The 60,841-nt window shown below is 39.1% G+C and overlaps 3 protein-coding genes across 5 annotated transcripts in view; 1 reads left to right on the top strand and 2 right to left on the bottom strand.

Annotated features, from left to right (window-relative positions):
- The first annotated feature begins 7,633 nt into the window (after positions 1 to 7,633).
- On the top strand, positions 7,634 to 35,245 carry MAK (male germ cell associated kinase). Of its 3 annotated transcripts, XM_026064275.1 has the most exons (14): positions 7,634 to 7,984; positions 9,762 to 9,816; positions 10,632 to 10,753; positions 11,817 to 11,896; positions 13,725 to 13,857; positions 13,953 to 14,124; positions 19,331 to 19,498; positions 21,377 to 21,697; positions 22,895 to 23,061; positions 24,401 to 24,531; positions 26,196 to 26,327; positions 28,245 to 28,319; positions 31,622 to 31,750; positions 35,091 to 35,245. In XM_026064275.1, the coding sequence occupies exons 1-14, from the start codon at positions 7,884 to 7,886 to the stop codon at positions 35,243 to 35,245; spliced, it is 1,941 nt and encodes a 646-aa protein (XP_025920060.1). In that variant the 5' UTR covers positions 7,634 to 7,883. The 3 variants fall into 3 exon arrangements, with proteins under 3 accessions (XP_025920060.1, XP_025920061.1, XP_025920062.1); XM_026064276.1 differs by lacking the exon at positions 28,245 to 28,319; XM_026064277.1 differs by lacking the exons at positions 28,245 to 28,319; positions 31,622 to 31,750.
- A 2,863-nt stretch (positions 35,246 to 38,108) lies between these two features.
- On the bottom strand, positions 38,109 to 42,817 carry LOC112965357 (transmembrane protein 14C-like). The gene is made up of 5 exons (XM_026064266.1): positions 42,748 to 42,817; positions 42,257 to 42,332; positions 41,371 to 41,472; positions 39,141 to 39,225; positions 38,109 to 38,937 (listed from the first exon to the last, which is right to left on the bottom strand). The coding sequence occupies exons 2-5, from the start codon at positions 42,330 to 42,332 to the stop codon at positions 38,880 to 38,882; spliced, it is 321 nt and encodes a 106-aa protein (XP_025920051.1). The 5' UTR covers positions 42,748 to 42,817; the 3' UTR covers positions 38,109 to 38,879.
- Positions 42,818 to 53,065: 10,248 nt separating this feature from the next.
- Positions 53,066 to 60,841, bottom strand: part of GCNT2 (glucosaminyl (N-acetyl) transferase 2 (I blood group)) — an 18,993-nt gene continuing 11,217 nt past the window's right edge. The window contains exons 2-3 of the mRNA XM_026064289.1: positions 54,706 to 54,798; positions 53,066 to 53,256 (exon numbers count right to left, since the gene is read on the bottom strand). Coding sequence (XP_025920074.1) covers positions 53,066 to 53,256; positions 54,706 to 54,798 — 284 coding nt within the window. The remainder of the gene's footprint in view (positions 53,257 to 54,705; positions 54,799 to 60,841) is intronic.

Raw genomic sequence — 60,841 nt, 5'->3', positions numbered from 1 at the left:
TCTTGTATCACTTCTTAGTTATGTATACGGCAAGTCACAATGAAGCAACCAAGCACACTGCTGCATTTAGATGCATTATTACCTAATTCCCACTTTTTCCAAAATAAAAAGCTACTGACACTACTGAAGTCCCTCTTAATTTTTAAAAAATGCAAATATCTTTTCTCATATATTCTCAAGACCCTTCTCATTCTCTCTACTTTTACTGTCTCTCATGAAAATAGTCCTAAATAGGATGTAGATCCTTTAATAAGTGAGCATAGACCCTCCCACATCAAAAAGCAAAAATCCTACTGTTATATAATAAACTGGAAGTGGTGTATCTTAAATTTTATGCCACATGATAATCTAATGTGACAGCTGTTTATTTTTGAAAAGAGCAGAAAGATTTGTTAGGGATATTATTAACCGACCATGAAATATGATTTTAAGCAGTAGCTATCTCTTACAACATTCAAGCTAATTAAAATTAATTTTGTGGGGTTAAAGGAAGTCTCAAAGCTGCTTTTTCTTTGCACATGCCACAAGAAAGTCTTCCGGCATTTTGAATAGGGTAGCATTTATCTATATTCAGGAACTTCTTTTTTCCTTTCGGATTGCCAAGGTTACACTTTTGCCCTAATTTGGAGGTAACAAGGTGCAAAGAACAGTGGCAATTGCAGGGAGCACTTGCGTCATCTTTCAGGGTTATCGAGGAGATGGTTGTTTTCTGCTGGTGTCTCATCTTACCTCCACGCCTGCAAATCCCACTCGACTTGCTTACGCCGCTGGTGCCCCTGAAGTCACCGTTTCTGCAAACGGCAGCCGGAAAGCCCTACCTCTTCCACACTCCTCCTATGAAGCACGCGCATCCGCAGAGCCCACCAATTCCCATTACAGTTTTCAATGCACAAAGCGCAGCCAGACACTAAGAAGCAACCAGCCAGCAGCCCCTGCTTGCTCAGTGCCAGGACGACCTCGCTGTGGTGGCATCTGGGCTGTGCCAGGCTGGTGCAGAGATGCCAACACTGAGCCCCAAGATGCTGCCGGCTGCAGACTGCGGTGCCTTGGGTATCGCGTTTAGCATCCTCCTCCTAACACCAGCTGCAGGTTACATGTATATGTAGGTGTACACACATATACAGGTAATTATTCAGCAGTGTGCCTGACAATAGGAGGAGCGTGCTGTCGGTAACGGAGCAAAAATGTGGGGTCCATGTGACAAGTGTTAACAGCTCTTCTTGAATTCGGGACCAGGCTTTTACAGAGTTGCTGGGCAGGGGTTCTTTCCAAATTCTGGTCTCTACAAACCCAACTGCTAATCTGGAAATTGCCTGAACAGAAGACATCAGGTGTACGTGTCTACTGCTAAAAGGCCAAAGTCCAGTTAAAAACACTTAGGAATGAGCCGAAATCTTCATCTGGCCAGGTGAGCACATCAGCTTGGCTTCTGCAAATTTTAACTATCTTTCCTGAACAGAAATGCCTTTCCCAAATTTCTGTATGCCAGCTTTCAGGATGGAAAACTGTTCAGAAAGAGGAAAACTGCTTTAGTCTTCTCCTTGCCCCTTGGTCTCCTTGCTTGCCCTCAGAGAGCTGGTTTTCGTGACCCTGCAGACAGCCACGGTATTGCTGCAAGTTTCTCACAGCCCTAAGGGAACAGAAGCACGATGGAGAAACACACTGTCAGCACCCGTGCACACACCCGCACCTGCGCAGCACCCCTGCACCCCCCCCCCACCTGCTACACTCCTGCGCACATCCCACAGCACCCTGGCACACACACCACCTGCACCCTCACACTGCTGCACGCCCCACCCCTGCACCTATGCACACACACACCTGCACTCACACACCTGCACACGCGGCACTCCCACGCCCTGCGAGGCGCTCGCGCCCCCCTGCTGCGTCACGCGGCCACCCCCGGGCGCGGGGCGGGGCCAGAGCCAGGCCCCGCCCAGGCCCGCGCCGTCGCCTAGGCGACGAGTCGCAGCGGCGTGGCGCGGTGGCGGTTGACGGTGACCGTTGGCGGTGGGATGCGTCGGGCCGGCCGGGGGCCCGGCGGCGGCCGCCTGGCTGGCACCGCTCGGAGCGCCGCAGTGAGTGGGCGGCCGCGCTCCCCGGGAGCGGGGGGGAGCGGGGCTGGGGGCCGGCCGGCGGGAGGGGGCCTCGCGGCCTAGCTCCCAGCGGGGCTGCGCTGCCGGCGGGAGGGGGGGCCGGCCTGAGGGGCCGCGGGTGTGTCCGTGTGTGTGTCCAGCGGGGGCCCGGTCCCCCCTCCCCACTTTATTTTTCCTTTTCCCTGCAAAGGCCCGGGGAGGGGGTCGAGTTCCCCCGCCACTGCCCCTGCTGCGCCGGTAAAGCACCTCAGCTGGGCGCGAGCAAAGCCAGAGAGGTTTTCCCGCAAAAACAGAGTTGCTGATTGAGGCTGGAAAAGGAGCAACCCCGGTTCTGTCATCTGTCCCTGAACAGAATCACCCCTTCCCCTTACCTCACCCCCGTCCTTACTCTCATCTTAGATGAACCGAGTCATGAGTGATTTTCCTTTGCATGTACCCGAACTTAGCCTGTGTTCTTAGCAATGGGTGTAAGAGCAACAGCTCTCTTTAAGTCAAAGGTACAATGTGTGGGGGTGTGAGTCCTGCCTCCTTTGGCTCCAGTGAGACAGGACAAGGCCTTGATGATCTTGAGTGCTCAATATTGATGAGACAAGGCTAATTTTTATTTATGAGAACCAAGGTGAAACTTCGAGGTGAAGCAATCTTGAGTTTCACATCTTGAATAAGTGAGAGTTGTTCTCCCCTTTCCAAGGGTAGCATATATTAAGGGAGGTAACTGTGCACTCAAGAGATAACAAAAAGTCATCAGATGAAACTGAAATTGTTGTGGAAATGGTGCTCTACTGAACCAAAATGGGCACTTATTCAAATTTATAGTGATCTGGAGTGGGTCTGGAGATTTTGAAAATGGTTATTCTCTGAACACCCTCGGAAGCTGGATACTTGAAAGTCCCTAAGTGTTGCTCACTGAAACCAACATTACTGTTAGTTTTTTGAGGGCATTACTGGTGACAATGTTGCTTGCACTGAATAGCAAAAAAGTTACTGCTTAGGCATGTTGGAAAAATTGGTGTGGATCATTCTGGACTGAAACCAAATCTGGTTGTGAACAAAAGGAGGAAAAATACTTCCAGCAAACTGGAATCCCTACTTTTTGATATGCTGTATTCTGAATGCCAGTTACAAATAAGTGAAACAATGTATTAAACCTCTAAAGAGAATTTTGTTTTATTTATTTAAGGCAGTATATTTGAAAGTACAAATATCCTCCATGATATTATAAACTTGCTTGTAGCAGTGAGCAGCTACTTATAAATTATTACTTATAAATAACTGCTGGTCTTTGAGAGTAGTGGATTTGTAATCTATGCTTGAGAATCGGACACACCTGCCTTGGAGCCTGACTACTGTCAGCTTTGGTAATGTAACATAGAGTCACTACAAAGAAGGTTCTTGTAACAATATGGTTTTTTTAACTTTTAAAATTTGCATCAGCATACATCACTTACTGTGCAGTTCTGCCAGTTTTGACCATTGAGAATAGTACCACGCTCAATGAACAGTTTTGGCAATTTCAGCAGTTACTGTAAACAGGTTGATGAAATTGGATTATAAATGTTTTGTTTATCTATGTTGGAAGTCTTTATCAGGTCATATATTCTAGTTTGTATTTTAATAGGAGGGTAGTTTATTTTTCTTTAACATTCAACTGTAAAACATTTTCSTTGGTAATGCATTATAAATGTGCAGCAGAGAAGCAGATGATTTGCTGTTATTAATTATAATATTTTAAATTGTAATTCAGACATTTTAAATCAGTTAGGATTGTTACTATTGCTTACAAAAATAACACCAGTAATGTTGTAAATGTGAAAATTTTCTTGAAATATTTAATAATTGTTCAGATTCTCTAAACTTACACAAACTGTTAGATTCTTTTGAGTTACTGCATTTTGCCCTCCATTTGTCTTCTGCTTTAATCCTTCCTTAATCCTGTGTGAAGAGATTACTGGCAATATGTCACTAAGAGTATAGAACAAGCTGTTGTTTACAATAGGATTTCTCTTTTCAGTTTGGTAGCCAAGACTATGATGGCATATTTACATTCTAGAGCTACATATAGCTTGGGAAATATTATCATATAAGCTGTATGATGGCAAAGGCCACTTCAGAGGCCTATGTTACCAAGAAAAGCTAAATTGCACCCTTGTTCTCTCAAGGTTGGTACAAAAGAGAAAGCTGAATTTCAAATTTTGAATAGAGGAGACCACAGGGAAAAATTTGCTAACTTAAGCTGAGTATGTGTGGTGCAAAATATAAAGCGTGCAAATGTCTGTTGTAGTGAAGTATGAATCTCTAGGGCATTTGTTTATGTTCTAAATCATTATATTCTGTAATTTCAACAGAGCAAAAGAAGCCTCTGATCCTGATATCATAGCAACCTGATAAAAACAGATGTTTAGCAGTTTCATTTATTCTAATATCAGTGGATGATGGTGGTCAGAGTTTTGCAGGATCCAGTTCTGTACTTCTTGGTCAGCAAAGCTCTGTCAACCTTCAGTATTTCTTATGAAATACCACATGCTGTATCATTGCTATAAAATTGACTGTTTAGTTGTCCACAGAACTATATTAATTTTTCAGATATTTATGGTATGAAGGATGAATTTTCTAAATAGAATTGGAATAATAGAAAAGTGGTAACAAAATTGGAGAAGAGCCTGGAGTCAAATGTGATACCTGAAGTCATTTTTTTCCACTGTATTTAGTTAGTTTCAGTTGATGATGTCTCACTAAGAGTTCCTTCATGTGCCTCTCTAAGTGACCAAGACAAATCTTTCAAGGGAGTCATCAGCAAAAATGGTCTAGTGGTTGAATGTGTCATATGCATGATGATACCTAAATGTTGGTGTCAAGATACATAGTTTTCACATCTGATTTTATGCATTTCTATAGAGCAACTTTGACATTTCCATTTGACTACTGAAGGAATGTGCTGTCACTTCTGTACTTTAGTAGATTAAGTATCTTTATACCCTAAAAAATTACAATATACAACAGAGAAGGAATAGAACAAAATATATTACAGAACAGACAAAATGCACATGTTTATTATGGCTACAATATATTACATTACACAGGAATTTTAGAGGGAAGAAGCACTTTATGTGATGGTGTTTCAAGTGCCCAAGCTAAAATAATAGTGAGAATTGGATGAAAGGAATAATTGTAAAAGAACCTACTTATCTTAAGTTAACTTGAAAAGCTGATAGGACTTAGGCAACAAAATCAGAAGACTTAAAGGTCAAAACCTGAGGTTTGTGTCTAGATCTAGGTCTTTGTTTATTCCAAATGCAGAGTTTTCTGTCCTGTTACTTTAGTTTACTTTGTTAGAAAAAAGTTGGGTGTGAAACGTAGATACACTCACGAGTTCTCCAATGGTGGTTTTTTGGTTTTAACTCCAGAAGTTCAGGTTAGAGCCATCTGTTGTAGTTGTTGCAGAAAAAGACCATGGAAACCATGTTTTAATCATTGTGCAATTACATTTGTTGAAGCAGAGAAGTGTGRACACTCAAATCCTGTTACGTTTAATTTTACTTTGTATTACATGAAACTGTGGTTGCCTATTCATAAAATGCACAAGCAGTATATCATTGCTCATGCTATAGATGCTGTGTTTTAAAATGTATACTAGAATACCTTCAGACAGTGGGGTTTTTTTTTAGTATCACTAACAATTGGTAAGCACCAAGATATCACTAGTTAGCATGTATTTTAGCTTGAAAGAAACACTTAATCTTCTGCTTATTACTATTACAAGTAGTCTTGTTGAAGAAATGGCATCATTCAAGGTAGTAAAGACCAGAGTACACGCAGGCACTTTGGGGAATAAGATATAAAGCTGAATTCTGAGAAGGTTGATGACAGAAAATGTAAATATATGAAATTCCAATGTAAGATTTGGCTTGTTGTTTTAGTTAGCTGTGATTTTTACTTCTTGTTAAATCTGCTTTGTAAGATTTTATAGAATATACTATTAAACAGTGATCTTATTTTACTGTAGAGATGGGGGTTTTTTGTGGATAGATAAAAAGTTCTTTATATTTTTCATTGCCAAATTGATTGTTGTCCAGTGCAAAGATTATAAATTGAGATTGTCCACTGAGTCATTTGTTACTGGAATCTTGACGGGTATCATGAGATTCCCCCCGGTAACAGAAGCAACAGTGAGTGAGGAGGTGCACATTAGTACTTCTCCAAAGAAGCAGCATTTCAAGTAATAACAGCCTAGAAACATCAGTGTATTGTCTAGGCAGATGTTTCTTCCACACAGCAGACTAGCCTACTCTGTGATGTTGTGTTCACAGTAGTAAAGAAACAGCTTTATTGTTGAATTTTACCAGGTCTGTAGAAGCAAACTGAGCTTTGTTACCAGCTGAATTTGAGCGCCTTAATCTATTTGGACAGCCTTAACAGCCTGTAGCTAACTCTGGTATGAGGATAAGAACTACAGAGTTGTGTTTATAGCTGAATTTTGCATCTCCAGTAGAGGTAGGTTGAGGGTGGATGTCAGTTGATTTAAGCGTTAGTCTGAATTTTCAGACAGAAGGGGCAAAAAGAGAGGTAATGCTGGAATTAGGTTAGCAGTAGGTGACTCGTCTGTATTTAAGTATTTGGGTTATGGTGAATAAATGATGCAGTGATTGATTGTTAAATTTTCCTAGGCCTACATAAGTAAGTGGATGAATATTGTGAGTTTGCATAATTGCCTATTATCAATTACCTTAAATTTTGGTGACAGATAATATTATGTATAGCCAGAGTTACGGTTTGAGTTTGGATTAAAAGTTTAGATAAATAGAAGATGAAGGACCAACATTTTTTAATGTGCACTCTCTTCTAGATGAAAATTCAGATTAAGGCTTCCAGATCAATGCAGATGAACCTTATACATATCTCTATAGGCCTTTTAAAATTTAACAATAAACCTAACTCATCAGCCATTACTATGCCTAATCCTAACTGTGGCTATAGACTAAGAACTGTGTGAACTTCAGAGTAAGATATCCAAATAAGTTTATACATTGGAGAAAAATGCAGGGATTTACCTTGGGGAAGATGCAGTCATTCTGCTCCTTCACCTCCCTCCCTCGCTAGCTTTAAGCCTAGCTAACCTGCTTGTGCTGCCAATTGGAAACACCGCATTCAGACCAACAAGCACCAGCCCCAGATTTCCATTAGCATGCTGTCCAAAACGTGGCTTCTGTCTGTGATCCCAAACCTCAGCCTCACCTTTATTGTGGATTAGGAACCTACTGCTGTCTGCAAACTCAGAATAAGGAGTTCTATCAAAGGACATCAGCCTTAAATACACCTCTCCAGTTCTAGGGAATTATGACAGTAATCGTGACTCTCCAGTCCCTGCTTACTCTAATCCTAGACCAGGCACCTTCTGTGGTTTGAAGGATTTAAAGGAAATAGTTTTATCAAAGTGTTCTAGTTAGAGAATACTTAGATATCTGTGAGGTATTATTGTTAGATACAAATAGTACAGTGTCTTTTACCTAAAATATTGTAAAATTACATTTTTATTTATTTTTATTTTTTTAAGGATCTATATGAGAATGACCATGTCCTCTTCTTTCTTAAACTTTATATCTGGATCTCAGAATAACTATAATTTGGAGCAGACCAGCAAATATCCTGCTTAATTATGAGAAGACATTCATCAATGTAAAACAGTCTAGAAGAAGAAAATTTCTTTAAGAAAATAAGAGTGCAGAATCCATTAATAAAACAGAAGGCATTTAGTATTTCCAAAGCTTTTGGCTATCCTGGTCTTACAAAATGAACCGTTACACTACCATGAAACAACTGGGCGATGGCACCTATGGCAGTGTGTTGATGGGGAAGAGCAACGAGTCAGGAGAACTTGTGGCTATCAAAAGGTACGTGTTACTCAGTAAACATACTTGGAAAAGCTTTATGATGTTGTTGCCTACCATCTGTGTACAGGAACAAAGGACTGCTTGTTTTTTCCCAAGAAAATTAACGTTAACAAAAATATTTTTTCTATTAAGATGCTTAACTAAGTCATCTTGTGTCAGACTTTCAGCTAGGTTATCAATAGTGAGACACATCAGTTTGCGTAAGTTACTGATGCGTCTTGGCTTATAAAATTACATGCTGCTTTTGTTCAGTTAGAATGTGCTTCCTTCTAAAATGTTGTTAGGCTAATGCCAATGGAAAAGCAAAATTGAACATACAGTTGATAGGTTAGGGAGATTTTGTTTTCCCATAATATTTATATGAATTGTAAAAACAGATAACATGCCTCTCAATGGGTAGGTTTGAACCCCCCGACCCCCAAAACCTTCTTATGTACTGTGCAAGTGTCAGATATTACTACAGTGATAAATAACAGTCTGGTCAGGTAAATAAAGGATATCTCCTTGGGTCTAACAAAGTTATGTTGTGCATAATCAATAGCATTGTCATATTTGCCTGAAAAGATTATTACAAAACAACAAAAATTGTATTAGAGGAGTGGGGAATATTCCCCTTTATTCCTACAGAATTGCAAAGCAAAAGACAAAACATAGGTAGAAATACCAGAAATTAAATGTTGCTGGGATTTTTTTTCCTTTTATGGATCTACTGTGGAAAGGTAATTGGAATATAATTGACTAACTTCTGCTTTGAGAATTGCAGAGAGTTTTGGGTTTCTCCATACACAGCTAGTACTGTTACCTAAAGTTAATAAAATGAATCAAGACTCAAAAAAAATTTCTGTGATTATTTTTATGACTTCTAGGCAAAAGGAACARTATTTTGTGAACATTATTTTTCTAGTTTTTCATTCTCATGATTTCAGGGTTTGCAATGTTTTTGTGATTTTAAATTTGGAGTTTTGTGGGGGGCRGGTTAGATGGCAGATATATTTATTTTAAAATAAAATCTCAGTTTTAAACAGAGTCACTCTAGGAGGCAGAACTTTTCAGAAACACATTAAACAACATGAAATTCACAACCAAATCCCAAGGTCTGAGCAACACCTAATATACATGTTTGTATCTATGCAAGACTTGCACATAAATGTGTTACATTGGTACACATAGTGGTTAGTTTAGAGACTCTATATGTATGTATGTATGCTTATTCCTTGGAAGAATAAATAAATTTTTATTCTCTATTAAATAACTTAATAAAAAAGGGTTTGTAAAAATGACTGATCAAGTCAGATGTCTAATTATAGTGTTCAGCACTTAAAATACTCTTCAGATTTCAAAAATGTAATTATTCTTGTTTTCATAAAATCTGCAACTAAGGCACAAATAGGTGATTTTTCTTGTTTCAAATATCCACATTTTATGCACTGTGTCATTGTTGTTTCCCTTGCAATTAAGGGCACAGTTCAAATGATACAACAGGATTTTGTGTCCCTGATGTTTGTAGAAATACCTTGTAGTATCTTGGTCTGTCTGGCTAATTACATCTGTAAAAATATGTCTGCAATGATTAATCACTAAACACTTAAATTTTTAGCAAATCCAGGAGCTGAATTTGTTTTATTTATGTTATTGATGGGTGTTCTAGTATGTTTGAAATTTAGTTCAAAATACAGCTAGTGCTACACTTGGAAAAATAGCATGTTTGGGTCTTATTTTGTTCTAAAAGCATTCTGTACTATTTACTTAAAATACTTTGTGTGGACTTCTATTTCAGAATGAAAAGAAAGTTCTATTCATGGGATGAATGTATGAATTTGAGAGAAGTCAAGGTAAAACTGTGAACATATCCTATTTAATAAAATATCTGATTAGGTTTGCATGAAGGAAAAGGGCATCTACTGTGTCCAAGCATAAGGTCAAACTCGAGCAGAAATCTTTGAACCAGGATGATAGGTTTCACAGCCACCATGGGCTGCTGGCACTCCTAGAGTACCTCCTGAGTTGTGGAATATCCCACCATCCTCAAGCAGTGGCCATGTCCTGTAGCAAAGCCCCCTACCTTTGATAGAGGAAATAAAATTGATAACCAGCCTTTTGGTGTTTTAGCAGCCTGTTCTTTCTTTACTGGTAGATTATTAGATGTATATCCAGTTCTCATATCTTGTATTTGGGCCATTTGTAGAAAGCACTGGGAGTTTTGGCTAGCCAAGTGATAGGACCAGGCCTGACACTTGAAAATAYGGACTTAAATTTCGAGTCATCCCATGTTTCAGGCATCTTATTCTCTGTATACACAAAACTGCCTGTCAGATGAGCTGGGTATCCATAATTTAGGTTTAAATTATTGGACATTGCAGATAATCAGCCTTTCCAAAAAGAAAGCGTATAAGAGAGAATCCTTGTTCATGAGAATTTCATAACAAAAAGACCGCATCTTTAAAAAAAAAACGCTGGGTTTTCTTATTCAATTCTGTAAGCAAAAGATGTTACAGCTTCAGAACTGTTTTTCATTGTAGGGACCTATATTTTTTTTTGTGTGTTACTCTTCAACTCAGCTAGAAACTTTTATAGGTAAAAATTTAGCTCTGGTAAGGAACCAAACTCACTGTCAAATTTTCTGAATCCATATTTTGCTGTATTACAGTCTCTGAAGAAGCTGAATCATGCCAATATAATAAAACTGAAAGAAGTCATCCGAGAAAATGACCACCTTTACTTTGTGTTTGAATACATGAAGGAAAATCTCTATCAATTAATGAAGGACAGGTATGTTTCTTTCACAGAACAGATAATGTGCTATGGTGTTTTATTTTGTGACTTTTATGCTATCTTGAGGAACATGTTGGAATTTCTGTTTTAGGCTCTTATTGCAGCCCCACTGATGTGAACAGGAGCTGCTGTACTTGCATACGGAGGGTAGTATTCTGCATTGCTCAATTTATAATACTTCTGGGAATAATACTTTGTTCAGTTGTTATGCAATAGATTGCATGCCTTCAGTGTGTACTGAGCCATGAGAGAAATTCTAAATACCATTATTTTTAGCCTTCACTCTAATTTATGAAGGACTAGATAAATCCTGTTCATACTGCTTTTGTCCGTGGATTTGGTTTAAGGTGAAGGTGGTCACCTGCATGTACATGCATGCATACTGGTGAGAAAAAACTATGTATGGACTGCCTCATGTTGCGGTTTGGATAAACTGTACATAACAAGGCAGGTCCTATTGCAAAGTCCACTTTGCAAACCCTGCTGTTAATAATTTTTTTCTTTCCTGAATTCTTTTGCCGTTAACATTTGTTCTCTTCAGACTTTAGCGCATGCCTAATCTCTCAATGAGCAATGCTCTGAGCTTCGCATCCTGTGATAGCTGCTAGCTGTACCAGCACAGTGTTACCCTGCAGCTGAGAGGCATTGCTCTCAAACAGGATTCCCTTGAGGGTACAACTGGATAGCTCACCTACCGCAGTGCTATGCCATGCAGTCTCTTGCTTGCTCTGGTATTGTGCGTGCCACATTCATCTGCTCAGGCACGCTACAGGCCAGCCAGCTGCATCTACAAATAGTGTCATGGACCTTTCTGCAGAGAAGTCCCTGTGCAACACTGAAGGAGAGTGAGATTAAGGCCTGGCAGCAAGGGAGTTTTGAGACAAGAGCTGTTGTGTCTGTCTTGCTTTGAGCGCAAGACTTGGCAGATCTGTTTTCATCTGTTTATGATATGGTGTACAAAATGAAGAAAAGCATATGTTTTGCCTTATAGGAAAAAATACATTCATACAGTTTGTTTGTTTTTTTAATTACATGAAGTTGTTAATCTGTTTCTTCACAGAAACAAGTTGTTCCCTGAGTCAGTCATCAGAAACATTATGTATCAGATATTACAAGGGCTAGCTTTTATCCATAAACACGGTAGGTGTAATAGAGTTTAACTCTGTTGCATTTTTCTAAAAAAAAAGAAGGTAATGCACAGTAATAACATGAATAAAAAATCTGGCAAAGTCTATTAATAATCTCTAATAAAAAGTATTCCCATCTACTTCAAGTATAGTGCATTTTTAAACCATACCTGAAGCTATATGTTGCTTTTTATACCTTCAGATGTTCCCATTTATTTTTGAAAGCATTGGAATTCAACATTTCAAAAATTCATAGGGTGTTTAGTACTTTTTCTTCCTTAGATGCCAGATGAAAAAACAAACTAAAGATAACCTGCATGCTGTGCTATACTGTGCATTTCTCTCTACTTCCTAGAAAAGGATCTCTTTAAGGAGCATTGATACTTTACGGATGGCAGTTTCTCCTGTCTTAAGATATTATAATTAATATGGTGCCATAAGTCTACAAAAACATTAGAATAATTTGCTCACTAAGAAAATGCAAACAGTCTCCCTATCAAATACAATCTGCTACAAATATTTTAAGACGTGAGGCTTTTTTTTTTTTTTTTTTAAGCAATTACAAGCACCAACAGCTCATTATAAAGAAGAGGTGCTGTGTGCTTACAACAACAAAGTTTCATAGTATTTACAAAACTTTTAATTTTCATGTTCAATATCTGTCTGTAAACTGCATTCTGATATACTGGTATTAAGCTCCTTTACATTTAAAAAAGTAGTATTCTGCTCTCCTGTTCAACTCATTTATTTTGTTCTTGTCTTTCTCATCACATTTTTATCCCTAAAACTTTCCATGGAAAATAAAATATTCACCAAGAATGAATAAGAAGCAATGGTCACGGTGACTTCTGATTAGTTTTCATGTACTGTGGCAAGGCCTGTTGATGGGTTCACATGAATGACCGGTTCTGTTTTCTGGCATTATCCAATACCCATAAATTGGTGTTTCATGTCTTTCTGAGCAAGATCATATACTGTTGTCTTATTGTTGGCATCCTCTTTCCTGTCCTCCTTTCTGCCTAAAATAGGTGAGAAAATTAGAGCTTAGGAAAATCTACCATTTCTAAATTACATTTGGGAATGACAGGTATGATAAATTTGAAAAATGACATTTTACTGTAATAATTTCAGCTGATTGCTTACAGTTGTCAGTTTCTGCATGCAGAAATCAAATGGTTTGTTGTAGTGTAGTGAGTGAATTTCAAATTGATTTATAACAAATAGTATTTCTAATTAAACAGCAGAATTAATTTCCTCAGTRATTTAACCTCTAAGATGGTTTTAAAATTAAGAACTCCAGACATATAGGTGCTCAAGCCAACACTAAGCATTAAAGAAACTTTATGTTTCTGCATTACTAGTATTAGCATTCCAGAGCAGAATTTTGAAATCCTTTAAATGCTTCTATGTGCAAATTGCTCTCACAATGATAAACAAACTAGCTTAAATTCTTCAAGGAATTTTATAAACCAGTTTATGGTGTCAGATGCTCCAATTTCCATTATACAAAGCTGATGAAACAGTTGTAGTTTTTGTCAAAGATTTCATTCTGAAATTGGTTTGTTACTTGATACTGTTGCAATAGCTAATTCATTTTCCTAGCATGTTAATGACAGTTTTCATTTTTTAATTTAAAAATGTGTTAATAATTATTGGAGAGGAAAATGTGTTTTGTTTTTGTTGTTTTGCCATTCTCTTATTTTGAATTAAAATGGATAAAATAAAAAGCTACAGTCTTCCAAAACATCCCAAAGTAAGTTTTGGATGATGCTCTTAGAGCTTGCTCTTTAAGAAGTGATAACGCAACTATTTGTCATTCTTTTCTGTCTGGTCTTCTATAGGATTTTTTCATAGAGATATGAAGCCTGAAAACCTTCTATGTATGGGTCCAGAACTTGTGAAAATAGCTGATTTTGGTTTGGCTAGAGAGCTAAGATCTCAGCCACCATATACAGATTATGTTTCTACCAGGTGGTAAGTGTATTATGGCGTTAATACATGATCTTAAGTAGTTACCTTTCACTGCTTCTCATTTTGATTTTACCTATAATTTCTTTCCATTCCCATAGGTACCGTGCTCCTGAAGTTTTGCTAAGATCATCAATTTATAGCTCTCCTATTGATATATGGGCAGTTGGCAGCATAATGGCTGAACTATACATGCTAAGACCTCTTTTCCCAGGGACAAGTGAAGTAGATGAAATCTTCAAAATTTGTCAAGTATTAGGGACTCCAAAAAAGGTAAGACTTTTGGAACACTTCACATAATAATTAAAAAAAAAAAATCAAGCAAAATAAAGTAATTACGTAATGTTGAATTTATCTCACTTTCAGAACTTACATATAAATTATTGTTTTAGTAAGTTTCCTGCAGACTTGAGGCTTTCTCTTGCTCCGGTATCATACGTGCCACATTCATCTGGTCAAGCACACTACAGGCCAGCCAGCTGCCTCTACAAATAGGGTCATGGACCTTTCTGCAGAGAAGTCCCTGTTAAGGTTTTCTCCACCATATTTCTTTTTCTAAACTCCTACTGAGGCATATAATACTAGTCTTTTGTTGTATCTTAGTGTCTGATCTATACTGTACTATTATGTGTAACCTTTCTCTCCTCTGTAATGAAAGCCAGATACAACTGTGTAACTTAATTATCTAAAGCCACACATCTTAGGAAAAAGCCCCCAAACTTCCTAGGATTTCATTTGCCACAGCTGATTTGTTTTCCTTTCACAAAACCATAATTCTTCTAGGCTGGTACCCAGAATTTGGAGTTTGTAGAAGTTAATATAAGTAAGACAAGTTTKGGGGGTTTTTTTAAGCATAAAAGGAACATTTGAGCTTGAACACAAATCTTTCATTATATATTCTTAACAATAAAAAGTAGTGGAGAAAAATGTGTAGTAGTTTATAGAGAAAAAGAATTATTTTCAATTATTTCCTGAAAGGCCTAAATACTATTTCAAATCTGCAGGGGATATTTGGGTATAAAAATATGAAAATGCATGGAAAGAGTATATGAAAATGCACAGAATTATATTTACTTCAGTTAAAAAGTTGTTTAAACAAATAGATATATGAACAAGTGAGAAAAGAATTTGTTTTACATAACCAATGTTTTCTACAAGTAAACATCAAAWTTTTTTTATACCAACTAAACACGCTCAATTCGTTGAATTATGAGTGTTATACGACATTACTTGTGTTGAATAGCTGACTAATTCAAACATGAACTAATTGGAATGCAACAACTATTGAGACATACAGAAACACATGCAGATATGCATGCAGACAAGAAAGCTTCACGAATGGAGAGTTTGAAGGAAAAGTTGAAGGCTGTTTAGAGGAAAATGAACTGCTAGAAAGTGGCTTGAAACAAGTGCAAAAGCTATGATTTGAGAAAACCAACACAGCATCTTGAAAAAGGTCAAGCAGGAAAGTAAAGTTAGAAAGGATACCTAAGATTAAGAAAAAAGGAACATGTAAGCAGGGATAGACTTGTCTTAAATCTTGAAACTAAGGTATCTGATGAAGGCACGTGAAGAAATTTCAGAACTGATTGGATTAACACTGTGTAAAGAGTAAAAGACAGAAAATAAACTTACCTTCAACATTTTGTGTAAATTCAAGAAAGATCACATAACACAAATGTTTTTTGGAGAAGAAAATTACAATAGCTAAGGTAAGAGCTGGCAGGTGTATGTTCTCATTTCATCTGGGGGAGCATTTAGAACTTTGTGAAATAACTGGCTGAACACTGAGAGTCTCTAGATCTTGGAAAAATAAGGGGAGGGGGACACCAATTTCATTGGTGTTGTACCAATATAAAATAAAGCATAATCCTTATCCAGTAAAGGAGCTGTTAGCAATAGAAACACGARGAACAGAAATCTTAAAACATAAATAGAATAAGGTTAGCTAGGAACATGCAGAGCTTGAAGTCGTGGGAGGATATCCAAGAGAAGATACTGAGAAACAGGTGCAAATTCATGACAGAGCAGAGTGTGAAAGGTCAGGGGTTGGGAATTATCCATGATAGGTAGTGGAAGTGGAATTTGAATCTGGAGGATTAAATGAAAATTGTTATGTGTAAAATAGTGCTTTCTATGACAACTGGGAATCAAAAATAATGTGTAGTATGTGGCATTATTTCAAGACTTGAGTTTTCAAAGCCTGCTGTTAAAAGATTCTTTCCTTAAGCAGCTCACAAATCTAGGAAAAGGAAAAGAATGTTTTTATATATGTGTGTGTGTGTAGTATATAAGTATACTTATATACTATATATACACAATATATGCATATACATATATACAATATTTGTATATATAGTATATAAGTATACTTATATACTTTATATATACTCTCTCTATATACACACTTATAAGTAGACTTACATACTTTTTATATATATACACTTATAAGTAGACTTATATATAAGTATACTTGTGAAAGAAAACGGTATTCTAGTTTTTGGAATATTTTCAGTTTATAGCACAAACAAGCTCTGGAAGCAAAAGGAGATCAGAGGGAGAATTTCAAAATGTGTAGCAGAGGGATGTTGCCCATCAGCCAATGTGGTTTTTCTGTAGCCTTAGTGGTTGAACAGAAGCAAATCAAGACTGTTTACACTCTATCATTTCCTGACCAGCAAGCTCATTGCTTGGTAAAGGAGGAGGATGTTATCAGCTGAATATTTCGGAGAAAATTGTAGCCTCTTCTAATGACCTTAGGGGTTAGAGTCCCTGTAAATCAGCCCTAGGATCAGGAAGCAGTAATTAGTTCCTTTGTGCCTCTGTCATCTGCTGGGCAGACTTGGGAATTTTATCTCCTTACAACAATGCTAAGGCATTCTTCAGGGAGATCACTGCRTAAAAAGACTACTTAAATTTTATGATAGGAATTACAACAACAAAGACTGCATTTGTTACCGGTGAAGTATTTTTCTACATTCTGAAAAAGCACAAGCAACTATGTTGTAAGACCATTTCTGCAGATAAAGTTTCACAAATAGTATGTTTTTCAAATGTACATTTTTATTCATTCCATTGTATTGTAATAAGTAATTATAGGAATTATGCCCAGAAGGTGCCTTCATTAGTTTGCCTTCCTGTTAGTTGTCTAAGTGCGTAATACCATACCATATTAATGATTTTGTCTGTTGAGTTTTTTTTATTGATTATTGTGGCAGGCAACTATTTTTGGTAGAGGCTTATAACACTGTTACAGATGCATTTCTGTTACCCTGTTCAAGAATTGGCAATGATGGTTCACTATGAGTATGCTAATTTAATGAAAAAGCTAATGACAGTCTGAAAAGGAGAGTTTAATGAAATGTGTTTTCCTTAACTGAAATTTGGCAGTGGTGAAATAATTCCAAATATATCTTTTTGAGAAATTGAAATGCATTCTTCATTTCTCAATTGTACTGCTTTCACTCTATCCCTATACTTCACCAGTTCGACACTTAGCTGTTGCTTCTCGGATCTAAATCGTCCCTTTGTCCTTATCTCTGGCAGACAAAATGTCATCAACTCCAGTAACAGAGGGAGAGGCAGTGGAGAAGGACAGAGTTTACCTCTGTTCATTTACATGAACAAATTATTCTCTGTGGTGGAATAGCAAGTCACCTGAAATCTTGAGACTTATTTATTTTTATCAGACTTGGTTTATAGTTATAATTGGGCTCTGTGATTACCATAGATTGTGTTAACGGAGCTAAAATTGTAAGTTGTTTAAGTATATAAGATGAGTAAAGGCAATATGATGYGTTAAGACCAAATTCTATCAAATCAATCAAACTTACTCCTTTAGTAGTGTAACAAACTTTGTGGATAGAGGAGAAGCAATATCATACACTGGCTTCAGTAAGGCTTCTGATGCTGTTCCTCATAACATTCTCATCAGCATATTAATATGAACAAACTGCAGGATAGGTGCATTACCTTTTGGAAAACATTATTCAGAGAATAAGTCTCTGTGGTTCACACTCGGAATGAAAGAGAGATTGAATAGGACTCAGAGTGGTTTTGGATCCAATACAAATTTTCAATTGTACTAAAGGGCTTCCGATGGAATAAATTTTACTTTTTAAATTGGCAGATAGCAGCCTGAGGAGGACTGAGTAGGTTAGAAGACAGGACTAGAATGCAGAATTTCTTATAAAATTAGCGATGTAATCTTTTAAAAAAACTCTTTAGCAGTGTGTAGAGTGCTATACTTAAGCAAGAGTAATCAGCTGCATAAATACCTGGGGATAACTATCCAGGTAACACTTCTATAGAAAAAGACATAGGAGATGTGCTACATCATTACTGACAATGTTTTGTTGCAAGAAATACAAATTCCGTACCAGCATGTAAGAAACAGGAGTACAGTCTGCTGACGTATGAACTAATCTTTCTGGTCCATTTGCTACATTGTATTCAGTTATAAGTTTTGCCTTTCAAGAAAGAAAAATTGGAGTCCAGAGAAGAGCAAAAACTTAAAAAGTCATGACCCAGGAATCAAATTGTTTGGACTTCTTTAGTCCATACAAAGGAAGACTGGAGGAAAGAAGAAGAAATACATCTTCTAGTGCATAAAAAGGCTGCTCTAGAGAGAAAAGAAATAGTCCTTCTCCACATCCATGGATGATAGGACCCTTAGCAATGGTCTTATATTGCTACAAGAAAGAYTTATGTTTTCTAATCATGAGATGAATTAAGCTCTGGAATAGACCGTTTAGATGGGTTGTGGAATGGCAGGAAATGAAGGTTTTTTGAGACAAATACCGGTCAGGAAGTGACAAAGGCGTGGACTAGATGATCTCTTGAAGGTCTTTCCTAACCCTATGTTTTTGTATCCAGGTAATGCAATAATTGAGCAACTTAGGGCTTCATGCTTTATTTATTGAGAGTTAGATGCATTTTAAAAAAAAAGCTTTCATCTGGTGGTCATGTTTTTTCCTTTTGCAGTAGTGTCCAGTTGTGATTTAATCATTGAATTTCTTAATGGTGAAATCAGGGGTACCTGATACAGGCTGCATCACAGTTACCTAGACATGGTATACTGGATGAAAAGGCCTCACCTCTGGTATTCCCATAAAGGACATACATTGAAGTCAGCTGTTTGAGCTTGTTTCAGTGGTATGTGTTACTGCTCCTGGTACTGCTGCACTTTCTCCTCCTTCAGATAGGATACATCTAAGTGCATTATCCACATTGACAGTTCCACTCCTACCTGTGGGAGAGCTTGAGGAGGACTGCCGTTGGAGACTGATGCTGTATTTATAGGTGGCATAGCAATTGCAAAGAAAAACAGGAGTGTCTGTTGTCCACTGTTTAGGAAGGAGCTACACAGACTAAGCATGACTCAGGTTCCAGAAAATTTAATTGGATCTAGTACCTCAAAGATATATAGTCTTAGTGTTTTGGGGGGGTTTTGTACTAATTTTTCTTTCCTTTTAAACAGAGTGACTGGCCAGAAGGATACCACCTTGCTTCTGCCATGAATTTCCGCTTCCCACAATGTGTCCCTATAAACCTAAAAACTCTCATCCCAAATGCAAGCAGTGAAGCCATACAGCTTATGAGTGATATGTTGAACTGGAATCCAAAGAAAAGACCTACAGCAAGTCAGGTCCGAGCCCCTGAGTGATTAAGTATAAGACAGCATTGTCTTGCGTTGTTAAAATATTTTAGATAAGGAAACAAACTGATTGTCGCAATACTACAGGTCAGAGAAAAGTCTTTGTATTTTGAAGGCCTGGATGAGAAAGAGACTGAGTAGTGAGAAGAAAATGTTGTAAACGTAGCTCAGTTGACATTATAAGCTCTTAAGTTATTTCTGCAATGTTGTCTTCTGTATTGGCATGTTCTGAAACTATCTTTGTATAAGACAGATTAAAATCTGAGAATCTACAAGTTTCCTGAATTGTTACTGTATGTCACTTCTGCATGCTTCATTTTCCTCCCCTCTCTGTAAGAAGGGAGATATTGAAAATTAAGCTTTCTTTTTATAAAGCTGCAGATGGAAAGCAGTATGGAAGAGCTAAGGATTATTTTTACTATGAGATATGGCAAACTGTACTAAGTGGTAAGGGACAAACTTTGTGAAGAACTTACCAGTGGGTCACAAAGGTCACAGTTTTTATCTAAGTTAATAGAAATATGAAGTATACATATTGCCAAGTACCAAGGACGTGTATGTGTGTTGATTGTGAGTATTCATACCTAATGCAATCCTATTTAGAAGGTATAAAAGGGGAATATGGTTGGGAAATACAAAAAACATATTGAAAGGTATCATAGGTAGATGTAACATAAGCGATTCAGAAATGGTTAAGCAGATGGTACAAAGTAGAGCAACCATTTCTCTTCACTTTTTTAAAGCACTTCTATTGTTAAAGTCACTGCGGTCTAATTGTAGTCCAATACTATAGATCTCTGCTTTTATAAAGGGCCATGTGGCATACTGTGTAAATAACTGGGTTTTGCCCAAGAGAGTTGTCAAGGAAGCAGCTGCAGCAGTTGTGTAATTCATAGCCAAAAGGGAGAGTTTAATGCACATTCATGAAAATGGTATACAAAGGCAGTAACTCTCAAGTGCAGCTGAGGCAAAAAATCTCTTTGAGAACTCTAACAGAGTAGGATTCTACCCAGAAAGAGTAGCATAGTGTATTATTATGATATAGGAAGATCTAGTGCGTTAGTATGGTATGTCTGTATTGTGCATCTAGTGGTGGATATGAAAAGGTCAGAGAAAAAAAATGAAATATGCATTGGCGAGAAAATGGATGCTATAGTTTCCTAATAAACACCATGAAGGCACAGCAAACACAGTGAATATGCTTCAAAGCATGTTAAACAAAAAAAGAGAAAGTTGGTAATAAGAAAATGAAGGAGAAATTTTAATCATTAACAAATTCTAATTGCAAAACCCACACATTAATATTGAATTGCAACCATCACACTTCTATTAAAAAGAGAAAGAAAAAAAAATCAGGCTGTTCACTGAGCAACAACGAAGAATCAGGAATTATCAAAAGATGGTTATGATTGGAAGCATGCAATAAAGCCCTGAGGATTTAATATTGTAGTGGAGAATACATTTTTGGATGGAAATATGTTACTGCATGAATGTAGAAATCCTCTTTAACTTAGTAAACTATTTGTTTATTCTAAATATTTCTAGACTGGCTATTTCCATAACATAAGCATTAGCTGTTAAGTATGCATTCCAAAAATCAGACCCCACAAAACCTAGAAGTAAAGGAGGAAAAAACTACATGACTGCTCTAACCTGTACAAGTGGATTCATCTTACTGAATTATATGAGAAAAGCTTAAAATACAGAACTGACAGCTTTCTGTACATACTGTTTACATATGATTTCACTATGCATACATCTTGCATCTGTGCTGTAGAGCTTCCTCAAACACTTACAAAAACTTGTTTAGATCCTTGATGTGGTTACTGAAATTAACTGTTTAAAGTATAATTTTATCTTCTTTTCCAGGCTTTGAAGTACCCTTACTTTCAAGTTGGCCAAGTCCTAGGACCTCCTTCACAATATTTGGAGAAGCAGATTCCTCTTAAACCAGTTCAGCCAACAGAGCCAAAGCCAACTCTACCCAAACTAGAAGCTGTAGCCAGGCTAGAACCTCTCTCTTCACCTGATGTACCTGACAAACCACAACCACAGCCCCCGTCAAAGGTTGACCACTCACCTCTCCAGCAAATTCAGTTGCCTCAGAATACAACTAACCAGCAAATATCAAAAGAGCAGCAGCCTCAGGCACAACCGTTTTTTCCAGCTCTCAGTAAAAACTTATCACCAGTAAGTTGTTTTCAGTAATAGCTAATTTAGACAGGTGGTTCTGTCACAAGCTCTTACTATATGCAACCAGTACATCCCCTGAAAATTGTCATACTCTTTATTAGAGGAATTACAAATAGATAATTAGGCAATAGAAATATCCATTTATTAAAATTTTACAGCACATCAGAAGAACAGATTGCTTGTAACAATGTATGCTTATTTATAATACCCTTTACTGACATATACATAGTTATAACAGCTATCACTTATTAACCTTTGAGAAACAGCTCACAAAATATTGTTAGTATACATTAAATAAATGGAAAGCTAGAAATTACTTTGCCTCATGCAAGAAGATACCTGAGAAAGCTTAGAGGCTTTTTTAGGACATAAGTTCTCTCACTACAGCCTATTGGCTATTAATAAATAGCTGCAAAGTGAGGAGCACCTGTAAATCACATGGAATTCACCACTTCCCTTAAATTCCTAAACTTGTCAGAATTTAAAAGTAAGATTTTTAGCAAGATGCATATTAAACTTTGGTTTGAAATCTTAAGAGTATCTAAAATGATTTTGAAATAAAAATAGAAAAGTGCCCTTCATTTGGTTTTCCACTTATGCTTACTGAACTACAATATAAAGTATGTTAAAAATAACAGATATTCAGAAAATACTGGAAAGCAAACTACAGTCAGGTGAAAGAACAGCTTTATAATCTAATTGTTTGTTTGGCAGAGAATGTTAAGGAAAGGCCGAACTGACTTCTGAAAGATATACCTGCTTTGGGACTACGGCAATTGGCACTCCAAACCCTGAGCATGATTGCCCTGAAGGGTCTGCACCACGTTACCCCACTCCTGACAGTTTATCTTCCACAGTCAAGAGCAAGGTTCTGTAGGATACCAGCAGTAGAGCCTCAGGGCTGAATTGGACCTGCAAATAGAACATTAGCTTCACTACTTCAGATAGATTTGGGCAATTTAATGTTGACAATCCAACTGAGCTACTTCAGAATACCTCTCAATGTTGTTATATGTTTTGCATCTAAAGTCATTCAGGGACTCAAACCAAAACAGGCACAAAACACAAGGGGAAAAATTCTCGAAGTTCCTCACATTCAGGAAGTGAGCTAGATGTAAAATACAAAGTTTGAGAATTGAATTGAAGCTTTTTTTTTTTCCTTATTTAAAATAGAAAGCAGCTAGTGGCCCTCAGAATGGTGCAGTAGGTCTTAAAGGCTGCAGGAGACGATGGGGTCAGACTTTGGTAAAGGCTGTGGACAGCTGGGATGACTTGGATGACACTGAATTTGGAATGTCATATTCAAAGAAGCCTAGCATTGCACTGTTAAAAGAAAAGAAAAACAAGGAATGTCTTTTTAGGTAAGTCCTGTAATTTTAAAATCACAGTTTTCATGGCTCACAGTGTCCAGTAGATTTATGCATTGGTAAAACAAACCTGCTAACATTTAAGTCAACGAAGCTCTGCAAGGATGCAAATTGCTTTATCAGCAGACCAGATTCGGGTGTGGTCATGATATAACAGCAATATCCAAGCTGAATCAAATTTGTTTTCAGGCACTTAAGTTTTGGGTGTTTGTCTTGTTTTTAAGAAACCTGTGTGTTTTACTGAAACTAAGTTCATTTCCTTTGTCACCTAAGTTAGGGAAAATTTTGCAACACTTATCCACATTTGCCTTTATTCAGTAGGCCGATTCTTAAACTACCCAGTTTTTCCAAGGGAAGCTCACTTATTTTGAACTTGTTCACAGCATGAGGAATGAGGAAGGGTGGCATATGCTGCCTGTCATGTACTGCTTGGATTACACAGTTTTGTCTGCCTTAATTTTTTTTCATTGGTTTTGGAAAAAAAAATCTTCTAAATGTAAACATTCTTTCTTTAAGAGATTAAGTGAGATTCATGGAAGGACAACTGCACAGAATGCCTTCCCCCCTTCTTTTTTGAGGAGTAATCTCACCTTTGCTTTTTTAATTCTTCTGCCTAATCTTATTTTCCCACTGAGCTCTTTTAACAAAAAGACTTCTTACTATGGTGATGTSACTTGCTATTTTGCATATATACTTGCGTTATTTCTTTTTTTTTTAAAAAAAAGTCTTTAGTTGCTTTTTATTAAAACTTTGATTTAAAGTCAAATTCTCCATTCATATACACAGTTCCACTTTCATTCATTTCAGTAACTACCTCAATGAGATACAATCCTACTTTTTCATAGAATTTTCATAAATTAAAATACATCTCAAGTTTCCTCCGTTTCCTATTAACTGAGGAAGCATATAGGGTATCTGAACTGGGGCGGGGGGGGGAATCATTCTACAAACTTTCCTCTAGTATTGCACTTTTTCACATGTAAAGCAATTACTTTCTTCTGTACTTTCTAAAGTAGCACTGCAAACATTATCAGCTGATATATTTTGGTACATTTTAATTTATTATTAGCAACAGTTTACGTATGAATTGAAAAAACAGGTTAAGCATTCAAAGAACACCATGAACAGTCATTAAATAGTGTCGGATACGCTTTTTTTAAAGTCCCAGTCAAACTCATGTTGTAGGAGATTTGACTGTTACTTTCAGTGGGAATAAACTCTACTGATGAAGGCAGGGTGAGAGAATAGCACTGTACTGTTCAGGCTAGTGTCAGCTTGTGGTATTCTGAGCTGAAGTTTTTGGTTACATTGTCTGAACATTTTGATTTTTCAGTGTGCCAGATCCAAAGGCTTCAGGTTGTATCCAGTCAGGAGATGAAAATAAGGTTCCAATGAGAAACGATTCTGGAATATCAAATACATCAGCAAAACAGTACTATCTGAGACAATCAAGATATCTACCTGGTAAGGGGAAAAGTATGGTAAGGAAAACACAAGCTGTGAACAATCTACATGCAGTACAATTAAACTTTAGATTTCACACTAGATAATTTTACTTTTCATAACCTGGCTAATCTTTCAAGTGTTGGGTTAAATGTTTTGCAGGACCATACCTCATCACAACAGATGCAGAAGATCCTGGCTATGTAGAGGTGAAAGAGAGCTCAGCACTGCTTACACAGCATAATAGTTCACAGGCACTCTTATGATCACTAGCATATAAAACACTCTCAGTGATATGAATCTAAGATCTCTTGGACACCTCAGAGTATATTCTGACTGACCATTAGAAGGTTATCTGAGGACTGAAGAAACTACCTATAGCGCACAGTTCTCAGTTTTGCAATATCTGGAAGCTTGGGGTTTTTTGGACTTAAAGTTCTGAAAAGCACAGTTGCTCTTCTTGGTAAGAAGTGTTTAAAAACATTGTCCACTCACGCTGGTAGGAATTCATACACATGCTTCTCTTCACAAGACAGTCATTTTCCTTAGGAATAAATAGATAATATAGTCTAAATCTGAGTGATTTTGTGAGTTGAATAACATGAAATGATGTAATTGCTAGGAATAAGAATGGGAAGAGAGAAAGAAAAGGGAGCATATCCTTCAGTTAGTTTTCTGAATATACTCTGTAATAAAGTGATTTCCTTGGTGCCTTACTTACTATCTTTTCTTTATGTGGTGGTTTGTGCAATTACAGTAAGTGTATTATGACTTCTACTGTAATGTACATATAAGAACTTAGCTGGCTCACAGAGGAATTCCTGATTGCCAGGCAAGGTGTTTTATTACACATTTCCCAGAATGTATCACTAATTTCCCAGGAATTCATTAGGCCAGCAGTAACTTTTGAATAAAGTCACTTCTTGAATGTCAAATAGGATACCCAGAGACTCAAGAGTCTAAGTCCACAAAAAATGTTTCTCTATCCAAAAGTAACACAAACAGAAAGTTAATCTCCATTTCTTATCTTTTTTTAAAAAACTTACTTTTAATGCTTCTCTCTTTTTAGTAGTTTTTTCAATGAGAAAGGCATAGTTATAAAAAATAATTAATATCAGCATTTAAGCTAAAAATAGCTCCAAGGAGCATATTTGTTATTTGTCAGTATTACTCTTAGTCTGTCACCACTAGATCTGGAAGCTGCTTTCATGCTGTGTAATCCCATTAACTCTTTTAATGTTCCTAACATGCAGAAGTGACAAGAACCTCCTTGTCCTACTTCTAAACTTAACCATTGAAGAAAGTTTATTTTCAGCTTTGAGAAGCCCAGTTTTTGATAGGTGTATTTAATCTGTGTTAACTGTTTGAAAGTCAAAATATCAGTAATGAGTTTATGGTTTTATACAAACCAAGTGACTGTACTAAATAGACTTTAAAAGCTGTTGTCTTGAAAGCCTGAAAAAAAGTTTTTTTTTTTTAATAAGTGTGTCCTGTTTTCATGGTTCCATTGTGAAATCTAACCTAATCAGTGAACATTGTTCTTTGACTCACATTAATGGTGTTTACATTATACCACAAATAATGCAGTGTTGTTTTATTTTTTTAGAAATGTCAATTTTTCATTGTTTGAATTGTTATGCTTGGAGACTGATTTTTACAGCATTTGACATAATTTATTTTTTAAGGTGTAAACCCTAAGAGTGTGTCTTTAGTAGCAGCCGGTAAAGAAGGATCTTATGGAACCTGGAACAACCAGTTGTTTACTAAACCGCTAGGACATGTTGGAGGAAGACTGTCTTTCAACAAAAATAATACAGGTAAAGGTGTAATTAAAAACAGTCACACTGTGTCACATCATACTTTATACAGTTAGTTTAGTTAAAGCCTTCTGGTTTAACTTCTACTATCAGGCTTATCTTCTGTGCCTCTTTTTTTTCCCTCCGTTTTCATTACATACTCTTAAAATAACAACATTTTCAAATGTAAGCTACTTATTTTGCTTTCAGAGCATAAAGGAAGTACAGACTAGTTCCTATTACAAAGCTCAGACAAATTTTGTCCATAATCCTCTTAGACCTATTATCACATCTAATTAATCTAAGCAACTAGTTTGACCTCCTTACTGCTCAATCAGTGTGACGTGGGACACTGTAAAACAGCAGTCCCACATATGAACACAAGATATTGGGTGATGAGCTCATATAATAAAATTATTGCCTAATCATATTGCCTAATGCTTCTTTTAATAATCTACAAACCTTGTCTCAAATACTTTGCTGCATGAAAAATTCCATTATTTTCGGCAAGAAACTTGCAACAGGGTGCCTTTAGTACTACTTTGTTGTGTGAAAAACACCATTATTGCTATTTTATAGAGTTAAAATTAAGATTCAAGAAAGTTAAATGACTTACCTAAGAGTTCACAGTAAGAAAAGATCAGACTCATGACTAAAAAAAAAAAGCCTTATCTTCTGACCACCAAACCCTATGCTCTACACAATCCTATCCCATTGGAATGGGAGGTTACCTAATTAACAGCTTCGGACCTATTGCCCAGCTGGCACAGATCGCTCCAAATGCATTAATGCCAATAACGCACCTAGCCTAACATGCTCGTACAAGGCAAACTTTAGGAGGCTTGCTTCCATGCAGATACTGCACGCCTTTTTAACAGAACTTTAGTAGCCACCCTGCACTGTCATCAAACCTGCTTTTCCCTGTGAGGTATGAGTTGCTCATATGAAACTATGCAAAAGAAATTAGGAAATGGAAATATTATAGTGCCCATTAGAATTCTGATGGAATTGAAGAGACTTAAGTAGTCAGCATATACATCTCTTTAGTTTCAGAAATATAGTTTCTGCATGCCTCAGAATTAATTAATTTGATCATAAAATACTCTTGAAAAGGGATGAGGTACAGAAAGGTGAGGGGCTCAGTTTCCAAATGTATGCATCAAGAGGCTAGGCATCTACCTACTGAATTGGACTGAAAAGAAAATCGGCTGAATTCTGTTGGTTAAAAATCCTGCTTTTCTCCATAATGGCTTACTTGGGCTATCTGCTAAAAAGTTTAAAGAAAAAAAAAATAAAACAAAACTATTTTGGATGTTTGAAAATACTTAGCATTATTTCCATCAATATCTTAAATTGGATGTGCTGATCTTTCATGTAATGGGGAGGCAGCAACGTTTAAGACAGATGCATGCAAAAGCAGGATAGCTGGGGCACAAATCAGGGAAATGTAGCACATGTAAACTATATGTATTCATTTTTCATATTAATTGGATTGAAAGTTGACACTGCTGTTTACAGTTTATTTAACTAAATTTGGTTTCTTTAAGTGCCTGCACTTTTTTCCTTACCCGCAACATTGTCCTAAGATGAAATAAGTTAACAACAAATACTTCCAAATGCTTTCTTATGAAGAATTACAAGGTTATGATCAGTCAACTTGGCAGATGTGCCTGAGTGCTTAAACTTGTGTGATTTATGTATTTGTGTGACTACAGTGTGACTGCATTGTTGAAAAATTACATTTTGATTCCATTATTAGAAAGGGCCTTGTAAAGTAGCTAGTTAGAGAATAATGTTTCCTGCTTGTGAAAAGATGGGAGTGAATTCTTGATTTGTTTTTCCTCATTTCTTTTACATCACCTAGCCAGGTTCTTCACTCAGCTTTTCTAAAGTACTGTCTTTCCAACTTTTTCTTCCTTTCATCTTCCTTCTCTACAGAAGAGAACTTAATTTTACCARTTGAAAAACTATCATGCAAAGAAAGGTTGAATGAAAGATTAGAGGATCCAAAAGGTAATTTATAGCAATTATAGCTTGGTTCTTTGCACCTTTCATATTTATGTTTTACATTTTCTTTTTAAAATTGCACTTACAATGCAGATTGCAAATTGTTACATAATTCATTTTCAGTTGTAATACTATTTTGTCAAACCTTTATTGTGACTGCTTTAGGCCAAGACTCTTTGGGCTGAAAGAATTAAGACAGAGGGTCAACTTAACAATGAGTTATGCTTTAGTAACTATCTTTCAGTGACATGTAGAAGCAGGGAAACAGATGAAGTCAATCTTGCTTATCTCAGGGTAAAGCATCGTGGAAAACTGGTTCCTCTTCAAATTCTACTCTTTGGAGTTGTCAGCTGGATGAACTCAAGTAAAACAAATACAAGTATTTAATGACTCCTTTATTTTTCTTTTTATACTGACAAAACTGGAACGCACTTCTCTATCTGTGTTGAAACCAAGTAAGATCAGTTGTTGATTTTGGTCTTTTAAAGGAAATGGGATCTTCACCATTAACTTTACTGAGCACAGAATTAAACTGTTAGTGATGAGGTGCTCTTACAGCAAAGGAAGGGGAGTCATTTCCCCCCACATGCAGACTGTCCTAAATTACACCATTGCAATCCTTTGAAATATGAGAGAAGAAATTGAGTACATGTGCTTATTAAATTCCTTTAAAGAATATCTGAGTGTTCCAGTAAGTGACTGACTAACTTTGTCTTGAACCCTTGGCGCTTGTTCTGTTTTAAGGGCAGAGCATATTTTATTATCATAATTATAAGCCACAGCATATAATTGCACTGTTGCTGGATAATGGTGAAGAACTGATTCTAAAGGAGAAGCATATGCACCTCTGCTGAAGGACTGTTTGTTCACAGTAGCGTTTGTGACTTGCACGATTGACTGAATTATGATTCTCCATCTATTACACCGATCTCACAGTGCTGTGATTGCATTGACTTCAGTGGAGTTACAGAGTAATAGGGGAAAATCAGGTTTCCAGGCAGCCTAGTTTGTATGTAAACACACTGTTCACTGCAAGCATTGTAAAGCTGCTGGAATGTTTCACGTCTCCCACAGTTTCTGGCACCTCAGGCACATACTGCCTTTGCGATATACCTCATTGCAACTGTTCATCATTTTTTCTTAACTTGCTGCTCACCTCAAATGATTCAATGACTTCATCCTTTATGAAGAATCAGGTATGTGTTGTGCGAGGCAGGGGCTACTGCCTAAGCTAAGTTTATGCTTGCTGACATGATGGCCATCAGTATCTGCCTGTACACCTGCTGCCAGACCACCTGGATGACTGATGGGGATTCTAGTGAGAACCTCTTCTCTTGTACAGCAGTGGTCAAAGGTAAGGAATGATTTATGGCTTGCTCTGCAATAGATTTTACATTTTTATTTGGAGTTCTTTTGTTTTGTATTGACATGCTCTTTTTTCCCTCCCTTGTTCCCATCCAGCAAAAGATCACTCCTTCAGTTTCTCCCAGACTGTTCCTCCTGGCTGCCCTCTTCTATTTCCACAGAAGGGCTCGTAAAGAACATTGGACATTGACGGGTAAGGGGAGATGAAAGATGGCTGAGCAATTTTTGACCGGCCGCTTTGCTGAGCTGCAGATAAGAGGCAGGCAGAAGTAGTCTTTTTGAGATTATATTAATAGTGGCCTGCCATGTTTTTATTCTCAGACCTCAGGATTACAAGGAATACTGCTGAGCTGTCAAAGGACACCCATGAACCACTCCCAGTGAAATAATTAGGTATCGGAATTGGGAAGAAGAGGAGAATGTATGTGTGTGTATATGCACAGGCAGGTGAATGAACCACTAAAATTGTGTTGTTTTTGTTTTTCAGGCACATTTCTGAAAAGGAAGAAAAACAAAAGATTAAGAAGTTACATTTTATTGGAATACTTCATTAAAGCTGTATTTTTCATTGGGACTTTTGTGTCATTCCTTATTGTACTGGGAACTGGTGTCAGATCAGATACAGGGAAGCCACATACAGACTTAGCTGTTCTCAGGATTGATACAAGTGGCAGTTTGGGGTGGCTGGCAAAACTGAGTTCAGCTGAACATGTTTTATTAATGCTTCTGAAAAGAAAGGCATAGTATGACCCAACACAGCTGTAATTAGCTGAGGAGTCATTTGCGGTTTGTAGAAAACCAATTTTACAGCTTATAGATCCACTGCTTTGAGTTCTGAAATTATCACAGGGGGGTGGGGATGTTTGTGTGAAGAGGAGCATTTGGGGATTCTTCTGAAGCCACAGATTTAGGAAACAGAAAAACTCTGTCAAATCAGATATTATGTGTTTTACCAGAGCTACCATTGAAACCATCCTGAATGTTATTGTGATAAAAAATGCTCTATTTGCTATAAGTCAAATTAAAACAGCTGTGTATGGACTTGTAGTTCACAAATTTAATACTACTGAATGTGGAACCACACCAGAGAAAACTGTTTTCCTCTGGACATTGCACCAGCATACACAGTCTAACACTGTCACAGTGATGACTGACAGAGAGAGGATAAGAAATTTGCTTGGAGCAGGGGCAATTTAAATATTGTAAAAGAACCCTCTGCCCTTTGAAAATAATCTCAGTACTAATTTTGTGTGTAAATTCCAAGTGGGGGTGATTATGTCAGCCTGCCCAACATAGCACTGCTGTAAATAAAAATCTGGACCAAAACCAGGTACAGTAAAATTATACACACAATTCCAGAGAGAGGGGATCTGGGTCTGACTTTCATAGAAGGCCTTTAATTGTGGAACTAGCAAAGTCGACTTCAAGTGGTGCACCACTTACCACAAGAGGAGTTTGGATCTATTTTTAGATAGATGTAGGCCCAAAATGTGGAGTATAAGACTACTATTTACTACTAATTTTTGAATATTGAAGTGCTTGAACTAGCTTCTAGTAAAGAAAGTATCTGCCAGTAAAACGTAAGATACTGCTTTCTCTATAACTCAGCATAAGGTCTTTTTTTTTTTTTTAAATAAGGTCTGAGTTTTATGAAAGTACACATGAAATGTTTTTTCTGCTTTGCTGTCTTTACATCTTCTAAATTGCAGCATCACATGTACTGGAGCATAAACTTAAGAGGTTTTGTTCGGTGCTTTAAAGGGTCCAACTAACATACAAAGCAATGAATATATGCTGCTTCTCAACACATAACAGCTGGAGTTTTTGAAGAACACATACTTAGTAGTCTTATGGTACTGTAAATATGTTTTGAAGTGACTATAAAAAGCAGGCAAGATTTTCTGAGTGCAGCTGAAAATATTAAAACTCTGTAACATCAACAGGAAATCCTGGCTTTGTAGGTGGTGCTGCTTACAACCCACTAGGAGGATATATCCCTTCTTTTCATAAAAAAGAAGTTGGATCAGCTGGACAACGGATACAGCTAGCCCCTTTTGGTGCATCCGCCTCAGGTAAGAAACATCCCTTTACCTGTCATACACATCTGAAGCAAATAGAGATGTTCATTTCCCACACTTCCTAAGAGATTTATTAGTCTTTAGTGAGGTTTTCCTCAAGCTTTGTAAGAAGTTATGTCTGAGACTTTTATATAACATAAGTGAATTGAACACAGGTATCTAGAGGCAATCCTGTTACCCGAAGAAGCTATTGTTACTATTGTTAGGTAAAAGAGAAAATAAAGATGCAAACTTTTTGTTCTAGAAGGTCTGGACTGTTTGCTAAACTGGTTTTGATTAGCCAAGGGCTAAACAGAGTTGTAAAACTACGTAACTCTACAATTTGATAGTAAATGATCATACAGATTTGACACAAATGCATGATTTATGTAGCCAGTAAGAATTGGTACTGTCACCAATTAGTAAATATACAAATAGAATAATTCAGGTTAGAAAACCATCTTGTATTTCAGTGGATTTGTAGGAACTTTCTTGACAGTAACTGTTGTGGCATGGAGCTGTCCTGTTTTGTGAGGCCATGTTAAATGTAAATAAAGCATCAGGCAGAAAACTTAATGCAATATATGAGTCCATCTTCATTATAATCTCATCTAATACAATGGAATGATGCTGATCCATGCTTACAACAGTCCCAACAATGTCAAAAAAGGCAAAGACCTTCCTCAAGTGATTTAGTAAATTCACAGATAACCTGTAAGCAGTAAATTAAAATTAATTGCTCTCTTATTTAATGGCCTCATCTGGTCTACAGCTTCTGTTGTGGTCATGTAAGATGGTTTTTCATTGTGTCTTCATCTCACTGTGTTGGCTATGCAAGTCTGCGGATGCTGACATGGCATAACTTCCATCCTTTAAATGTCACAAGAGGCAGTGTTTTATGAAGTGAAAGTCTGAAAGTTGCTACACTCTCATTGGGTTTTTATTTTCTATAATGTAAATGACTAATTCTGAATAGCTATGATGTCGTAATGACATGGCTGTGCATTACATAAAACAAAAAAAAACTTGCTTCCTTTATCAGTTGAAAGCAACGTGAAATCTATTTGAATGTAACTGTTACCTTCTCTCCTCTAAGATATGTATGTTCTGAGCACTTTCCTTATTGATACGTTTCTGATCTAGAGAAGATTAATAAAAGTGCTCAGGTTGCAGGAGAAACTAGTTTGTGAGTAAACCTTCCAAGAACATTTGTCTAGTTATTTTAGAGGATATAGTAAGGCCCTAAACTGTGATTTGTTTAATTAAGTGGCCTGTGGCAGACCAGTCTGGTATGCTCCTGCTTAAGAACGTTGCTTATTTTGCTGACTTGCTATTTTCAGTTGTCTGCTCCCTCTTAAGGAACTTGCAAGTGACTTCTGAGGAGATAAGGAAGGAAGGAAGGAGGCAGCATGAATACAAAGATATGCATAACTGTATGCATACAAAAAATATTCCTAACTTTACGCATATACTGAGCCTGTGTTGATGAGAAACCCGCCAGGGAAGACTGTAGCTGCACTTCATTATCTTATTGACTCATTGCTGGAACAGCAGCTCTCATTTTGATTTGTCACAGTGTGTGGATCAAGAAGTTCACAGGAGGACAAAATTTGCAGCTATCTCTAGACTGCTGTGAATAGTGAGAATGAAAAGAAATTACTTATGGTGATCCAAAGGGAAATAAAATCATTGTTAATCTGTAATTAGAAGTGAAAAATGTGTAGTGAAAGTCAGAAAGGCTGGCAGATGGAAGTCAATTAGGAGATATTTTATGTCCTGGAGAAGAGCGAGAATCCTATTGCTTAAACCCCTCATACTGAGCCTAAAAACTGCAGATTTGTACGGCTAGAGAGATAAAGATGAAGTAAATGGCAGATTTTATCTGCTATCTGTCCTTATTTAAATAGTAACATTTTTTGGTGACCCATTGCTTTCTATTACCCAACTGTAAATTTCTATTCGTTACCTTTTTACTTTCTGAAATAAGTTATGCTCTCATTTGTTTTTGCTCTCTTTGTTTGTTCTATTAAGTATTTTAATGTCAGAATTGAAATAATGTAATGAAGTATAAAAGGTAAATTTTTCTGAGGAAAATGCTGAGTGCTGAGAAAAGTGTCCTTCATTGCCCAGAGAGGCCAGATGGGAATTGTTTGCTGCTGAAATATGGGGAATGCCGTCTTAAAATAAATGGGAACAATATTAGTTTCCAAAAAGATGAAACCCTCAGTAGTTTCAGTTCCTTGAGATTCCTCCTTTTTAGATGCCTTAATCCTCAACTTTGCCAAACAGATTCTACTGTTGAAAAATACCAGAAAAAACAGGTGGCTTTCATAAGAAACAATAATATGTAGACGCAAGAGAAAAATTAAAATTAAAAAAGATTAAAATCAGAACACTGATTTTAAAAGAAGTATCAGTAATCTATAATAACAGAATGCTAAACTATGAAAGTAGGAATGGAAGGGGCAAGACATACTTTAGGAACGCTAAAACAAAAACAAAAACAAAAAAACAATAAGGTGTTGCAGAAGTCTGGATACCAGGGATCCCAAACGACTTCAAAGGCTTGGGAAAATGGAAGAATTGGTGATGAATGTGAAAAGCAACAGCTGTCAACTACTGGAGCAGTGCAAATACTTAAGTTATAGCAAGCTTGAGGAAGTAGTGAGTACCTGAAATACAGGAAAAGGGAAAATCCATGTAGGAAGGCCAGGAATGAAGTAGTGCACTACTACTAATGCTTATGAGACCAGGAAGATGCCAATATAAGGAAAAAAGAGTGAGGACTTACAAGAGATCCTATGAAATCAAGAGAGAAGTGGGAAACTGGGAGGAAGAGGACTCACCAGCAGGTATACTAGGAGCTCTCCACTAAGCAGGAGGGGAATAAAAGGCATAAAATCTCAAAAGGAACATGAGGGTCTCCAGAAGCTGTGCTTCAGTCTAGGCTGTTTAGGCCTTACCAAGTTTATCAACATTAGCATTAAATGCTGACTTTTTTTCAAATAATTGAGATAAAGAGAAAAACACTTAGTTTCTGTAGCAGTATTGTGATAAGAGGTATAGACTTGTATACATTCATGTCAGCTTTTTCACTAAATTTCAGTCTCAAATGTTTTCAACGGGGATTGTTGCAAAACCCATGTCCAGGAGATGAAAACTACTAGTAAGATACAGAAACTTCTGCAAATAGTAACCTTATCTGAAAGCAAGTATAGGCAGCATACCAGAGACCACAGTAAGACTGTTAGCATCCTCGAGTTTCACAAGTCATCTTTAAGCTCTCATTCTTCAATCTATGAAGCAGTGAAATACTTTTTAACTGTAATTGATTCTGGGTTCTTGTTCCTTTCAGATTATTCTTGGAAAACCAAAGCTGCTCATGCTCAGTTACCAGGTACTACTTACAATTCAGCAACAAAACCCATGAATATTTTAACTCGCCCACCAACAATTCAGCCAGTACATGGAAGAACAGACTGGGTGGCCAAATATGGAGGACATAGATAGAGAATGTCATCCTGCAGAGATGTTATGTGAGCTGCATTCAGTCCTCCTGCACTGGGAACCCAAAATGCCTATTTGCTCTAACTTTTCCTAAGCCTATGCAATATTAGAAAATAATAAAAGACCTTGTGTTCTATTGCCCATGGAAGAAAAATATATTTCACATAATATTTAAAATATTGGCTGTAAGGTAGGATTTCATAAAGTATTGTATAACACATCTTGCCAAAACTACTGAGTATTTAATGAAAATATTTCACTAACATTTTTCTATAGATTCACATAATATGAGTGTATTCTTAAAAACAACTTTTATGGTTGTTTGCCCTATGCAAGTCCTCCATTGGCAACTGCTGCTTTCTTGTATGCAAGCAGCAAGAAACAGGGCTAAACTAGAGCAAGCACTAGGCTTTTCAGGAGATATGCTGCTTCCTTACTACAAAGGTGAGAGTGAAAGCACAGATTGGACTTGGAGAAGAACGTGACGCTGTCAAACAAGGATTTCAGAACTCACCTGTACCAAAGAGTTATTTAGGGTCTATAATGTGCAAATGGTTGTAGTGACTGTGAGAACTTACTGCTTCCAGTAGGACATAAGTAATCCACAGACAAATACTACATGAGAAAGGTCTAAAAGCTTGGCCAATAATGATATAACAGTACTGGAAAATAGCTGAACAAGTGTTGAATGCTATGCTTACCTGGCCAAGTTACAATTAAGTTTAAAAATTGCATTCTACAGTTACAATTAAATCATGCCCACATTTGGTCAAAGATCTGTGGAGGTTTACATCTCCTTTGTCAAAGGAGTGTCACAGTGAAGTTTTAAAGAGCCTGAGTCACTTTAGTCTAATAGTCATTTTAAGGGTGAATTAGCTAAAAAGGCATAAATGATCAGTAAACCCTTGATTCTGAATGCCTTTATTGGGTTATCATCAAACTAAACTACAGACTTCTATAAGAAGTCCAATAAACTATGTGAGAGAAGAATTCAGTCTGCTCTTCAAAGAGGTTGCTCTCTATCTATAAAGGCCAGCTTCAGTCCCTGAAAACACACACAAACTCTAATAATGCAATACCTCAATGTTTATATGCTCATTCAACACATTTCCTGGCTTCTATGCTAAGTCTCAAAGTAATATCCTGCAAAGGGCCTTGCATTGTACAATAAATCATTTTAAGATGCTGATCTAAGATATTTCTGTTAATTGTTGTATTTAGAATAGATGCTTTAGGTTTATTAGTTACACTAAACCTGCCATTTTAAAGTACAAAATGAGTACACTCTTTAAAGATGTAAAGCTGTTAATGATTACTTTAAGGGTTGTAAAAAGAAAAGTGTTTGTATGGCTTTTTTAACTGCATATAAAAACCTAAGTTCTTGCTGTTGACCTAATCTGCCATAATATACGGGTTATATAATTTACTGGAAGTTGATTTAGTCTGAAACAGTTGAACCAAGAAGTCTAGTATTTTGTTATGAAAATCATACCTAAAGAAAATGCCGCGTTAATACTAGATGAGCTATATATGGTCAGTAATATGACTATCTGGGATAGTCATATATCTGGTCAGTAATGCACTAGAAACTTTAGTTCAATTGCCATTGGTCTAGCCTGAAGTATTTTTGGTTCCCTTAGTACTAATAAATGTCCTTGTACTTTTTAGAGTATCAGTAACTGGTTATGGCAATGAAGGACAGCCTCAGACTTTCTAAAAGAATCCTGGTTCATAAATGCACTGGCTTTATGATTAAAAGCAAAAGAAAGAAAGAAATCACTCTTCTGGAGTACAAGATGTCAGTGGCTTATTTAAGATCACAGTCTGGTCAAGGAATTAACTAATAACTTCTGTCCATTGCTTCCTAAGTCACCTAGAGCAGAAAAATAAATAGATAATAGATGGATAATATTTGTTGCATTAAATAGGGCTAGAAGAAACATGCTGTCCTTACCATGTGCAGAAGGATGTTGAAATTGCTTTGACCATCCACAACCAAAACAGACTTGACTCATCCATAATCAAAACATGACCAATATTGAGAAATTTTTCTTGCTAATAGCTTCAGGACTAAGAGGCTAAAAGGCTCTGTACAGTTGTTTTAACTTTGATTCAACCCACTCCTGCTGCTCCCTGACAGGCACTTTTTTCCCCACCTATGTCCAGAGCCCCAAATTATCTCCTTAACACAGATGCTGGAGAAAGACAGAAGGAAGGAAAAAAAGTGCATCACCCTCCGGCAGTGGTACTAGCCCGCTTGTTCAGAGAACTCTGAGCAATTGAGGCTCCAGGGTCTCACTGACTTAAGGGATCAATCACATTGCTTCCGTCTCCCAGTACGAGTCACCAAGCAAGAAAGGCTGAGGAAACTGAAGCTAAGGTTCTGTGCAGAAAGGGATGTAGCTAAATGAACCTAGAAAAGGGATACATTACCATCCGCTTGTAGCTCCCAGGATTATTTCTGCCTGGCAGGTTTACATTTAGGATGGCTTCAGGCAACAGAGGACTTGGGGAATCGCCTGAGGACAAAGACTCAGCAACTGGGCTCACTAGTGTTTAAATAAACTTTCACAGAGAACTTTTCAAATCTGAAATAGATCACTTATCTTGGAAAAAAACATTAGATTTTAATGCAACACCAGCCTGAATATACAGTCTGTATGCATTTGTTCTTTCTTCCCCTCCCTCCATTTGTGAAATTTTTATATTTACAAGTCACTGACTGTAGTCAGAGAATGGACACTGATATATTCTACACAATTTGTGTTCACAAATACACCCAGATACTCTGCAGAAAAAGGACCAAACTATCAACCCAGATGAAAAAGAAAAGAAAACATAACTGTGTAGAATGCAAAAGTTTGTAATAATCATCTGTTGGTTTATTTAGAGTAACATTTTACTTCTCATGAAATGCAAGAGCTATGCCTACAATTCAGTATTATTTAATGAAGGATATTTTGATTTCTCTTATGAACAATAGTCTGTAAAAGTCAAATGAATGACACTTAGTTGGGCACTTTTGCTCACGACTGTAAGTAACAGGTTTACATTCATTGCATTACTGTAGAACCCTGATACCCTGCTCCATGGTTGCGTCTTGTGGGCCGAGGTTCTAACACGCAGTGCTGAAAGAACAAAGTCCTTGACTGAGAGAACTCAAACTTGATGACAAAATAAATTGGCAGATAAATGGTGGGAGAAGAGGTAATAGAATGAGCACATTTGTTAACAGTAAATATTAATGACAAACTGGCAACTTCTCTATCCTCGTTTTAGAAGTATAACAGATTTCAGAATGACAAATCCAAATGTATATTTAAAGCTTCAGTCCTGCAATTGTTTGCATGCAAGTGCTAAGAGGTCTTTGCCTACAGTCAGCTGCAGGACCAGAAACTAAACTAATACTATTCCCGTATTTTCTTGCTTCACAGTGCAGAAGATGTTGAGACAAGTACCATTTTGGACAGCATAAGGGCTCTCAACTTCTGTCCTTTAAAAACACAATCCACATGCATTAAGATATGAAAAATACAGTGCACAGACAGCAGTGTCTTTTCCACTTTTGTGTAGTACATTCAGGCAGTTGCATTTTCAGGCTTCTCAGTTATGTATCTTTAAGTGACTTGTTGCAGACTTATGGCTTAAGAGGCTTTTCCATGATCTGTAATCCTAGCCGTCCAACCATGAATAAACTGTGGAACAGAGTATTTGTTAAAAATCCCATAAAAAAACAGGAAGGAAAAGAAAACACTGACATGATTTCATTTAGCTGAACTCCAACATAAGATGTTATTTTTCACAGAACTTATCATGTAACATTTTTAAATAAATCCACATATAAATTAAACAAAAGGTTTATTCAAAAATACGGACTAAAACAAAGACATGTGACTACCTGGCACCAGCAATTAACCCAGGCATTGCTTTTCTGGAGTTGTAAAATCTCATTGCCATAACTGTAGCCAAAGTTCCAGATGCCACTAGAAAAAGAAAAGAAGAAAGTCCAGCCACAACTATTTCAGAGAAGTAGGTCTGAAATACCAGCACAGCACTACAACAGTGTTGGACATTTAGCAGTGCCAAGAAAAAAGGTAAACGCCTACAGACAGGAATGCTTCCTTCATCTCCACAAGGAAACATATGCAAACATTTTTTTGTTGTTGTTGTTAAACAGAAGAGCTGTTGCAAGCTTACAGCAACCTTGGTAAGCATACACCACTACTCATTTGAAATGAGTGATTCTAGTCAGAGTTAAGACCACTGTCTAACCACCCACAACCTCCAATTCTCTGGGCAAGTCACCAAGACTCTCCCTCAGCTTCTCCTTATTTGCAGAATAGGAATGATCATTTCCTTTAATACAAACAGCCTCAAAACTGCCAGAAAGGTAGGATGATGTCAAAAATCATTATGTGGGAGCCAAATATTATTATATTTCCAGTTTCTCTGTGACCTTTGAACTAAAAGATGGAACAAAACTAAAACTTGCATTTTGACGTTAGATTTGAACACTACATTCCTATATACATTCATTCTAAAGATGTTAACACTGAACATTAAGAGCCAACAGTAAATTTGGCCTACAGTGTATATGAATTTTTTTAATGGCTTAATACTCTAAGTTTAGAAATACAATAACTCCATTTGAAAATATGAATTAGCAAATACAAAGTAATCTAAAGGATGAAGCTGAAAAAGTGATAACATTTTAAATATGACTCCAAATTATTTAAATTAAGTCTGGAAAAAAATCCCATCGATTTCACATAAAACTTCCACGATTGTTGTTTCTTTGAAGAAGAAAGGCAGGTGGAAGTGTTGTATGCCTTTTTCCAAAACTTCAGGTTTGTTTGCATCAGCTTTGGAAACAGGGTAAAAGATGTTATAAAGGTACGTTAAGGTTCTTTTTCAGACTTCTAGCCTTGATATACTGTGACTAATCTAAAGCTGAACTGGAGCCACAACTGCAAGTCAAAGCAGAGAAGAGGAGGAATGGATGAACGGAGAATCACACTAGTCTGGGACACCACACTGCCTTGAAGAAGTCCACTTTATCTACATGCACCAAATCATGATATATGGAAGCTGCTTATCTATCTATCAACACACTGCCTGAAACCTAGTGCAGGAGATATACAGCCACTCCTACTACATACCAGGCCAGAAGAGAGAATTCACAAACAGAAACTTGGTTTCATTTTGAGCTGTGTTTTACACTAGATTTCGTATTGACAAGATGGTTTGGTCCTCTGCAGTCTTTGCCAGGGATTTCATAAAGCCCTTCAGCACATTATATGATCAAGTCCCATTGGTTTTAAATAGTTTTAAATCATTGTAATACTATAGTATCACAATTTAATAATACTATTATGTAGCTACAGAACTAGAAGGAACCTCAAGAGATCATCTAGGCTAACCCAGTGCCCAAAGGTAAGATCAACTCCTGACAGATACAGGTCTAACCAGTTTAAAATCAGAGTCCTGCAGTGACAGAAATTCACTGAGGTCTAGCTAATCTCTGCCAGTGCTTCATAATACTTTCCACTGTTATTTTATCCTCATGCTTCACCTGAAGGGTTTTCTGCAAGCTAAAACTACAACTTCCTGTCCCATCTGTTAGTAGCACGAAGAACAGATCATTCCCTCCTTTATATACTTAGGACTATTTCTTCCACAGTGTATGATACGCTGAAACATACACTGCTCTACTGAGGTGCCTGTGGAAACCAGTACTCCATAAAACCATATACTGCTACATCACAATGTTCTCACATTGCAAACATGCTTAYTCCATGGCCATAGACTAAAAATGCTCCTTCACAACCAAACATCTTTCACATTTGTTCCATGTGCCTACATTAGTTTGACATGGTACCTATTCTGGCAGTTGAGATACATATTTCTCTCCATCTGGCTTCCAGAGAGACAAACTAGGTTTTAGAATCAGGTATCATGTTCTTATGCAAATACTTCCTCGCTACGGGCAGGAGGCTCTGCCACCATTTACAAGCATTCATATAGATAAAAGGGCACAAGTTGGCTGAAACATACTAGAAAAAATGTTACTATTTATATGGCTACCAGTAATGTTTAGTACCTAAGTGTCAAGCAAACTGCAAACTTACCAAGAGAAAGCCACACATTCTTTGGATCTTTGGACTGCTGGTAAGCACCTAATCCTGCTAAACCACCAAAGAGAAGACCAGCAGCTAGAGATGGGACACTACCTTGAATAAGTGAAAGAAAAAGTGTTTACTGAAAGACCATAAACCAAACAAAAGCACTTGCAAGTGTCACATTCACTATTAAAAAACCTAAAAGTCTAAAGCAAAGAAAATATACTGCTTGTTTTTTTATTAATATGATATTTAAAAACATTTAATCAAACACCATTTACAAGTAACAAGGATTTAATGTAATTTACAGGAATCACTTTCTGCAGTGTGTCAAGATTATATATTTGAATTTCTTGTAAGTGCAAACTGAACTCTGACCTTCCTGATTAGCTTATATTGGAAATACCAAGTCGAGCCCTTAAAGGGCAGGATTTAAGCTCATGAGGTCAGTCAAACAACTTAGTCTTCCAGAAGTGCTTAAACATCTGTAGTAAAAATGGCCAAATTAAGACTAGACAGAATGGATTACAGCACTATTACATGAGAACAGAACCTGGATATTAAGTCAACAGTGATCTGGACCTGGAACTCACTAAACTTCATCAGTTTCAATGATAGCTGAATGCTTTTATTAATAGGGATAAATACAGCACTCAAAACCACTGCTGACACCGATGCCAACTTATCTCCTCCCTTTAAAAGGCATTTTTAAAAATAAGAATAAAAAACTGCTTTCCCTTGGGCCTCAAGAATGATTTTCACCCTAATGCTACTGGTCACTTCCACTTTTCCTTATTGCCCCAATTTATTTTCCCTTTACCACGGGTGACAGCAGGCCCTGTTACTCAAGCCAAGTTACCAGACTGATTAGCTGGGCGTTTCTTCATCACCCTACCTGCTTTGGCGTAGCCAATTATGCCACCAGAAGCGACCAGCGCCGCGTACCCGAAGCCGAGCCAGTCATAGTCCATCTGCAGGCAGCAAAAACCGAAAGCAGCGCAGACTGCTCACCCCGGCCGCACCGAGGGCCCCTCAGCCACGCGGAGCGCAGCCGTGCCCGCCGCCCGCCGCTCCCCGCCAGATACCCCCCCCTCCCGCGAGCCGTCAGCGGCGGCCGCTGGCGACGAGGCCCGCACGCCCCCTCCCCCCCCCGAGCTGTTGGCGGGCGGCTTCGCGCGCCCCTCCACCCCCTCCCGCGAGCCGCTGGCGGGCGGCCGTTGGCGAGGGGACTCGCGCCTCCCCCCCCGCGAGCCGTTAGCGGGCGGCCGTTGGCGGGGGGGGGCCTCGCGCGCCCCCCGCGCGAGCTGTTGGCGGGGGGGGCCTCGCGCGCCCCCCCTCCCCTCCCGGGAGCCGTTGGCGGGGGACCTCGCGCGCCCCCGCACTGACCTTGTCGCTGTGCACCGCTCGCCCCGCCGCTCCCGGCGTGACGCTGGGCGGGCGGCGCTGTCCGAGCAGCGCCGCGCCCGGAGGGGCGGCCGAGCGGCGCCTTCCGCGGAGTTCTGAGCGGCGCCTTCCGCGGAATTCTCCGCAGCGCCCCCCCGCCGCCGCCGCCGCGGCACGGAAATCCCGCTCTTCTCACGTCAGCGAAGCGTCTCGTGGCCGCCGTGGACGTTTTCGGCGGTAGCAGAGCGGGCGCCGAGCTGGACGCTGGGGCGCGGGCAGCCGCTGCCGCCGCTGCCGCCACCGCCGAGCCCCCGCGGGCAGCGCGCCGCAGGGCCGGCTGCAGCCGCGCCGAGCACCCGGTATGGATTTGCCCCGAGGAAGGCTTCAGATATCCACCCCAGCTAAGATCAAGGATGAAACTCTTCTTGTTAATTGTTTCTCCTGGAAGCATGAGAATTAAAGAAATGTGATTCTTGTTTGCCTTTTACTTCTATTTCAATTATTTCCTTTCTCTGATCCCGACTCTCTCCCACTCACATTTCCTATATAGCCTTTGCTCCTTTTCAGAAGGACTCCTTCCTCTGTAGGTATGCTTTATTATTATTATTATTATTATTATTATTATTATGCCATTACCTGCCCATGTCAGATGCAGCCATGAGGACTAACTGATCTCTCCAGTTTCCTTTATTTGCCACAGCCTGAAAGGGGTCGATTGATCTCCTTCAATTTCAGTGCATTTGGTTTATCAGTTAAGTTAGTAGGAATCCGGGGTTGGGGAAGGATGTTAGGAGATGAAATGTCTGCTGGGTTTTTCTTGAAATAGAAGTATTTTTTGATAAATCTTTGTTCCCTCAAGCGATTACATTCCTTTAACATTTCTTCTTTAAACCTGCTGGTAATTATAGACTTGTTTCTTTATCTATTAGAGCCTTTTTTCTCTCCTTAAAATTGACTAGGGAACCAGTATCTTGATCATGGTTCCTTCTGCTTCTTTTTCTGATCAAGTCTTAGAGATCAGGGTGGCTTGGAGAGTATCAGATCAATCCTTCAGGTCAAATACATGGCAAGGGAGAAACAGAATGGTTTTAATCACTGAAGGTATTTACTGTGGCTAACCAACCCAGTCAAGCAACTTCTGAAAATCTTGTGTTGTTATACTCATGCAAACCCCAAAGTCGGGCTTATGACTTCTATGATAAGGGTATTTATATACCTTTGCTAGGGTTTCCTCTGTGTGCCTAATCTCAATGCCTTGAATGCAGAGATTTTGCATAGTTATTTAATTCCCTGAAGAAAATGTAATGCCTACATTCTGGTTTTATTTCATACAGCCATTTACTCAGAGTTATCCAGGGTAGCAGAGTTTGTGAGAGAGTGCTGAGAAGAAAACTTGAATAAAGTTAAAACACTATCTATATAAATATATACAGATAGAAAGGGCTGGAATAGGCCATGGGCATGGTTGGTTCCAGAGTTTAACCTGATCCATAGCAAGGGGCCGCAGTACTGTATGGTCTCTCCTAGAGTTACCAGACCAGGACCAAATGCATGCAGAGTCTCTGCAGAGAGCGTCTTTGCATCCAGAGCAAAACTAATTTAGGATGATCTGAAATACTAGGATTATTGGGAGCTGACTACCTACTGCGACTTCCCACTTTCCAATGCAAGTTCTAACACGAGTCCCAGGGGAGAACTGGTCACATTTCAGTCACTTCCCTACTTCCTAGAAGTGTGTAACACATGTTTGTCAAATCCAAAGCACAAAAAAAACTCAGTTCGTGATAACCTTGGACAGATTATTCTGTGTAATGCAGACAGCAGCTGTATCTAGGGTGCAGAGCTTGTGGGTATGGGCTAAACAGGGAATAGCAATGTTGGAAAAAGAAGATAAAAAGCAAGCCGTTGACAATCAGGGGAAAGTAACATAAAATGAGGACTCTACGTACACTTTTTGTTTTTTATTTGAAAATTAAGTCTTTCTACATGTTCTGATTGCAAACTCCATTTTGATTGCATCTCTAGACCAGTTTTCTGCTGTGTTTTTAGCTATATCTCAGACTACAATTTCAAGGACTAATGGCATGAGGTCATAAAACTCTCAACAGCCTTCATTCAAGCAACATGCTCTTAGACGGAAATTGCTGCTGCTTGGGGCACACCAGTTTTTCAAGTCTGAACTTTAAGAGAATAGTAGTTAGACAATAAAACACTAGTTTGGGGACTTTGCTAGGGGTCTCACCTGGTGAGAATTACCAGGGAATTTTCCACAAGAGAGAAAATGGTTAATAGAAGGAAGGGTCTTAAATCAATCCATCTGATTGAAGGAGCAAAACTGAGGCATACAATCAGAAATTTTATGATTAAGGGTAGAAGCAGTGAATATCAAAAGATGTAATGTAGATTCCCTGAAGATCTTGATGACCTAAGCTGTGAAACTATCCTGGAACAGTACTAGTGTGTTTGCCTGCTGGCTTTGCTATTGTATGCCCTTGAAAAGCTGACTTGTCAATCCAAGTAGATTTTTTTTTCTTTCACCTGCAGATGTGCCAGAGCTTTTAACATATGATAAGCAGGAATTTGCTTTTGCTACTGTCATCTCACTGCTAATCTATTGCGAAATACTGGAAGGACTTAGTTGGAACTGAGACTGCACAGCCTCAGAAATGATGAAAAGGATCTGAGACAAAAGGAGCCCAAACCCCAAACTGTATGTACCAAAGGAGAGGCAGGCAGAGTCTGTCTGTCTATCAGGTTGGGAATGGAGACTCCCATGAAGGTGGAAGCTGGGGGCTTGTGAGCTCTGGCACCAGGAGAATGGCTCCTGCCCCACCTGCAGATCTGCACCTACAGAAGGGGGTCAGTGCTGGGGTTGCAGACAAGGGTCTGGGAGCTGTGTCCAGCAAAGAACCTGAGCCAGCTGAGCCATAGCCATGCAGCAGCACCAGCGGCAAGAGGGAGACTCCCTGCCACAGGGGACGGAGGTCCTCATCTGCTGACCTGACCTGTTGTCTAGGAAGGTTTGCTGCTTGCAGAGGGCTCAGATCTGGGATGCTGTGGAAAGACTGCTGAGGTAGGTTTGTCTGGCCCTTGAACTATTACCCCCCCACTTCTTTTTCCACATAGGCACCAATGATACTGCCAGGGGACACCTAGAGCGTGTCAAGAGTGACTACTTGGCTCTTGGGGTAATGGTCAAGGGCCTGGGGGCCCAGGTGGCATCTCCTCAATCCTGCCAGTGAGGAGGAAGGGCTTGAGGAGAAATGGACAGATCCTGCAGGTCAACAACTGGTTGCACAGCTGGTGTCAGCAACAGGGTTTTGGTTTTATGACCACAGGACCCTCTTTGAGGATCAAGGACTGCTAGCAAGAGGCAAGATCCACCTCACCAACTGGATCTTTGCCAACCGGCTGACCAACCAGGTGAGGAGAGCTTTAAACTAGGGTCAATGGAGGAGGGAGAGAATGACCAACATTCAAGTGAGGATGGCAGGCAAAGGGTGCAGGGTGATGTGGACAATAGAGACCTCAAAAATGACCAAAAAAAAAGGCTGAAGGGGGTCTACCTCAAGCATATGTGCACAAGTAAGAAAGTGCCTACAGGTCAACATTATGGGGGAAGCTCTCATATCCTTTCTGGGAAATAAGTATTCTTGRGTGCCTCTCTGAAGTGTCTGTACACTAATGAATGCAACATGGGGAACAAACAGGAGGAATCAAAGGTCTGTGTGCAGTTACAGGGCCATGATCTCATTGGGATGATTGAGACGTGGTGGGATAGGTCACATGACTGGGGTGCTGCTATGGATGGATACAGGCTCTTTAGGAAGGACAGACTGGGAAAGCAAGGAGGGGGAGTTGCCTTTTATGTGTGGGAGCAGTGGGAATGCGTGGAGCTCTGCCTGGGGACAGGTGAGGGGCCAGCTGAGATCTTATGGGTCAGGGTTAGTGGGCAGAATAATACGGGTAATGTTGTAGTGGGTATCTGCTATAGATTGCCTGATCAAGAAGAAGGAGAAGATCAGGCCTTCTTCAGACAGGGGGAGGAAGTCTCACATTTGCAGGCCCTGGTCCTCATGGGGGACTTTAACCACCCTGGTATCTGCTGGTACAGCACAGCAGGGCATAAGCAATCCAGGAGGTTTCTGGAGTGCATTGATGACAACTTTCTAACACAGGTGATCAAGAAGCCAATGAGGAGAGGTGTTCTGCTGTACATAATACTTACAAACAAGGAAGGACTGGTCAGGGATGTGCAGGTCAGGGGCAACCTTGGCTGCAGTGACCATGAGATGGTGGAGTTCAGGATTCTGCAAGGAGGAAGCAGGGCAGAAAGCAGGATCACAATCCTGGACTTCAGAAGAGCAGGCTCTGGCTTCTTCAGGGACCTGCTTAGAAGAATACTGTGGCATACAGCCCTGGAGGGAGCAGGGGTACAGGAGAGCTGGTTGTTTTTTAAGGATCACTTCCTCCAAGCTCAAGAACGGTCCATTCCCACATGCAGGAAATCAAATAAAGGCAGCAGGAGATCTGCATGGACAAACAAGGCACTCCTGACTAAACTCAGGTGTAAAAAGGAAGCATACAAGAGATGGAAGGACAGATGACCAGGAGAAATATAGAGACACTGTCTGAGCAGGCATGAGATTAGGAAAGCCAAAACCCACCTGGAGTTGAATCTGGCAAGGGATGTGAAGGGCAACAAGAACGGCTTCTACAAGTCCATCAGCAGCAAAAAGGAAGACTAGGGTCCACTGCTGAATGGAGCAGGGGATTTGGTGACAAAGGACATGGAAAAGGTGCTCAATGCCTTCTTCGTCTGGGTCTTTACTGGTAAGTCCAGCCTTCAGCAATCCCAGGTCCCTGAGACCAGAGGGAAAGTCTGTAGTAATGCAGACTCACCCTTGGTGAAGGAGGATCAGGTTAGGGAACATTTAAACACCTGGACATACACAAGCCTGTGGGACCTGAGGGGATGCCCACGAGTGCTGAGGGGAGCTGGGTGATGTCATCGTGAGGCCACTCTTGATTAGCTTTTAAAGGTCGTGGTGATTAGGGAAGGGTCCTGAGGACTGGAAGAAAGCAAATGTCACTCCTGTCTTCAAGAAAAGGAAGAAGGAGGATCCAGAGAACTACAGGCTGGTCAGTCTCACCTTGATCCCTGGGAAGGTGATGGAGCAAATAATCCTGGAAAGCATTTCCAAATATATTAAGGACACAGAGGTGATTGACAGTAGTAGTAAAGGGAAATCACGCTCAACCAACCTGGCAGCTCTCTATGACGAGATGACTGGCTCAGTGGGCGAAGGCAGAGCAGTGGATGTTGCTTATCTTGAGTTTAGTATGGCTTTCAACACTGTCTCCTGTAACATCCTCATAGACAAACTGCTGAAGTACCAGCTAGATAGGCAGACAGTGAGACGGACTGAAGACTGGCTGAACTGCCAGGCACCAAGGGTTGGGAATCAGCAGCACGCAGTCCCTCTGGAGGCCAGTGGTGTACCTCCAGGGTCGATACTGGGGCCACCAGTAACATCTTCATTAATGATCTGGATGATGGGACAGAGTGCACCTTCAGTGAGCTCACAGATGATACAAAACTGGGAGGAGTAGGCCACTGCTCTGGGACCTGAGCTCTGTGGCAAACCAGCAGTTTGCCCCAGTTTATCTGGAAAAGAAGGCTTATATTGAATGAATGACACTGTTATCAAAACCACATTTTTATCCTATTTAGCTTATCAGGTCTTCACATGCTCAGCTCATTCTCTCAAGTACTGTGTTTTCCTTTTCCCTTTTTTGTTTTCCTCTTCCTGCCTCCTTTGCACTTTCATCCTCAAGTTTTCTCTATCTTTTCAATTGTCCTCCTGTCCCCATGCTCTCTAGTACCCCTTGCTCTTAGTTTTTATCCTCTGAAGATCTTTCTATTGCCCTTAATAATGGGGGTGTGCAAAGAATAAGAATATGGATCACATTTGCAGAAGTTTTCTCTCTTTTGGGGAGACAACTTAATTTGCATTTTTGTGCCATTAGATGCACTGCAAATATTGGCAGTTTAGGCATGTATGATTTGCAATGGTGCCTGAAGCATCTAACTGGAAGTGCTAATGACTGTCTACAAAAGCTTATTTACTTATTTGTGGGGAAATACTGAAATTACTTCCACAYCTTAAGTGAAGTTAAAGGGATATCCTCATATGCCACCCTTTTTTTCTTTTTCCTTTTTTGTCACTATAGCCAACTTAAGTAGTTGCCCAGCTCCTAGTCCTGGGATCACCTCTGACACCTCCTCTTTTGGACTGGCACAAATACTTCTTAGTTTCTTGGTAAAGTACTGGGGAACTGATGCAGCAAAAAAGCAGACAAGCCTGGCAAGAGTTTGTTTGGAGGAGATGGTTCCTGTTTTAAGCTGATTTATACAGCACTGCTGTCAGACATCAAGCCATGACCTAAACCTAACATTTTTCCTCCTTCTCCCCTTCTCTCCACAAAATCCTGCTTGTGGACCTACTGCCAGAGAATTTAATTGTAGACCTCTAGACCAGAGGCCTGCAGTAGCATTTGTACAGATGCCTGATTTTCAGTAATAGGCTCAAACTACCAGATGAACATTATGAGGTACAACTGCAATGTTGCTTTTTTTGGATAGACTGTGACAATTGTGTTCCTGGTAATTCTTTCACAATTGCTGTAACCTGGCACAAGCTGCTTGAAATTTTTTGGTTGCTGTGTACACTTTTGGTGTTTCAGGCATACACAGAATATTTATCTTCTAGAGATAAGGGATTTTTTGGAAGTGTTTGAGTACATTCAACTGAAAAGGAAAGAGCATGAAACCCACAAGTTACCTGCAATTGGAAGTGAAATACCTGTGGCCATGCACATTGTATAAACTTAAAATGCACTAGGGTAATGCACTGTTTCAAGGCCTCAGGCAATGGTAACTCTGCTACTCGCCCCATGTTGAGTGCTGACTACTCCAGCTTAGCCTGATCTGCAACCCACTTACAGCAGCAGGAGGCCTTTCTGCTGCCTTTAATGAAGTTGTTGGATCAGGGCTTGGGAGTGTCTCGGCTCACATATTAACTCCATGGTGCTGCACTGACAGATGGAAACTGAGCACCTGACAGTGCCTACTGGAACCTGAAGAAATGATGTGTCTTAGGAAGATGAAAGTTTGGGAAGAAACACTTAGCTCCCACATCAAACATAAGCTTTAAAACTCTCTGTAGGAGAAAGTTCCGCTTAATTTGAGACTTTGCCAGCATCGACCCTTCAGCTCATCTCATTGCAAGCCCAGCTCAAAGCAGGGTCAACACTGAATTCAGATCAGGTTGCCCAGGGGTTTGTCCAGTCAGGTCCAGTGCTTGTTTCACTGTCCTCATGGTGAAAAGGCTGCAGTTCCAGGTGCTTTAAATCTTACAGGATTTCGGCTCCTTGGGCTAGGTTTATAAAGGTTTTCAGGAGCTCAAGAAGCAGCAAGGGATCCAGCAGGTTTTCTAAGCAAGTAAAACTGATTTCAATGAAAAGTCTGACATGCTTGTACATCCTTCTAGAGTGCATATTCTTTGCATGCCCAGTACCTGTAAGCTCCAAAGTTTGTGACTAAACAGAACTGAAAACTTTGCTCCACTGTTTATGTTTTGGGGAGAGTTTATAGGTTTTTTTTCCCCTCGCCATAATTCTAGAAAACAAGGAGGTACAGGCATGGGTTAGTCAGAGAATCGCTTCCATCTATAGAGGTGCACTACTGTTGCTGAACTAATCACTGTTCTTACTAYTCTGCATGGGAATCCAACCCACCTTAACTTCATTCTTACCACCTACCTTCTGCAATTTTTCATCACCCCCTATCTTTTACCGCTATTCTAAAGTACTGCTAATACTGTTAGGTCACATTGGTTTAGATGTATTTCTTGAGCTTGGCTGCAAAAGGTTGTTCTTTCCCTCTTTCTTCCCATGTCATTTAGCAGAAAGTGATTAAATGTAATGTTCCTTCTTTAAAAAAAGAGAATGATCTGCGTGTTGTCCCCCAAAATCAGTCACACAATGAAAACAAAAAAAATTTATTTCCAGAAAAACATAACATGAAGTAGCATTCATCAAAAAACCTAAGTCATGGCTGGACAGAAATGTAGGTCTCTCAAAAAACTGTCCAGCTTTCATGTTCTTCTGGGATCTTACTTAAACCACTTGCTTAATTCATTCAGGCTCAGAGTAAAATACTCCTTTATTTCTGTGGCTTCAGATTGCCAAGCTTATTGCTCTACTATTGGGAGATATTCTGCCATTTATTTCTATCCTGTATGTTCTAGAGTGTGAACAATGAAATGTTATCTTATCTTGTCCATACTCTGTGCTACTTCAAATATTCACATGAAACTGTGAGAACACCTTCTATGTATTTCGAATATTTCAGTGTGGGGAATATTCAGCTTGACAGAACAATGGGGGCCTGGTTTCAGCACTGTCTTAAATTGGACACCCTAAAACTATCTCTTTGAAACAATGACTCTCTCTGGCATACTTCTCGCTTCAGCTGCCACCATGGCAGCAAGCTACTAAAACTCTCCTCTTTTTCTCCCCCTCCACAAAAAAATGAACAGGATTTCCACTAAAGTTCTGCTCTGGAGATAAATTCTCAATCCTTTTGTGCCAGAACCTACATTATCAGGTGCTGACAGCTATAAATGCAGAATAAATTAACTGAGGCAGATCCTGTCCATTCAACCCCTTCCCTGGAGGTTACCAGCTGTGCTTTGGGACAGCTGAATATGATGCGTTGTCATTTCTGAACTGTTGCAGTTTGCAATCCAGTTTGTTAGAAGAAGCTGAAATTAGCAATGGCTTAATAAAACTGATGGTAAATTGCTGTTTTTCAGAAGCGACTCATTGAGTCATCTTCGCTTGTTCTGGAGAGAGGCAGGATAGCAGCAGATACTACCCCTAGATTCAGGCATCTCAATTTATATTGCCTCAGTGCTGCTGACCAGGTCATTCAACAGTGCTGCTAAAATGCCTCATAAATACAACCTGTCAGAACTACAGGAAGAAGCATTCATAGTTTTGCTTCCCTGCTTTGTTTTTCAGAACACAATGACTGATATCTGTAACTTTCGCCTTCTGTTTGCCACACTAAAATATTCCTGGGCACCTAATTTTCTCTACGGCATGCCTAATGTGCTGAGACTTTGTATGCATTGCAGGTTTATGTAGTTTTTTGTATGCTTTAGAGGGTTGTATAGATTTGGAAAGGAAAATCTGCTCAGATATTTGTTGCCCTCCCTCTAGTGGCTATTATTGGAAGATAAAAATAGGGCTGTGATGAAGTGAACCCCAAGGTTAAGTATGTGTATTAATCATTATATTAAGATCAAAGGAAATAAACTTGGGAAGAATGCTAATGCCATATCAAAATATGAGACAGAATTATTAAGTTATTGTCAAAGCTCAGTTACTGCTCTTTCTGTCCTGAAAATATTTATCTTGCTACTCCCTTCCCTGCTCCCTATCTCTCCCTCTGTGTCCTCAGATATGGAGATCTAAGGACACAGGTGCACCAAAGTCTGTATGAAGAGACTTTTTTTTTTTTTTAGTTTTTCCAGCTCTTCTAGTTGGCCAAGTAAGCCAAATACACAAGCCCTTGTTTTTCAGACATGGAAGGCTTGAAAGCCTGTCTGATTTTTCTAATTACACCCATTAGTCCAGTAAAAGATGCTGTTTTGATTTATAAACCTTGTCCTGACAGACATTTAAAGAAGAGCCAAGATCTGGAAGTGCAGTGTCTTTCTTCCATTTCCAGTACTTTCCTGCGGGTTCTCTGCATCAAATATCAGTATCTTTGACAAAACAGCATCTATATGTATAGCCACACATTGTGTTCCTGCTTTTAAGATCTTACTGGTTGTGACCCGTTATCTTTTTGCTCATCAGTGTGCACTACTTGTCTTATARGTACAAGAAATTCCAGGGATGCATGATTCTATATATATTTATATAGAAAAATATAGTAAAGACTCTGTAGCAAGTTGGGGCTGGAAAACACTCTGTTAAAAATGGCAAAAACGCACACAGAGCAGCTCCTGAAGAAGCTCTACCCTAGTCTCTTTTTTTGCATCTTTCACGTTTTGGTCTCCTGGTGTTAAATGGAAAGCTAGATTTGAAGGTAGTTTAAGACAAATTGACCCAAACTACAGGTACAGAACATCCTAAAGAAACCTGTCTGGTGAGTTTATGCTTCCAGCACAGCAGAAATTAGATTTCTGCTGCTTTTCTCCTGACCACTTTTATTTATGTTGCAGCTTGTAGCCTGGCTTTTTCTTAACTAAAAATACCAGTTTGGTTCCACCTGAATCTCRCTCTGGGACAAGGTTCTCTTCCGATGTCTCAGTTCCAGACACTCCACAGTAAGTGGGTATGTTCTGAGCTCAAACTTATTTGCAAACAAACAGGAGGAGTTAAAAAGCCACTTGAGGTCACCTGTTCCATATACACAAATGCCTCTGACATAATGGCCTGCCAAAAAAAAGAAAAAAAGCAATGTCAGAATCCATTTTTTTTCCCACAGGCACCCTCTAGAGTCCAAATCATTCTTTTTGGAAAGTTTTATCTGCAAAACCACTATAAATAATCTCCTACACCAATAAACATGCTAAAAAGCACACTGGATGTACAATGGGAATACCTATGAACACTGGGGTGAAATCAAGAAAGTTACTTAGGAATAGATAATGAGCAAAATTTCTGAATAGACAAGGCTGTAACACAATAGACAAGGGAATTTCCTTCTGTCAGTGAAGAGAAACTGATACTTTTACTTTACAGGGTTTTCCACTGAATACTTCTGGTTGATACTGGTGCAATTTCACTAATTTCAGTGTAGTTAGGCTGATGTGAAACTGCTGTTAATTTGAGCTGACTGAAATTCTCAAAAACTTTCTCCTCAACACAAACAACTATATCATACAGATTAAAAATTCTTGAAATAAAATTTGTATCTTTAGCATTTTGGTATTCCCTTTTTCTTCCCACTTTTATATTTCAGATGTAGTAGCATATAATTTACAGCTCAGTGACCGTAAGCACTCCATAGAGCAGATTATATATTGCTAATGTCCTGTCATGAAGCAATATGAAAAAGGAAAACTCAGAATTCCAACAATTTGAAATTGTAAAACAAATGTTCTAAAAGTAAGTGTGTTTTTTTTTTTCAGAAATTGTCCTACAGTGAAGTTTTCACCCCTCATTCCGAATGAGAGGAAAAATCAACTTCAAACTGTCAGAATGGCTTTGAGAATCAAGCTCAGAACCACAGCTCTATTTCAGCTTACCTGAAGGTGCTCTGCTGAAAAACTCCACAGTTACCTGTTGCTTTATGACCTGTGCAGTCACCCCCATATTAGAGGGCAACCACTCTTGGAAAAGGCCAGAAAGCAAACAGGAACAGCACTTCCATGAGCTGTGAGTTCCTTATGTGTCTTGTCAGTTGTGGCTCTAAGTGGAGTCAATGCCAGAGTTGAGAGCTGTGCTTTGTCCAAGCTCACAAGGAAGTGTGTTGTTTATATGGCTGTTGGCTCTAGAAGTTCTGAGTCCCAAGGCTATGAACACATGAGCTACTCCCATCCACCTACAAGAAAATTCCCCAGGGCCCACAATTGTCAGCTAGCTCTTGTGAAACTTAAGTTGCCAAATATCCTCCCTTCCCAAGGCTGATATATTCTATAAAAGTTTCTGATGAAGAAGGAACTTCCACCTTTCTCACTGTTTATTTTATGTGGCTACTATCATTCACTGCATAAGGACTATGGAGGAGATGACTCCTTTTTCATGTCTTATCCCCTATGAAGTGCTATTTAAAAACTGTCTTACATTATGATTAGAGACTGTAAGACTAGAGAAAAAACAGTTAACTGTTTTTGACTGTATGCTCAGGAAGAAGAAATGGGAAAAAAATGTTCATATTACCATGACAACCTCCATGGCTCTCTTCCATATCAATCCACTTCACAGCTTTCAGGTCACCYTCCCACAATGCATTGGGCATGGAGCCAGGGACACCTGCAATTGGGTAACAGAGAAAATAAAATAATTAGTCCTTTTAACAGTTATGTGTTCAGTTTTATGTCTGCTCTCTGGGACCTTTCTCTACAGAACTGGGATGAAATACTTAGTAATACACAAATCAATAGATGCCAAGTATGCTTCTGGACGCTAACTTGTAAAATTTCCTAGCTGAAAGCAGCTTTCATGATATAAACAAGATGACGGTCAAAGAGACCTAAATAATTTCACCTGCGAAATAAAATCCTTCCTTTGCAACAGCCTCACTATGATAATGCATGCATATATGATAATTCACGATGCTTTCATAACCAGTACTGCACTGCCCTCCAAGTGCTCTTTGAACATCACGCCACTGACACATAATACCTTCATATGAGGTAACAGTAAATACTTCCTTTTTTAAAAAAGAAAAAAGATCAACAGAACAAATTCAAGCATGACATAGCTAGATGGAGCTGCTGAAACTGAATTATAGCCTACAGTGTTATATAATAATATATGTAAGCCTAGACAGATCACAGGACTTGTCCAGATCATAAGCTGGTAGGAGGGCCTCTCCTTGTCCGTAAACAATGAAGTCCTGCTATAACCAGGAAAACATCCTTTTGAAGTCATAAAGGTGTAGGGAAAATGCTGAACATTCAGTATTTGGTATTTGCTGGAAAGTAAACAGGTGTTGCTTATGCAATCTGTGGGCAACTATTCTGAGTCAAGAGAATTTCAGCATCTTCAAATAAAGGCAGTAACTGTAACAAACCATTGCCATGGCATAAAGTCTTTGCCATTTGAAAACAAGAGGCCCATCATGTACTTATAGCCAGGAAAATCCCTGCAACTGATCTGTACTGCAATTTTATATTCAATTCAGTGAAAGAACTTTAATAAAGTACTTCTTAAAACTGTCTTCAGAATATGGCAAAAAAAGGAAAGGCAAATTGCATAAAATAATAAAAACTTTCTATAAACTTACTGTTTTCAGCAGATTTTGTCTTTCTTATTGGCTCAAGTAGTTTTTTGAGAACAAAATAATGATACAGACTTTGTAACTGCCACCTGATGTACAAACCACCTTGCCAAGAAAAGCTGAAAAGCACCAACTTCTCACTGAAGCACAAACACTTGTATATAATTTATTTCCATGTTTGAAAAGACTAAATTTGTTTTGTTCTTTCATGCCCAGTAAATGATTATTGTGCCATCACATCTGAGCTATCAAATGGCAGAACAGGCAACGTTTGGGGAGCCGACATGCATGGCGGCAGGTACAAAAATGCAGAAATTATTTCTGCTTTCTCCTAATGAAGCTGAAAACAAAGAAAAAAGGCCAACTTGCTCAAACGCAAAGAATCCATTTAGTGTTATCATTGCGGAGTGACTCAAGGCTTTTAACAAATGTTAAAAGCAGGAGTGACAGCGCTAATGGGTGGTGGTGATTGGAGAGGAGAGGATTTGTATTAACCTCTGTGCTGCCCGCATGCCCCGACAGCACAAGAGGCTGGCGCAGAGGGGGTAACCTGCGGCACCTCGGTTATGTGCTGCCCGCTCACAGCTGAAGCGCAGATCCTACCCCAGAGCCCCCTTCTCTGAAAGCTGCTCCGTAAGGGATGCTAAAGTCTGTGAATCTCATCAACCTCTACTGTATACAAAGGAAGCGTGTCTATTTAGTGCTAACAGTATAAGGTGTTTAACAGTAATGACAGTATTAAGTATTACTACTATTAAATACTAATAACCACTGGTAATAGTCTAATCACATTTAAGGCAAAGGTTAAGCTATTTTAACAGCTGAACACTTCCAAGGTGAGGGGTTTTTCTTCCAGATTTTCAATATGGGTATTTAAAATCTGCTATTCCTGCTTCCTCTGTTTTCCTTTTTAGGGAAGCAATTATATGAGTGGAAAGGGAGAGAATTATGAAGCTTTTTATGAGAATATCTTTTTGCTCAAGCTTCATAATTTTTGTATTATTATCAGTCATCTGTATTGACTCTGTACAAGGAAAACAAAGGATTTTTTCTTGATTTACAATGAGATTAGAGATAAGTCTTCTACAGCTTTGACAAAATGCATAATTTTTGTCAAAAAATGCATTGGTTTGGAGTTGCAGGGCCTGTGCAAAGACAGGGAACATAAGTCCTTCAAAGATGTTTTTAACTAAAATTAGAGACATCTGAATCTCCAGTTCTGACTTCTCTCTTTCCTGAATGCCAATTAACCCTCTTTCCAGTTTTCATAATTTCATTTAAAATGTGTGTACACATATTTATTTTGCTAGTAAACAAAAATTCCAATAAGGCTAATTTACTAGGAGTTCTGTAAAGCACAATTTCAGCTGGCTGCTGCAGAACACTTGCAAAGCTAGAGGTGATAAAACAATAACTGAAATAGTGTGATCATCCTAAGTTTGATCTTTTCACCAAGTTAAAGGCAAAAGCAAAGGAAGATTTTGTTACTACTTTTTTTTTCTGTTCCCTTCCTAGATGGTAACAAAAACGGTATCTCTATAGTTACTGTAGCCTAACAACTACTTTGCTTGTCAGCTTAAAGAGAAGCACAGTGAAGGAGAAAAGAGAAGCATAAGACACTGTATAATGACAAGGGTTTGGGGTGTTGTGTTTTTGAGAGAGGGAGACGTAGAAGAAGAATTAACTAACAGACTTTTTCTGTTTGCTTTCTTTGTTCTGTGTTTTTCAGTACAGTGTCTCCCTCATAAATAAGAATGGTTATTGACAAATACTCAGTCACGACTCTTCTATCAGAGGCAAAAAGACTGTAAGATCCCACAACAGAACTACCATAGCATTTTGCCATAAACAGAAATATGTGGCAGCAATAACCACAGCTTCACAATCTTCTTATTTCCCCCATACACACACACTTTGTATATTGGGCCATTATCAGATAAGACAGCACTCCAAAAAGAGTGATTCTGTCCTAGGGGGGATTCAAAAAATGTTACTCTTTCAGAAAAAGCATTAAATTAAAGATAACACTTTATAAAAGACAAAAAGAGGCAGTGATGGCAGGGGATAAACAATTTAAATGGTCTGGGACATGCATTATCATTCCAAATTAAAAACCTGTTCACAACAGATGGCAGTAAACATGGTGTGAGGAAAAACTTGGAAAATGCTGACACTATGGTAAAGCAGAAAGAAGACTGAGAAAACAGGAATGACCTCAGGGTATCCACAAAAACAATGGAAGGCACTGCCTTACAGAAATACAAAATTACTGACTTTACATTATTCACTATCTCCCAAATTAAGGAAACTAGGCAATTTTATAAGTTAATCAAAGAGTAGGGGAAAATGTAGCTCAGCACTAAACAAAAAAAAAACAGAATGGATTCACCACACTTTCCTTTAAGTATTTGTTTATTCTATTAGAACTTTATTGATTGGTTTCAGATTTGGAACCCGTTCTTGAGACCTGTTTTTATAAATATGGTTGGTCTGAAAAGTTATGCTGATGGTGAAAATATAAACTGAGGCATGAGTTGCTCTACTTTTGTTAAGCTCTCATCTAACACTCCATTGAGATTAAAGAGGTTTTATCACCGAAAACATGGAGGGGAAGAGCAGCCTCATGGGCAGCAATACTGAATACTACCCTGTAAACTAAAATACTGACAGCATATTCTTTGGCTCCTTTTCATTTAGCACGGGTAGGGAAATATGGCCAGTATCTCCACATTTTAATTGTTGGTTGCTGGAGGGAAAGTAAGGTGGATGGTGGAAGTGAAATGCTTCTGACTGCATGTAATTACAAAACAAAATCACACAACTGGGATCACCCTTATTTGTGACAATTTATTTTTCTGATTTTCAAAGTGCCCACAGCAAAGGAAGTGAATTTCAAATACACACCAGGGGAAGAAATGAAATTAAAGGCACTGCTGTGGCTGGTCTGTCTTTACAGTCAATTGTGACTGTCTTTATATCCAGTCAGTGCGGTTCTGATGGCTGCAAAACACTGCTGGGGAAGCAGGGCGCACTCCTTCCCTCTGAGCAGTGTCTCCTGCGGACGCAATACTAAACCCCAAGCCCCCTTCATTCAAAGAAAGAGGTTTGGGGGCAGGTGAAATACACTCTGATTCAGAATCTGGATCTCATCCACAGGACAACGGCAACACAATGTGCTTCTCAGCACATTCTGAGCTCTTCCTTTTGTTTTTTAAATTTTTCATTGAAATTCCAATGACAGTTGGTTTGCATGTGCTGGCTCCAAGAGGGAGCCTGTTCCCTACCTTCTTGCCTTGCTACCATGTATTATCAAGACATCCACGGAGACGCTGTGTTTGCATTTCTGTAACGTATACATAAACTGACATTCAGATGGAAATGTTACAGCATAAAAGGCTGGCTGATTTGCTTTGAACTTTCAAGTCCTGCACCTGTAATTCCAGGATCAAACCAATGCATCGGTTAAAGGCAAACTGACACAGACTAGTCTTTACTAGTCTTCTGAAGCAGTCTGCACTTCCTCATTTGCATCTCTATTTAGGGAAGGGGACAACTTCTTTACACTTCTATGCCACTAACCTGACCTAAGCTTTCCTCCTGCACTTCATAAGCTGGTGCACAGGAAATTATACTTCATAAATCTGCCCAAAATGGTGTACAAGTCACCTTTGGGGTGGAAACGTATTATTATTCTGTAAGACCTGTTGAAATCAGTGATAACTTTTGCTGGACTTTGAGACCAGATATTTATGTTTGGGAAACATGCTGGGCTGGGCAAATGCATATCCTGCCCTCTACAAGTGAAGGTATGCAGTCCAACAGCACTCTGTGGTGCGAGATGTATTTGGAAATGAACAAATCCCTACGGCATCTTTTGGAGTGATAAGATAATACAACAAGCAAATACGTGTGGGACTAGGGAGACAGTATGGCTAAAAAGAATGGAAACCATTCCTTATGGTAGGCATCCTCCACTTCCTTCGTTTAAGGATGCCAGAGCTAATGCAGTAGGCTCAAGGGGAGCAATGCCATAGCCCACGATCTGGGAATGGTGCTGTGTCTTTCTTTTTTGTCTCACAGCATTTCAGAAAGAGCTCTCTGTCTCTTCTTTTACAACATAATCCCCCTAAAATTAAAAGCCACAGCAAAAATAGCATGGGGATTAAAAGTGACTGGACGACAGCTGTGGCTGTTACCAACTGCTCACCTAAAGCTTGGCTCTGCAGCATCACCACCATAACAAACCCTCCTACACATGATGCAAACCCGATCCCTGGACCTTACAGGACAGGTTACCGCTCCTAAGCAGGAAGACGTGATTTCCCTGGACTCATCACCTTGCAAAACCCAAAGCACAGGAGATCTCTGATACCTCCCTGCCACTTGGGAGATGCTATTTCCACCAGAACACAGCTTGGCCAAGTGAACAAATCTCTGGGAAGGCAAATTCAATGATGCTTGGTACCTCTTCCTAGATTTGCAACTACTGTTGGCAAACACCTGCCTGGGTATTTCTCTGTATAAAACAACACAAGCGATGACAACCCCCTAGTGAGGCACCACCAAGAGCTACAGGTGGAAACACCTCTGCGGGGAGGTGAGCTGTGGCAACCACAACAATCAGCCCACACCATATAATGGTCAACTGATGTCACCTAACAAGACCTCTCCCTTGCCCTCCCCGAGGCGATGGACACCTGGGACAAGGACCGCAAGCCCTCACCAGACCCTGCAGCTTACCTGGGATCCTGTTGAGGGTCACCCAGAAGTGTTCATCAGGGCTGTAGGTGTCCTCGGACCAGGCCAGCAGGTCACAGGCGCGGCGGTCCTGGAGCACGAACTCCACGAAGGGCCGAGTGACGGCCACGTACGCGGAGCCAAAGTAGATGGTGAGGTTGTGAGGCGGGGGTGCCTTGCGCACCTGGGGGGTGACCATGCCCGAGGTGTTCTGCTGGGCCTGCTCCCTGTGCACGAACTGGGTGCGTGCAGTGACGTGGGCCGGCGGCAGCACGCCGGGGGTGATGTTTTTGCCTCTGAAGCCCTTGAGGAACTGGATGATTTCCCGGTTGGTCT

Source organism: Apteryx rowi, unplaced genomic scaffold, assembly GCF_003343035.1.
Source record: "Apteryx rowi isolate R43461 unplaced genomic scaffold, aptRow1 scaffold_212, whole genome shotgun sequence".
In the NCBI taxonomy this organism is placed as follows: Eukaryota; Metazoa; Chordata; class Aves; order Apterygiformes; family Apterygidae; genus Apteryx; species Apteryx rowi.
This window is presented reverse-complemented; position numbering and strand designations above follow the sequence as displayed.

Coding starts and splice junctions, on each gene's coding strand:
- LOC112965357 (XM_026064266.1), bottom strand. CDS start 42,332: ATGGACTATGACTGGCTCGGCTTCGGGTACGCGGCGCTGGTCGCTTCT. Junction 41,473..42,256: donor AATTGGCTACGCCAAAGCAG/GTAGGGTGATGA, acceptor CACTTATTCAAG/GTAGTGTCCCATCTCTAGCT. Junction 39,226..41,370: donor GAATGTGTGGCTTTCTCTTG/GTAAGTTTGCAG, acceptor TTCTTTTTCTAG/TGGCATCTGGAACTTTGGCT.